General features: G+C 42.6%; 1 long non-coding RNA gene across 2 annotated transcripts; it reads left to right on the forward strand.

Annotated features, from left to right (window-relative positions):
- Nucleotides 1-25615: 25615 nt before the first annotated feature.
- Nucleotides 25616-33091, forward strand: LOC137145244 (uncharacterized). 2 transcript variants are annotated; one of them, XR_010917613.1, is made up of 2 exons: nucleotides 25616-25670; nucleotides 32341-33091. It is a non-coding gene; the product is annotated as an uncharacterized lncRNA (long non-coding RNA). The 2 variants fall into 2 exon arrangements; XR_010917614.1 differs by lacking the exon at nucleotides 25616-25670 and adding an exon at nucleotides 28071-28178.
- The last annotated feature ends 38998 nt before the right edge of the window (nucleotides 33092-72089 follow it).

Raw genomic sequence — 72089 nt, forward strand, 5'->3', positions numbered from 1 at the left:
GTTGCTGTATAAAAACTTTGTAGAAAACAGGCTGAGAACACAAATTACAGGTCAGAATTAAGGAGAAGAAATACAAACCCAAACAAAATATTCCACTTTACTGAATAACTTCCTTGGATTTATGCTTGTTATTTAACTTCTGAAATATCTGTTAAGTGATGAAAAAATGGACGACCAAGCACACAGCCTTTATTTTCATGTCTAAGCTGTTGCTTCATCCTGTAAATTATGTCCTCTACATCCTCTTATGACAAATACAAAGGTAGCTGCCTAGACATATGCACTGCTTCTCCCTCCAAGTAATTTATCACTTTGAGAGGTCTACTCTGGGGATAAGAATTCCCTTTCGGGAGCCCTTTGGGGTAGCTTTTGTGCTGTTTCTTGCAGTCCTAAACCCCCTTTAAAAATCATATACTAAAATGAAATCTGACTATACAGATATTTGGAAGGTAGATGTGGGGGGAGCAGAGAGAGTTGGATTGGAATGGTTTTGATTTATTTCTTATCTGTGATTATCTCCCCCTTCCCTTGCAGGGCAAGAACTAGAGCAAGATAAACCTGAAGCTGAGAGGAACGGTTATGTAGCTTGTATATGAAGTAGCACAGATGTATGGAGGACAGCTCCTCTCTGTGGGCTGGATTGGCCTCACCCGACACAAAGGGAAAGAATTATCTTTGAGGGCCCCCGCGAGTTCCTCCTGAAAGGGAGCGGGGGTTGGAAATTATTCCTCACCCCATACCATGAAATGAGCCTAGTCTTTAGGGACCTGCAGCAGGCTAAGCTGTCTGTTGGAGGCCTTGTGTCTCCACATTGGCTCTGTATTCCTGGCAGCTTCCATTAGCAGAGACTCCTCTGGTCATGGCTGATTTCCCAGGCTCCTCTAGAGGGTTACCCATCCTGGAGGGGACACACAGATTGTGGCATTGTACACCTAGCCCAGGGCTGCCCTCCACTCACCCCCAACCCACTCAGTTCCTATAGTCTCTCCTCCTCCTCCCCCCCTCCCCTCCTCACCTTTCTTCTTCTCCTTTTCAGAGTCTGACTTCATGGAGCAGCCTCAAAGGGTGACATCACACAAGAGACTGATCCCATCACCCACGCTCCTATTCCACTTGTGGATCTTTGCAGGTGGGGAAATTATGCTGCTTTATATTTCTAGCTGCCTTCCTGTTCTGCCAAGGTAACTGTTCTTTTATAGTTACCCTTTATACGTGTCAAGGACACATCTGTTCTGAAACTTTAAAAGGCAAGTGGCTCTTTGGTTCAGAGGGTTTTTTGGTGATAAATTAATCTCCAATACACAGAATTGGAAAGTCTGCCTGTATGTCCCGATGCCGTTATAAATTATTGCTTTTTAGGCTATGCTTGTTTTTCAAATTTGTGCTGCCACAGATCTATTGGACAGAAGCAGCTTTTATACCAAAAAAAAACAAACAAACTATTTGTTAAAGCCCAGGATTAATTCTAAAAAAACATACAGTTGAGACATATGGTGAGTAGCTTGTAAAGCATGTAGAATAGAAAATGCCAAGACCTTCAGAGCACTTCCCTTTCTATAGGAGATGAGCAAATTAGGGTGCTAGTGAGCAGAGAGTCTTAATTTTTCCTCTGCATGCCATGAGCCCTCCATCTTCCCATATCTGAACCTCACATGCATGCACTGTATAGTCATTCCCAGATACATCCAGCTATTGTGATGATCACTCCCTCGAACACTCTGATACCAAAAGGAAATATCTGGGCAATTCTCTACCACAGTCATTTCTTTCTCCCTTTCCCTCCCTCTTTTCCTGTCTGAAACATTCTTTTCTCCCACTCACCAGCAAAAGCAATAAAGAGTCGTGCCTCATGGACCCCCTCTGAGAGCAACCCTGGGTGGGCGTAAATTAAGTGATTACATTGCTAGAGAAGTCTCCTGAGGAGGGGATTAAGGCGGCTTTGAGATCCAGGCAAGGTCAGGAAAAGGAAAAGGTGTCAACTGTACAATAACTAAAAATGCAAGCTGCCCTTTCAAATGCCTAGAATTATCAGTCAAACAACACCTACACTTCATGGCAGTGTGCGCTTGTTCTCAGCCCCGTTCAGGGAAGGTCTCTGTCCAGACATTTTCCTCCTTATTGTCCAGCATAATAGAGATTCATTTCCCCCCACAGAAGTCTGCAATTCAAGATATATCAATGCTCAAAAGGATAAAATCACCACAATCCCCTATAATATTAGTATGTACCTACATACAGCAGCATTAGAGATGACCAGGGTTGAATGGTCATACTGGATCAAATCCATGGACTAATGGACAGGCCGGATCATGGGGATCTAAACTTTTCAACTGGGAGATTTCTCCATAACTAGCCTGAGCAGGACCTAGAATTCAAACCACTCCTTAGGGGAGCATTCTGATTTGGATCCAGTTTTGGATCAGATTGTTGTCATTCCCCTCCCAAATTTAGTATCTTTGGCCTGGATCCACAAAGGCACTTAGGCACCCTAGTCCCATTTTTAGGCTCCACTGCAATCCACAAAACTCCCTCTTGGCTGCTGCCATGCCCCTAACCTCACTTGAGATCTAGGTTTTTGCAGTAAAAACTCCCCAAGCACCTCTCTTTCTGCCTCTGGGCATGTGCACGGCTACCTCCCACTTGGAGTCCAGATGCCTATCTCCGACCTAACCCCCATTGCAATCTATAAACTGGGAGAAGATGGGCATTCCACCGCCTAACTTGCCTGTGGGGCCTGATCTGTAGCTGTGATCAGGGGCCACCTAGATGTGCAGAAAACAGCTGTGGATGGAGGGGGAAAGGGGGGAAGAGAAGGAGGAGAACAATGATTATAGAGTCATTGTCACACTTTCTCTGGCCCAATTAACAGCCAAATATTTAATTAAAGTGGAACAAGTTCAATAGGAGAGATTGAGGGAGTCCCACATTGGAATATCCCATAGTTCAGTGGTTAAGGTACTCACCTGGTATATAGTAGATCTCTACTCAAAACCCTTCTCATGAGGCAGAGGGGGGATTGAACCAGGGGTCTCTCACATCCCAGGCAAGTATCCTATCCACTGGATAAAAAGGAGAGGTGGCGCCCTGGCTGTTTTGTGTAGATCTAAACAGTCTGAGCAAGTCTACCTGGTACGGCCCCACACGTGACTTCAGTGGAAGAGTGCTCATCTTCCCCTGGGTCTGTGGATCGTCATCAGAGATAGGTGCCTCCCTGCAGCCCAGAGTCAGGCAAGAGGAGTGGGGATTTAGGTACATCCCCCTCACTGGCATCTCCCATTGGCTAGTGTACGCCCCTCCTCCCCCCTGGCTGGCTTTGTTGTGGATCCCGTTCTTAGGCGCATGTCTCTCTCCATTCATTATATAGGGAGCCTAGGAACCTAACTCAGACATGAAGGTCAGAAGGGCCATTGTGATCATCTAGTCTGAACTGTGCCTTTTGCAGGCCACAGAATCTCACCCACCCAGTCCTGTAATAGATTCATAACCTCTGGCTGAGTGACTGAAGTCCTCAAATCATGGTTAAAAGACCTCAAGTTACAGAGAATCCACTATTTTCTGTAGTTTAATCCTGCAAGTGACCCGTGCCCCATGCTGCATAGAAAGGTAAAACCCCCACAGGGTCTCTGCCAGTCAGACCCGGGGAAGAATTCCTTCCCAAGCCCAAACATGGTGGTCAGTTAGATCCCGTAGAACAAAATGTTAATAATCCCCTGTAGGGGAAAATTTTAAAAAATGTACTGAGGCCCATAAAATTAACTGTGTAAATATACATTTTGAAGAATTTTTCTTCTATACGCTACTCAAATGTAAAGATATTACATATGCTGTTAGACATGGGCTTCAGCTGCCTAGTTCTGATCCATATTTGAATCTGAACAATCTGAAGTGCAGAGGTGTTTGAAACGGGGGTTTGGTTTGAACCTATCTCCAAATTTATTTCCCAGAATCTTGAATCACTCACAACGGCTCTTATGCCGGAATGGTTAGCACAGGCCTCCTCAAATTATCCACCTAGACAGAGCATTTAATTGTACTTTGTGTTCCATGTTTGCTTTCAGGATGCAGCTGAATTTTAGTGCCTGCACCATCTGAGACTTGGTATCACAGGTCCATCTTGCTAAGTCTTCTAAGTTACTTTTTATCCCTTCCAGAAAGGCTCCCTCTGGCCTCCTTTTCTGTAGCAGCACACTGGCTCTTTGTATGTAAGCAAGCTATATTACCGTCTAGTCAAGTGCCTGGCCACAGAGAGCATCAGGTACCTACTACCTGCGTGTGCTTTACAATTTCTCCTTCAGTTCAACTGGTAGAAATCTGCAGTTTTTTGGAGCTGAAGGCTCAGGGTTTCAGTCCCAATTTCCTCTGTACATGTGTAATTTACATAATAATTTCATATCTCTCCATCACACGGTTACGCCATCCGCTGCAACCATGTAGTCATGTTCCAAATATCTGGCATGATAACCTGGCCAGGCTAGGACAGGTGAAAAAAAATAGTCACTCCTATTCCTCTTTGGGAAACAGTGCCACACCTTCTGAATAACTTGTATGGTGACATTGTTTCTTCACCATCAGCAAATTACCTCCCATTGTGGGACATCAGTTTAATACTATGTAGTTCCAAATCTTCATTTGATGGGTTTGGGAGGTGCTGTAGCTGTGTGATCCCCTCCCTCTTGTTGCTACATTTAACAATAGGATAAGGCTGTATTTGCTCTTAGACTAATTTAGGGGCAAATTATTGCCAGCTGTGATCTAGGGGACATTTAACGAACGCAATTCTCATGCATTATTCTGTGTAACTGGGGCAAAAGGCACCAAAGAATGCTCAGTAGCCCAGAAGCTTTAAAAAAGTGCTGTTGTCTCTGTGTCCCTTTTACAGGGGACACCAGGATAAACATCTTCCTGTAAGGTAGGTATTATTGCTCCCATTTTACAGATAGAGAAAATAAGGCTGAGATAGGTGGGCTTGCCCAAGGTCACAAATTTAGTCTAGGCAGAGCTGACACTAGAATGCAGAGCCCCAATCCTCAGTGCCTTGGTCTAGATACACTGGATCACATTCTGCTCTCAGTTACATCAGTGTAAATCTCGAGTAACTCCACTGCCTTCTGCTTTACATTGCATTCTGCTATGCCAAGACTGGCATGCATTTTTATGAGGTTTTTCATTGGTAGTAAGGTTTTGTAAGCTTTCTGGATGTACATGTACTGTCCTGTATTGACTCAGTTGAATCTGGGCCAAAAAAAATCTGTTGCAAGCCACGCCCTCGCTTACTACAGGTACAGGGTGTCATTGTTATTTTATGTCCTCTCAGTGGAGTATCTTGGTAGTAATTTTCAGATAGAGAATTGGCCCATAATGATGGGGTGATGAAGTATCGAGTCTTTATTGGCAGCATTAGAGGTGTGCTATATAAAACTCACTGATAGCTTTGCCCTTCAGCAGTCATCCTTAACTCATACTAGGAAAGCCATTGTAGAACACCATTACATAATGCATATGTAAAAATTCTAAGAAAGTCTGGATCTGTGCTTCTCCAGTTTCAGGAAAGAGGTTGAATGTGGTACTCAAATTGAGACCCATCTCTCATACATACAAATTCAGGAGGTGCCATTACACCCGCACAACAATTATTTCCTTCCCAACCCCTTTCACCTGTGTGCTTCCATATCCTGTTTCACTCCCACCAGATTTGAGGAAGATTGAAAGTTATTTACAGCAGACCATTGAGCCAGGGTTTCAACTCAAGCAGATCTAGCTCCCAGTTCTGTGATCAGTCCACTAGGATGCACTTTCCACATAACCAGTATGTAACTTTCCCCTCAACTACATATTCATCCCTATGGACAAAAAAACAAAACCTTACTCCATACATCTGTGGTCCAAATGGACCAATGTTTCATTCCTGACCTGGACACTGAATGAAATTAGTCATCCTTGCAAACAGACATTTTCAAACTTCATCCGTTTGCCTAGAAGAAAAAAACCATGAATTATTCTGTGCAATCATTCTCCTGAAAACACAGCTCCCATCAGCTTATATTATATGTGAACAACAAACCAAACTTAGACTCACAGATTTTCAAAGAGAACAAAAACCTATGTAGTCTATAGAACATTAGCAGGAAGAAACCCAAAATACTAAGTAGTCTAGCTAGGGCGAAACAATATTTGTCCTCAAGAGAAAGAGTTGCATTCTATATATGAAAAAGAAAGCAAATATATATCACTTACACTTGTTGCTAAATAAAAGCAACACAATCCGCAGTGCAGAAAGCAAAGAGCATATTAAAGTAAATCTCAAAGGAAAAAGAGCAGACATCAGTCAAAAAGCTATGCTAGTAAGAACTGTGATTAGCATTTTCCCCACTTGTCACCATTCTTTCAATACACTTGGTTTCTTTGATTGCAGCTATACTGGAAATGTTAGGTGTTTCTAGCCCTGGCGCAGCTCCACTACTGCTAAAAATGGGGGGAGTGCTAATGTAGACAAACCATATGGATTTTTATCACTGTGTCATGCTCAAAACCGATCTAGACAATGATGGTATAAAGTTGCCTGCAGCCAGTCTACACTAATGATTTCATTGTTGCTAACACCAGTCTTAGGACAAATGCCTAATTTTCTGGGGACTGGATTTGCCAATCCATTCTGCCACTTTGAGCTGATCAGGTCACCGAGAATGGGTGGATTCTGGCTGTAGCTGGCCAGAGTAGAATTCCTTTTCCAACAGGGGAACTTTCCACGGGCCTAATTAGTGCCAGCTGCCCTGCCTACCCACATCATAGGGGGAAGGAGGGCACGTGGTAGAGCAAATCTGCCCTACATCTATCCTTCACTGGCATAAAGTCCTTTAGAAGCCTTTCATCCGTGGCACAAGTTAGAGTGGCTGGGGGGCTGCTCTAAGTTTTGCCAGGCTTGGCTGGCACAGGATCAAGGGCTGCAATTGCTCCCTGTGGCCATCACTCTCCACTTTTCCTGAGTTCCGCTTGGATGTGGTTGTCCTCACGACTGAGGCCTCACCAGAGACAATGCTATTCTTGCCTAAAACTAAAGTATGTTGGGCAGAAAGTTCTAAGTGTCTTGAATGGTCACTAAGGTATTGGCTATTTTCCTTGCACTCCTTCATTCTGCTGGATGGAATCAGACATAGTCAGATGTTTGTGCTTTTGTTACCATTTAGTGGCTGGCCTAGAAAGCAGCTAAGCATCTTTATAGGACTCCTAACTAACAGGAGCAAGTGTTAATGCAAGGTGCAGAGACCTGTGATTCTGGAGAGGAAAGGTCACAAGTTATCTTTCACGTGCTACAAGCAAGCAATTTAACTGGTGACCATGGTATCTGTGGCCACTGATTTGTTACACAACTAAATAAAATGCTAACTAATACCATACAGCGAACTCCATGCCCACTGATGTCATTTGTGTCTCGAGACCCATCAACACTGTTAGCTAATGGAGTAAAACTGGTTTCTAATCAGATTTAGATAGGTGCGCTTGAATTTTTTACCCTGTAACTGAAAATCAATAGAATGTATCTTGCTCTGTGCCTGTAATTTTTGAAAATGGGACAAGGGTAATTTGGAAATTTTACCAGAATGATTTTCTTAAGCTTTTGTAAAACAGACTCAGCTCTACACGCAAGTTTTTTAAAAAGCAACAGTGGTTGTGTCTCTTCACTTAACAACTTGAGTAGAAGGATTATGTAGTAGGCGCTACCTAGGTTGAAAAGCGAGAGACTTTGTCTTCATACAAGTCATGATCATATTCAATTTCCTTGTTTTCTGAGACTGGCATTTCAAGAGTTAAGTCAGGCCTAATCTCTTGGATGACCCAGTGTAGCCAATCAAGGAGCTGCTTCTCTTTCCCTTCCCCCACCCAATCTCAAAGCAAAGGATGAATTTTTAGTTGTTTAATATTTAATGCAGCCTCTCTCAAGAAGTTCAAGCACGACAGAAATACAAGCCTTAAAAACAGAACAACACTGCAGTCTTTGGACTATTTTCCCTGATTAATTAACCTGATTTTACAAGAGAATGACACCCTCAGCAGGGTGTTGAGTACCATCAAGTCCCATTGAAGCCCATGGGAATAGAGGGTATTCAGCACCTTGCAGGAAACACCCAGCGTCTTGCAAGATTAGACCCTAACTTAGTGCAAAAGAATGGATGGCCGAAGATAACAATTCTTGGTAATTAGTATCCCATGAAAGTACTGAGGACCTCAAATCCAAGATCACATCCAACAAACATTTGCATTCGCAGCAGTTGATCTATTTTACAAAGTTTTCCCTCAGCTTTAATGATGGACTTTTATCTTTTAGGATAGAAGGGACTGTATACGTGTATGGTATTTTCCAGGGCTGGCTGGAGCTGTTGATTCAGTGTGGAAGGGATGGTAGTGCATCAGGAAGCTGTCTGGCAGAAGTGTTTATAGAACTTTATTTTATAATTTAGACAAGCTGCGTGGTGGGTCTGCCATATGTAGCAGTCTCCTAATCAGCCCTGAATGTGATGTGTTAGTATCTGGCACTGACTTGTTCTTTTCTTTCACCAGAAGCAAGGAAGTTGTGGCCAGGCTAGAGCTCTTTAACTAGAATTTTTCACTCCTCCGGTTTTTTTTCCCTCAGATGTGCCTTTGCCTATTATATAGTCACTAGAAGCCTCAGAGGAGAATAGAATTGTTCTTTATCAAACTTAAATCATCCCTGCTCTCCAGATTTATTAGAAATATTTGGAGTATTACAGGTTTTTCCACATTCAAAGCATTGAAGGTTTTCTTTCTGGCACCAATGAAGCCATTGCAATAAACAAACCAGCTGATGACATACATAGGCCCTGCTAAAGAATCAGAACCCACATGCCATTTGTATATGTCAAATTAATGTTTGATTTACTATTATTAATCATTTGAAAAGAAATAGCAAACACTATACATTTTGCTAAGCCAGTACATACATCTCAGACCAGGTGCTGTAATGTTTATGCAGCATACACAGAATACAGATGCAAGCCTACATTTCTTTATCTGTCTCACCAAGTTAACTTTCACGATGATCAAAAGCAGAAGCACATTTTATTTTCCCTAATAAAGCATTACAGATTAAAACTGGGAAAGAAACCCCCATTCTCCAAAACTACAAATCAAATCTTCCTGAGAGATGTTAAATTTGTGCTGTTGTTCTAAATGAATTAAGATCTTATAGGTTTGACTCAGTTTTTCAGAACTCACCATGCAGACCTGCAGTCCCTCAGATCTGTCTTGTTATAAAATGTATCATTATTATTTGTATTGCAGCTTCACCTAGAGAGCCCAGTCAGCATCAGGGCCTTAGTGGGTTAGGTACTGTGCACATATAACTAAAAGATGTTCCCTGCCCCAGAGATCTTAAATCTTTGTATACTGGAGGTTGAAATGGATCACCTCTGATTAATCTTTTAGAGTGGTTCCCAGAAGAAAGACTTCATAGTTGTCTCAAACCCTGAGAGTTGCCAGAATCGTAGGACTGGAAGAGACCTCAAGAGGTCTTCTAGTCCAGTCTCCTGCACTCAAGGCAATCAAGGCAGAAGGGCAGATATAGCCTTTTCTATAGAACAGGAGACAGTACTTTGAGAATGGGGTGGGGGAGGTTTTACACAACTCCACAAGAGCAATTTTATAGCATGCTGAGAGTTGACTTATTCTTTGATCTGGTGTACAGTACAGAATGTTACTATGTTTAAACCAGGATGTGAACAACTGAGTAATAGATGTCACAATGCTTACCCAAGTTAGTGGTTAGTGCAAGTCATGTTCAGCCCAAATCATGTTCAGCATCATGTTAATTAATTGTAATCAAAGCCTGTTGGAACCAAGGTTTACTCCTGATTGGCTGACCTGATGCTAAATATTATGTGGTCTACGCTGACAGCACATGGCCTCCTCTGTTACATGACCCTTCCCCCAGAAGGAACAATTCCCAAGTAAATGTATGGTAGGAGAATGGGCTGAGCATGTTTGCTCTTCTCAATTTCCACTCTCAGAAGTATTTCTGTTGGCGGTGCTTGTCAGTGGAGAGGCTACCAGAGTGATCATTATTATTACTACTTTTTCAAAGACCTCTTTTCAGTGAATCACTGTGAAGTTCCCCTATCAGGAGGTTCACCTCCAATGTCCACTCAAACCACAGAATTCTTTCCCCATGACCCCATGTTCAGCTGCATAGACTTCATGTGACAAACATGTGGCATGTTGCAGAACTACGAGTCAAATGGATACATTGGTAGAGAGGAAAAATACAGTATGTGGGAAGAGATATACTCCTTTCTCCTTTAAGTTCTTTCTTGGGAGGAGCTCCCCATAAACATCTGCAAAGCTACTTCATTATCCTCCTTCAAACTCTCGTTTGCCATGTTGCCTACAAAAAACTTGACAATGGTTAGGCTGCTAGTATGCTGAGACACAGCCTACCAGGATGACCAAAATTATCTCATTATTTCCTTGCACTCCTCTTTCTGTCTGTATCCATCTGTTGGCTCTTGCCTTATACTTTGATTGTAAGCTCTTCGGGGCAGGGACCAACTTTTTGTTCTGTTTTTGTACAGTACCTAGCACAATGTGTCCTGGTCCTTGACTGGGACACACATGCCCTCTCATAATACAAATAATAATAATACAATACAATCCACAGATGATCCTGATGCCCCTAATTCGGTTTTAACTCATAGACTGATAGAAATGTAGGACTGGAAGGGACCTCAATAAGTCATCTAGACCAGTTACCTGCACTAAGCCATGACTAAGTATTATCTAAAGTTTCCTAGACCATCCCTGACAAGTGTTTGTCTAACCTGTTCTTTAAAACCTGCAATGACAAAGATTCCACAACCTCCTTAAGTAGTTTGTTCCCATGCTTAACAACCCTTACAGTTAGGAAGTTTTTCCTTATGTTTCATCTAGATCTCCTTTGTTGCAATTTAAGCCCATTACTTCTTGTCCTGTCGTCAGTGGTTAAGGAGAACTAAAGAATACTGTGTGCAGTTCTGGTTTCCCATGTTTGAGAAAGATGAATTCAAACTGGAACAGGTGCAGAGAAGGTCTACTAGGATGATCTGAACGTGGCTTGTTTAGCCTAATCAAAAGAAGGCTGAGGGGAATATGATTGCTTTATAAATACATCAATACCAGGAAGGGAGAGGAGTTATTTAAGATAAGCACCCATGTGGTCATAAGAACAAATGGCTATAAACTGGCCAACAGCAAGTTTAGGCTCAAAATCAGATGCAGAGGAACCACCAGAGGAATGACGTTCTGGAGCAGCCTACCAAGGGGAGCAGTGGGGGCAAAGAACTTAACTGGCTTCAAGACTGAACTTGATAAGTTTATGGAAGGGATGGTATGATGGGACTGCCTACAATGGCATCGGGCCCATTGGCGACTGCCAGTAGCAAAAATTCCCAACTGCCAGAGGCAGGACACTATTTGGGGAAGGCTCTGAGTTACTGCAGAGAATTTTTTCCCAGGTGTCTGCCTGGTGGCCCACATGCTCAGGGCCTAACTGATGACCATATTTGGGGTTGGGAAGGAATTTCCCCGCAAGTCAGATTGGCAGAGACCTGGAGGGGTTTTTGCCTTCCTCTGCAGCACTGAGCACGGGTCACTTGCAGATTTAAACTAGTGTAAATGGTGAATTCTCTGTAACTTGAAGTCTTTAAATCGTGATTTGAGGACTTCAGTAACTCAGCCAGAGATAGGTCTATTACAAGACTGGGTGGGTAAGGTTGTGGGGCCTGCAATGTGCAGGACAGCAGATTAGATGATCACAATGGTCCCTTCTGACAAAGTCTATGAGTCTATAAGAACAACTTATCACCCTCCTCTTTATAACAATCTTTTACATACTTGAAGACAATTTATCTACATCTTTCCCTAAGTGTGGTGCCAAGAACTGGACACAGTACTCCAGTTGAGGTCTTGTAAGTGCTGAGTGGAGTGGAAGAATTACTTCTCATGTCTTGCTTACAACATTCCTGCTAATACATCCCAGAATGATGTTCTCTTTATTTGCAACTTTTTTTTTTATTACATTGTTGACTCATATTTAGTTTGTGGTCCACTATAACCTCCAGATCCTTTTCTGCCATACTCTTTCCTAGGCAGTCATTTCCCATTTTGTATCTGTGCAATTGATTATTCCTTCCTGTGTGTAGTACTTTGCATTTATCCTTATTGATTTTCATCTTATTTTTTTTAGACCATTTCTCCACTTTGTCAAAAGCATTTTGAATTCCAATCCTCCTTCTGTAATAAAAAGTTGTCTCCAAAGCATTTCAAGAATTTGGATAATCTGTACCCTGCTTTATTATTTTTCCAACAGATGTCTGGGTAGTTGAAATCCTCCATTACCACCAAGTCTTGTGCTTTGGATGATTTTTGTTAGATGTTTCAAAAAAGCCTGATCCAACTCTCCTTCCTGGTTTGGTGGGCTATAGTAACTCCTTCCCCCCCACCCGGCCCCATGACATTACCCTCATTTTTTATCCCTTTTATCCCTAACCCAGAGACTTTCAACAGGTCTGCCTCCCATTTCTACCTTGACTTTAGTGCAAATGGATACATCTTTGATATACCAGGCAACACCTCTTCTCTTTTCCCCTGCCTGTCCTTCCTGAACAAGCTGTACCCTTCTTTTACTAATAATCCAGTCATTGGAATTATCTCACAAAGTCTCTGTGATGCCAATTATGTCATAATGTGATTATTCACTAGTATTTCTAGTTCTTCCTGTTTTTTCTCTATAGTTGTTTCATTAGCATACAGACAGCTAAGATGTTCATTAGATTTCCCCTCTATATTCCCTATTGTCTTTTCTTTGTCCCTGCTAGGATTACCCATGGATTCCCCCCAGATTCCGACCCTTCACCTAGGTCTCCATGTTCTGGACTTACCCGGGGGCTTTTATCTCCTGTCCCTGTTGAACCTAATTTAAAGCCTGCCTCACTAGGTTAGCAATCTGAGTCCAAAGATACTCTTCCCCTTCCCCGCTAGGTGGACCCCATCTCTGCTCAACAGTCCTTCTTCTCTGAACAGCATTCCATAGTTGAGGAAACTGAAGCCCTCCTGGCAACACCATCTGCACAGCCATGGAGTCACCTCCAGGACGTGTCTATTTCTGCCTGGGCCCTTACCCTTGATTGGACATCTAGACATCCCAATTCACCATTGCACTGCACCTTGTGTAGTCATTTACATCAGTGCACAGAGTGTAGAATAGGTGTAAACTGCTACCAAATACTCCCTATGTACGTGTATAAGAACATAAGAACAGCCATATTGGGTCAGACCAGTCGTCCATCTTGCCCAGTATCCTGTCTTCCAACGGTGGCCAATGCCAGATGCTTCAGAGGGAATGAATAGAACAGGTGATCATCAAGTGATCCATATGTTGCCAGTAAAGATGGTTTAGCACCAAAAACCTGATTCCAAACACCTCCAATGTTCAAGAAAGATCAAATCGAAACTTCATGGCTGGTCCATATCTCAATAGTGAGACAAACAAAAGTGCCAGCTCCATACAGCCCTGAAGACTGAGGTATCTTGGATCCAGATCTGTACTCAAATTCTGCTGTTCAGGCCTATCTTGTGTGTGTGTATTCCCAAGCTTTTCCACATCTGTGAGGCCAATCTTTAAGTTATTTCTTTGTTACAAACTATAGATTTATGATCCAAACTATGCATTTTGGTTTCTGCTTACTGTGTATTCACATTTATCTGGAGTAGACATATTTACAGTACATTTTATATGACAATATATAAGGATATATTCAATGTTATAGGAAAAAGTCCTTAAAAATAACTCTAAGCTGGCTGTGTTAGTGTGGAGAATGGTGAACAGAGAAGGAGAGAGAGAAGGGTGCACCATTCCCACTAACCTAACAGGTAAGTTTGGATTCCTCAGGTTGGGTTCCTCAGTAGACTGCAAACGGAGATCAACAGCAAGGGCATGCAAGGCTGGTCAGCTTTGCACACAGCAAGAGATGCTGCTGCAGTCAGTAAGAATTCAGGGCTTCAGCCAAAGGACAGAAAGTTACCATAGACATTAACACAAAATAGAAAGTGCAAACAAAGCCTCAAGGAAAACACTCAGAGAAGTAGATTTCAGTTACTTAGTGCAGAGGTGATGCATTGGGGATGGGGGGGATGTGCCCCCCCCCCCAGATTTCTGCCTTCCATTTAGCACAGAGGTTCTCAAACTGTTTGAAAACCATCACCTTCTGTCAGGAGCTGGCAGATGGGTAGCTGGCGGGAGCTGCCCGGCCCACTGGAGCCCCTGGCTCCGTGCACTATGGGAGCCGGGGTGCTGGCTGGCTGCCTGGCAGCCTTCCCTGACCTCCTCCACAAGTCAGGATGCCTCTGCACAGTTGGACACTCCCCAGGCAGGGCAGGCAGCACAGCGCTGAGCTACACCCCGATGTGCTCTTGCCTCTCCCCCCAAGAAGCCCAGTGCCATCGGCGGCACCCCCTGGATCTGGCCCCTGCCCGCAGAGCCCAGCTGCTATGAGATGCTCTATGAGGCTCTCGCTCACCCTTGCCCTGGCGCTCCTAGCTCTGCTGCTGCTCCTCACAAGGGAAATGCACTTCAAATTAAGGACTTTCAATTCTTCAGCTAACATGAATTCTTTAAGCAAAACGTATTTGCAAGTGACTGGTACTGTGGAAAGTTACAGTATTTAAACTGGAAAATGTATTTCACATTTAAAAATAATAGGCTATTTAAACAGAAATAATTATTTCACTGTTTTTAATGACAGCTATAGACGCGCACAGTCATTAATATGCGTTGATAAAATATAAGCTACTTGTTTTTTCCAGCTCAAATGACCCGTGATGAGCTATTAATGTGAAGTTCTATAATGAGAATTAAACTTGTCCTCAAGCTAATGACTGTTTCTTGTTTCATTTTTGGGTATAAGGTCATACAAGCCGCCTCATACTCAGAGGTGATGTGTGGGGCAGTCATGTGCCCCCTCAGAACCTTTAATTTGTGCCCCCCACTATCAAGAGTTACGCATCACCTCTGACTCAGTGTAAAGGTGGAGGTACACCACTGACTTCAAACGAGTTACTCCAAATTTACACCAGTGTAGCTCAGAATAGAATTTGGCCCTTTGTGTCCACTCTTCCAGTTGATGAAATAGGATTTAGAATCAGGGATTCTCAAACTCTTTTTTCCTGGGACCCCCTTTGAAAATATTTCAGGCTGTGAAGACCCCTCCTGAAAAAGTGATGAGCCCTCCATGCCATGCTACCCTTACAGGCATGTGCAGGGAATGACAGCTCATGACCCCGAGGGGTTACAACCCTCAGTTTGAGAATCCCTGATTTAGATCGACAACTCCTGTTAACAGTAAAGGGAGTCGCCTCAATAGTTTACCCTCATCTGCACATCAGAAGCAGACAGAGAGCCCCTTATCTACTAACAAAGTGTGCCCTATACAAAATAAATGTAGCATGCTAATTATTCTCTACAAATGTCATTGACTTTTGTGTTGGTTTTGTGCATTCTGTGACTAGGAAAGCTAATTTACTAATTTTTATAGTGTCAACAATGTTAAAGCCTAAGGAGACTATTCATGTCTAGTGAATTTTCTCTTATACCCAATGCCCAAATGACATATTTGTGAGCAATTTATATAGCACATTAGTGACACAGTGGAATAATTCTGTGGGCAGATTCTACAGTGTTCAAAGTTGGTTGCAACGTGGATGCAGTTTATTTCAGGCAGTGTACAAATCTGTTTCCATATCAGTCACACCATAAGGAGCTCATTCACCTGCACATCTACTAATGTAATATATGCCATCATGTGCCAGCAATGCCCCTCTGCCATGTACATTGGCCAAACCGGACTGTCACTTACGCAAAAGAATAAATGGACACAAATCAGACATAAAAAATAGTAACATCCATAAACCAGTTGGAGAGCACGTCAATCTCCCAGGGCACTCTGTAACTGACTTGAAAGTTGCCATACATCTATAAAAAAAACTTCAAAAACAGGTTTCAAGGAGAAACTGCAGAGCTAGAACTCATATGCAAACTTGACACAATCAAACTGGGTCTGAATAGGGACTTGAAATGGTTATTACAAGAAGTAATTGTCACTGTTCACACATTCTCAGCTTCTAATCAATGGTTGTGAATACGCCTCATCTACTCTAACTGAATGGACTTTGCTAACACCTACCCTCCCCGTTGTTGTTCCCTACCCTTGGATGTATAGATATGCTCCCTATCTGAGTTCTATTTCTTGCATCTGACAAAATGGGCTACAGCCCATGAAAGCTTATGCCTGCAGAAATTAAATTTGTTAGTCTTAAAAGTGCTACAGGACTCTCGTTGTTTTGGTGTATCCAAATGGGAGCTCTCTGGGTTTACTATATGTGATAGAATTGTAAGCTTAGTGAATGTGCATGGAAATCTGATGGGTTATTTATAAGGTACTCCAATGTAAATATTGATGAGCCATCTGCTCATCAAATTTGCCCAGCATAGACTGTACTTGTGAACCAGAAATGTAAGAAGCTTCGCCAGCTATTAAACTCTTTGTATAATAAAAGACAGTCTTTAGGACCTGCAAAATCTGCAGTCATGGTTCCTTGATATGGGGGATGTAAAAGCACCACGGCAATTGATCTCAGTGTTCTCTCCTTTTGCTGTTTTACAAGTATATTCCCAGCCTGTCTCCTGACAAAGATCATTTACATTGGCAAGGCTGATTACTAGGGTTGATTTTTTTCCCCCCAAATGGTCATAGATCTTTGATGGTTTTCACCCGCTGCTAGGGACGGTCTTTAGAGTCTAAAAACCACAGGTCCCTTGATTCTTTGGGTGGAACAGTCTGTAGTCATATGGGACTGTGCCATCCAGACTGCTGGTGATGACAGAAGGGCCACTGGCAAGCTACCTCACAGCCATCTGCATGCAGGCTGCTCTGCTCACCAGAGCAGCCATTGTAACCTTTGGGCACAAGGAGCAACAATTAATCAGAGAGTGAGGCAGTGTGGACTAGGTGGAGCAATTATGGGACGGAGAGAAAGGGACTCCTGATCTTACATGGGAAGCGCGGGGATGATAAGCAGAGAAAGGAATGAGAAGGGGAGGGAGGATGAGGGGATTTGTGGGAGGAGGTTGAAGGAATGGGACATTTTCCCACAAGGAGTAACTTCAGTGGGAACCTCCAAAACCTAGCATCAGTGCTGCAATGGTTACGTGGCTTGTAGGCGCCACTGCAAGGCCACCGAGCTAAGTGTCTTGCATGGCTTTAATAAAGGACTTTCTGCCAATACCAGCAACCAATTTAGGAACCAGCTGTATTTAGCATCACCTTTTGAAGAGCAAAGGCATCACAGTAGAGGAAGTTGGGGTGTGCAGCTTTTGAAGCTGGAAGGCGGGAAGCTGAGAGGAGTGAAAAGTGTTAATTGTGCAAATCAACAAGTGAGAAATGAGGGCCCAGTTGTGATCTCCCTTATAGCAGTATATTCCTATTGGCTTTGACTGCCTTTCTTTTGATTTACATCAGTGTGAGATAGTTCAGAATCAGGCCTGATAATGGGTTGGAAGGAATACATTAGCCCTCACAAGTAGGTGTTTATAAAAACAGTTCTCGGCTGCAGTTTGCTACCATGAAATTAAGAACTTTGGAACAAAATGTTTCTGCATTCTTTTGGTCTTTATACATATAGATAATTATCTGTATTCAGAATGGATTGTGAATCCTAGATTTAAAGATGCCAGATCAAATCTTGCACTCCATACTCCCATTGACGGAAATCAGTGGGAGATTGTTCTGAGTAGGGATTGCAGGATTTTAAGACGAGAGTAATTTTAAATCCCAAGAGCCTGATTCTATTCTCAGTTATACCAAAAGTAACTACAGTGAAGATGATGGAGTTACACTGATATTAGCAAGAGGTGAACAGCTGAGATGTGGCGGCCCAATTATCTAGGAAGAGATATGGATTTAAAATTTAATACTAGAGCTGGTTGGAAAAATTCCAGTGAAAAAATATTTCACTGGTATTTGCCAGTTCATCAAAACTGAAATATTTTGTGGAGATGGTTCAATTTTAGCCAAATTCTGATGGAACCCTGCATATCAGAATTATTTGGATATCTGCCTGGTTTCCTGCCAGCTGACTGCCTGACTCCAATCTGGTCTATTTGACGGACTGCCTTAGAATCTGGGACGCCAGGGCTTCCAAAGACCAGAGCTCTGGGGCAGCCTGCCACATGGACTGTAGTGGAACTGGGGCTTCCTTCCCTCTTGCAAGGAATTTAAAAATTTTTGGAATCAAAACAAAACCAAATTTTGAAATATCGAAATCCTTCTCAAAGTTGAGTTACCTCTCTCCACATAGCTCTATTTAATACACATTACGGACTCAGTTTTCATCAGTGTTGTACCCTGTGTAGTCTTTTACCTCTGTGTAGTTTGTGTATAAGTTGCTACCAGTGGGGTTTCTCAAATTCCTTAGTTATAATTTCTCTCCCTAAAAGACCTGTATATCCAAATATATGATACTCAGATACTAAGTCAGGCTGGCTTTACAAGCAGAAGGATATAAAATTTCTACTGTCCTGGCTGCAGGACTAGCCATATCCCTCTCCCCTGCCTTTACTTCTCCTGGGCTGGAATCCTCTGATTCTTCCACCCATAGACCTCTCCCTGGACCTCTGTGTACTAGCTATGCTTACCCAGCAGATCCAGCCCCTGCAGCTCTTCCAGGGACTAGTGTGGTACGTGAGCAGTGGTGAACACAGGGACCAGAAAGCCTCCTTACTCCAAAGTATCATTTATTTTAACAGTAGGAGAAAAGCATTTAAAGAAAATAATTTTAAAACAAACCATCCATGCTCATGTCTACTTAGCCTAAAGACTTGCCATCCCCAGATGATAACCTAAGCAGGCCCAGCTTCTTCAGACACTCCAGCAGGTATCTGTGTCAGTCTGAACAGTTCAACTACTAACCCCTTCTGAAAAGAAAGAGTCCTTTTAACTACTATAATCCTTTTGATCTTCTGGTTCCCAGCATCAGCCCTTTGTGGCAAAACAAGTTTTGTAACTCGGCTGGAGACAGGTGTTGGAACCTTCACAACTAATAGCTCAGACATGGTCTCTTAATAACCTTTCAGTGTTTGCGGTGAGGTGGATTATTTTGAACCACTGATTCCCCTTCCTGCTTGTTTTCCCAACAACCCTGTTGATTTAACCTGATAGGCTTACTGTCTGATAATGTCTCAATAACCAGATCATAATACAGCATTTGTAATGATTGTAGAGCAGCTTCACTTCCGTCACAACATTTGTTTTAAAATTCAAAACTATTATTAAAGTCACCCCCCTTCCTTCCTCACGACATCTGTGGCATGAAACTAAATAAACATGTATTGGGGGATATGAAGTCTTATTGCTATGAATTTGGGATTGTCTGCTTTACCACTTGATACTAATGTGGTTATCATGGGTGGCACGTGACTCCTGCCTTTGGGGAGGTTGGGCGGAGGGCACCGGTGCTTGGACAGTGGCCTCGCCACTGCTCTGCCCCCTCCCTGAGACTCCATCCACACTCCACCCCAGGCCTTGCCCCCACTCAGCCCCCTCCCCTGAGGCTCCAACGCTCACACCTCTTCGCCCCCTCCCGCCCACTGCTTGCGCCTTTCACAGGAGAAGGCGAAGAGATGCAAGTGGTGGGCGGAGGAGCCTCGGGAGAGGGGACCAAGTTGGAGTGAGGCCTGAGGCGGAGACACAGAGCGGGAGCATCCGGTAGTAGCTGTTTGGGGAGGCTTAGTCTTTCCACGCCTATTACACCCACTGCCTTTGGTGGTTATCCCAAACACATGCCAATTAAACATCTCTCTCTCCCACCCCCCACACACCACACAGACCACTTTTTATTTCCCCTTTGCCCTCCGCATGTTCCTTCACCACCAGGGTTGCAGGAACAATTTGCATAGGGGAGTGCTGAGAACTTTGCCATTGAACCAAACTGTAACCTAGTATATGATGACAACCACTTCAAATCAGGGGGTGCAGCAGCACCCCTAGTTCCAGTACCTATGCTCACCACTAGTTTCTCCTCACACTTGGGCCCATAGTGGCCTATTGGTAGGCTCTACCTGTGTTTTCTGTATGGGGCAGCTTTTTGTTACTGATTTAACAGAGGAAGTTGCGGATCTACCCTATAGATTGTCTTTTTGGTAGGGCACAGAAGACTTCATACGCCAGCTGTGTGACTGTCCACTGGACCATTATCCGTTGGAATAACATAGCAAGGGTACTGGTGAATTCCAGATCACTGGCAATTTTAAAATCAAGACTGGATGTTTTTCTAAAAGAGACGCTCTCATTCAAACAGGAATTATTTCATGGCAGTTGTAGACCTGTGCTATGCAGGAGGTCAGAGTAGCTGATCATTGTGATCCCTTCTGGCCTTAGAATCTCTGCATCTATTCCTAATTGCATTACTTTAATAAACCTCTTCTGTATAACTTCATTAAAGATGTTGTGTTCAGTTTTACTCAAAGACTCAGCCTACCTCTCTAGTGTAAATCAGATCTGACACAAGGAAGTTTCCATTGATCTAACTAAGGAAGTGTCTACACTTAAATTTTGCTCCCATCACCATAACTGCAGTGCTACACCAACTTAACTCCATATCCATGAGTGGCATAGAGTCAAGGTCAATGTAGTTAGGTAGATGCAGTGTCGATGTAGACTGTTACTAGCTTTAAGGAGCTGTCCCACAATGCCCCATGCTGCTGGTACAACTGATGCTGGCACTCCTGATCAGGATACACACTGCTGACACAAGGAGCAAAGTGTAAACTCACACAAGCGATGTAATTAGTGTGGTGGCTGTACGCTGACCTAATTTAGGTCGACTTAATTTTGTAGGGTAAACATGGCCTCATTTCTTTCAGTGGAGGTCTTGGCTTACACAGTAAAGATGACTCTTCTGGGTCTCATTGCATTAGACTTGCTAGATAGAGCTAAAGCATTAAAATCTCAAACAGTTTAATACATTACACGATATGCAGGCAGGCATTGCCAAGTTCTGAAAGATTAACCATTTTGTAACTATTACTGAGATACAGCTTTTCTCTCTTCCTTAAAATTTAATTCTGAGGACCTTTCCATAAAAATCAGATTAAGTGTAGATAGCGAGTGACCGTGGTTTTAGCCCTAGAGATGAGACTGTCAGAAGACTCAATAATGGCTGTAATCTTTTTTATCTGCCCTAGGATTCAAAGGAAGAAAGTCATTTTCCAAATAAATACACGTGAAAGTCCTACAGACTGTGTATTTCAGATCAGCTTATTCTCACTGATCTTTAACTCTTTTTTTTTCTGATTATAAATTCAATTCCACACTTCCTCTCCTTTGTCTGACATTTTCCATTGAGAAGTACATTTACCTATATGTCAGAGCAATCTCAGCAAGATATCTGTAAGACTCTATCCAAATAAACACAAGACCAATGGGATCAAAACCTCAGACCTTAAGCACAAGCCAATGCCATTATAACTCTATTAGTTGTCAGTCAGTAGCAGACACTTATGCTTGCTAGGATTGTCCACTGGAGAGATCAAGTCTTTGTCATCACTGTAAAAAAAGTGGTTCAGTTTTTTTTGAAACCATGGGATAATTAGCATGCAGTAATTATCTTGCTGAGAAATCCTAATGGTGACAAAGCACCTATAGTTTTTACTTTGAGGTAGCTAATCGAGGTCAACACTCAGTCTACCTCCACACATGGTTGACCTCTCCTACTTTACCTTATAGCAGTGTTTCTCAATTGGGGTTCCGCGGGAACACTGTTCTCCACGCCGCCGAGAGCAGCTGTTCTCCGCGCCGCCGAAAAAGGGAAGATGTCTCAGATTTTCCAGCAGAGGGTATCCAGTGTAAGTGTAATTTAAGTGAGAAATGCTGACCTTTGCTTATTTCGACATTTGAAGACTGCTAAGAGTTTGGGGGGTTCTGCAATTATTTATGGAGTTCAAAAGGGTTCCGTGGCCAAATTTAATTGAGAAACACTGCCTTATAGTAATACTACAGTTCTGCATGCACTAGGATTTATAGTGGAATGGATAACGCACAGTAGTTATCCTGCAGTGAAAACATACCTTTCTGTCAGTGAAGACAAGGCCTAAATAGGAACATTACAAAAATCATAGAGAAATTGAGCTAAATTGTGCCTTATTTACACTGATACCATCTCTTTTATTTCACCTCACAGACACTGATTGGTTTGCGTGGGTTGCAGACTTCAAGCAGAGTTTTGCCTGTTATCTGTAGAGTTTGTTCCAGTTCTGTACTCCCTTCTTTATTTGTCGTGTTTACCAACTGCCAGAGCAGAGTTCTCCTGCTATCATAGATATATGCAGCAAAATTCTAGTCTTCCATGTCTAGGGCACAGGATATTGTCCCAGAATAATGGTTTCCTGATACTGTTACATAAATGGCAAGGCAAAGCTGCCAAACTGTTTATGTTCAAAAGTAGTGTGAAAGGCCTCAGAGAAATCAGTGATCTATTGCATGGACTTTATCCCTATTACGCCAAACCGCTTGTATCTGCAGATTTAAACACTCATCTGTTTTGGGAAAAAAACAATAAAACATGTTTGAAACATTTTCTAGGGTGAATACTGCTGCAGTAGAAGAGGTTGTAATGTCCTTGATGGTAGGGGGCCCTGGTTTCCTCTTTCTACTTTACAATGTTGAACATACAGAGTGGTCAACAAATAATGACGACCATAGAGTTGCTCAGCGTATCCATTACACTGTTGCATTCTGATTTCCTTGGGGGAACAAAACTAATGTGTGCTTTAGCCAACCAGAGGTGAGAACTACCAGTTTATTTTTTTTAAATCGAGAAGGTTGCACTATGACGAATAAACACGTTTCTGAAAGGCTGAGTTAAAAGTTGATTTTAAACACAAATACCACTAAGTTTTACAAGTCAGCTAATAAAAAAAAAAACTGGCTGTCTGAGACAGATTCCTGTTGATATAATGCAGTATTCGTTCAAGTGGTTACTTATGTAAGTGAGATTCACTCAACCCCTAAGGGAGCAGCCTCTGTTTCCTTGCAGCTCTGGCAGTGGAATCTCTTTACAGAGAAAGTTGCTTGCAAAGACCAAAACAACTTCCCTGGACTCCCTCCCCCATCTACTTTTTATTCCTTCTGCTGCCCAGCTCTCCTTCCCCTACACACACACAGCCAACTCCCAGATCAGAAGCAGATCTAGTCTCCACTAAAGACAGGAAACAATTCATTTGTCTTGAACCTCAACACCACACTAATCTCAAACATGCTGGACTCATTCTTGTTTGAAATAGTTTCTTGCTCATTAGCTGTAGTTATGGAGCATGGAGCAGTGCTGCTTATGTTACAACACAGGGATCCAGTGCTGGAAATGAGGATCATTGTCTCAAAACCAACAGCAGAGAGGTAGGACAAAAGATGATCTCAGTTGGCCTGCAGCTTTCTGTCCTAGGGCTAGATTAAAAATACAATGTATATCTCCTTTTTGAAACCTCCATACATTTAAGCAGGTTGGCTAGTGTTGAAATTTACAGAGGGGAAGAGATATTGAATCCTTTCCTATATCCATCATGCCAGAAATTTCCTTGAAAGCTTAACATTTCATGTCAGATGCCAAGTTTCACATCTGAAACTTTTTTTTTTTAAATGGAATGATAAATACAATAGAAACCATGTATAGTGAAAGTAGATTCAGTGAAACTTCTTTAGTGAAGTAAATAAGAGTCCCACATTTTTTCACTGTATTGAGATGCCAATAAGCCTGTTCTTAAATTGAAAGGGGTTGGTTGGTTGTTTTTGGAAGGGAGGGAAATGAGTTAATAATAATGGGCATTACTATAGATTGGTATCAGTCTGTGCCATTCCAATCCATCCTGATACTCTAAATTTTGAGAGAGTAACTATCTTTCATGAGAAGGCATGGGTGAGAGAGAAAGAGAATAGTCATGTCTTGAAAATAAGAAGTAGAGAAAGCCACTGACTTGTGTCTGACAGGAATTCCTTCAGCAACATAGAGAGGAGAGAATTTTCCCATGACACACCACAAAAGATGGCTGGAGAAAACAAAGTGAGATGCTGGAGCTCAGTATATTCCTTTGTCCTTGAGAATCCTGGCCTTGCTGAATCTCACGGGCTGGTGCATGCATAATTTGGGGCAGCTGATTAAGTGTTTTTGCCAAAATAAAGTGGGTTGAAAGGGGCAGGGAAAAGATACAAAGTTGGCTTTAATTAAAACCCTGTGATTGTCTTTAATATTTACATAATGTGGTATCATAATTGCTCCTGATTGGAGACTTAAGACTGGAAGGAGGAAATGGCATACTGGAATTTCCCAGCTGAGAAAACAAAACACAAGCATCCTCAACTGAACCCAACCAAACCAAAAAGCCACAGCAGAGGAAATGCATTTGAACAATTTTAAACCCAAGAGCTATGAGATGTGCTGAGACCAGCATATTTGTTACCATACATTAATAGGCTTTGAACAAATTGCAACAGTAATGGAGACCATAGGCATCTATTGCCCTCATTCATGCACATGGTCAGATGTGCACTGTTATTCTGGTTTATGGCTACACACTTCATTGGTGCAAGACAGGTTGTATGATATCACAGATGGCAGTGGGATGAGGGGAGGCTGCTAAGTAAAATGTGTTTTTGGTGCTGGACTCCTAGTGCTTAGATTTGAGTGTCAGCAATTACAGCAAATGCTGGGGAAGAAAGAAGAGTCTGAGCTATACAAGAGACAGAGCAATACTTTCTAATAAGAGGGTAATCCTTTCCTTTGGGATTCATTGTACTGATGTATTGTTAACCATGATGAGCTTTTTAGATGTAGATAGAATGCATAATTTTGTAGGAATTTAATAGAGCTCTAAGTCGGTATTTAATCAGAAACAGATGGGCCCTGTACCTGAACTTTCTGAAACCTTGGGGAAAAATTTACATCTGGATCCAAATATTGAAGTGCAGAACCGTCTCTATAATAGGCCTGGCTGGTGGTGTGTGTGTATGTGTGTGTGTTATGGTGGAGAGACATTCCCTTTCACTGTGCTCTCCCTTAGGGAAACTATTTTGTGCTCTCGTTTACCTTGATCTTGAAGAGCAATTCTATACATTTCTTTTGTGTATGGAAAGACATGAGAATTGTGGTGATGTGGAACTATTAGAACAAAAATAAAATTTCCATGAGCAAGTGCCCAGTGTGTGTTTGTGCAGCCCCCATTATGTATGGCTGCAGCATCTCTGATGAAAATATGACTGCTATGTCGACATACAAGCACAGTTCTTATTAGTGGCATATGGAGGGTCTCTGGCGCCCAGGGGCCAAGCCTACTTGACAGGGCCAGACCTGATGGCTATAGGAGAGTGTTGGAAGGTATATAGATTAGCCCCAGGATCAACAAATCCTCGTTCCCTGTGTGATTCAGCTGAGGTTACTCCAGGGAATTAGGCCAATTAGGCCAGTTAAGGGGCTTGCCCCCAGCAGTTAAAAGCCTCCCTGTCAGACAGAAAGGGGAGCTGAGAGGAGCAGCAGCGCAGTGCTAGAACTTGAAGTGATTGTTGTTGCTACCACAACACAAGGTACAGGAGTTCAAGAGAAGCCCGTCTGGGCAGGGCCCAGGGTCATAGGCACAGAGGCCTGAAGGAGGACCTGGCCACCCAGACAACTGAGTAATGGAGTTGAGGTGGGGTGACCTTGCCCAAACAGGGGAGGATCACAGGGACAGAGACACCCACGGTGATGGGGGGGACCCTCGCCCCGGTTCCAGGAAGCGGACCACAAGCTGTGGGGCCAAGGACAGGCGACCCAGAGAAGGTAGTAGCTCTCCCAGGACTAAGCAGTTTTGAGGCTACTCCTCACAAGGTCCCTGGGTCAGGGTCCAGGATAGAGGGCGGGACTGGGCCCCCCCTGCTCCCACCCAGCCATACCACCAGCGTAGCCGAAAAGGCCAGCCCTTCATGATGGGCGGGGGGCACAGGAGGCTCTGCACCCCTCTGAGCCTCCTGCACCCCCCATCTCCTGCACATCATGAAGGGCCGGCCTGGTGCCCCCCCTCAGGCTGGTGCCCAGGGGCCTGGCCACTTTCCCTCCCACTCCCCCCCCTTGGTACACCACTGGTTCTTATAAAGGGAAAGGTGCAGTACCCAGAAAACAAAGGCTTACTGTTTGGTAGCTATTTACAACATAGGATCATAGCTAATGAGAACCAAGTACAAAGAGAAACACAATTGTATTGCTCTGTAAAGCATTCTGTACGCTAATATAAAGAGAAATTGTTACTTTTTTTTTTTTTTTAAAGAATCAATTTCTAGTCCTTTTCATTGCAAAGATAGACTTAAAAATGCTAGCATTGAGTTTGGCAGTAATTTTTTCCCCCTAAAAGTCATGGAATAATTGCTACTCCTCAAACATACAACCTCCCACCCCTCCGATTTAAGGACCTTGAAAACCAGGGTCACAGGTCCTTCTGTTTTTGAGAACCTCAGTAATTTCAAAGCTGTTGAGGATAATTCCACCCAACTTGTCAACAGTAGCACTAGGGCAGGGGTTCTCAAAGTGGGGGTCAGGACCCCTCAAGGGATCACAAAGTTATTATGGGGTGGGGGGGTCACAAGCTGTCAGCCACCGTGCATGATGGCAGTGCGGCTGTTAGCCTGGTGCATGGCTGACAGCCATGGCTCTTCAGAGCTGGGTGGCCAGAGAACACTCTGAAGTCTCAATCTCTGCCTTGGTTTCCCACTCTCCCACACCTGTAAGAATGAGGGGGAAATAACGCTTACTCACCTTTAAAGCATTTTGAGAAATACATATGAAAGTCACTATCCAACTGCGAAGCAATTTCCTTTTTAATACTTAGCAAAGGAATGTTAATATTGGAAAGGGACTCCGTCATGGTATATGTACATTATTATTTTTGTGAGGTTGATTTCTGTCAGAAGAAAGGCATCTGTATGTTTTTGTCATGAGAAAGCAAACCTGGGACCAGGTCAATAGCACTGTTGTGGAAAATTCAAACATCCTTCAGACAGGAGAGTGCTCCCCAGAGCAATATTAATCTCATAGTTTAGGGCTGTAAACAACTAGACAAGAAGCTAATTTAGAATATAATAGGCTCTTAACCATATGTTTTGAACGTCATGCATTTCTAAATAGTTTCAACACCTTGCTTTCCTGGTCATTTCAGTCACGGATTAGGTGTTAAACTGGTCATAATGTGATGTAAATGCTCCAGATTAACAAATCATGTTAGCAGATAGTCTAAGTAGCACAGAGCTAGAATATTTTTTGCATTTCCCCTACCCACTTTGTGTTTCTACAATGAGAATACTTCATTCTGGACTGTGGCAGCCCCAATAGCGTCAAACATCAATGTGCACCATTTGTTGACAGGACTCAGATTAGGAGATATGGCAGATACCAACCTCCCTAAACTGGACACTATTTGCTTCCTCCCTTCCCTTATTCTCGGTTGAGAATCTGGTTCCAGGTGGCACCAGATTCAAAACTGCACTGGCAGGACAGAATTACGCCAGTCTCAGCCAGCTGCAGTACTTCCCACCAGAGAACAAGCACCACCTCCTGCTCCAATATCAGTGTTGGGGAGGATCACTACTGAGCCCCCAATCAAAGGGAGAGGAGCACCACTACAGGGAGCCACATATACAGGGTGTGTGTGTGTGTGTGGGTGTTGTGCACCACTCTACCAAGCTGAGAGGATGCTGTTGTGGAAGGAAGGGACTTGGAGAAGAGGCCCTGGTCAGAGAACCTAAGAGAAGGGAAATGGAGCTGTAGCTAAAGATCCTGTACAGAACTGGTGGGAAGGCCAAAGAGGGAAACTAGGTGAAGAGTGGGCAAGGGAGGAAGATGTGCCGGGAAGGGGGCAGGGAAGAAGCCACTATTAATTTTTCCCAGTTTGACTCCCTTGTGGTAGGTCTTAAACAGGGTTTTATTCCAGTCACTTGGAGTTCTATCTGATACCACCACATTCCCAGCTATCCAGGGAAACCACACGAACCTAAGAGCTCCCAAACAGTCAGAGGCCAGAACTGCTTACACTGCGCACCCTGGATTCTGTGGACAGGAAACAGGTAGAATGCATTCCTTCCCACTTTAACAAGCATACCTCCTTTCTTTAAAGGTCTAGGCACTGATCTTCCACTGGTTTAGACAGCGCTCCATTGACTTCAATGGATTTATGACAGTTTACAGCAGATGAGAATTTGGCTTCTACTCTTTAATGAGGCCCAGCTGTCAGCCTCTCCCTCCAGGACTGACAGGATGTACTAGCTTTTCAGGGTGTGGCAGGTACTTTTCTCCCTCTGAGGAATCTGCTTAACCTCAGCCTCCCTTTGCTATGGCCAAGGAGTGTAAATCCTGTAAGAACTGCCATGAAGACCATATTTTATAGAGTAAAATAGATTTTAAAATTGACAGGATGCCTATTCACTGACATTACCTAACACGACTCCCGTGCTCACTTTGGGATGCCTGGAGTATGAATCACACTCTATTCTATACTTGCACACTTTTATACCATTTCTTCTCTACCTGCGTTCTCTAAAATGCCTTCACAAATTCACTGTCTTATCCTTCTTGGCTTTGAACTGGACAAGGGCAAAAAAAATCCTACATCTTACTAAACTGATTTACACAGGCATGTAAGGTCAAGCTTAATCCCTGTGTTTTGTGTTACATAATGAAACCTATCAGAGCAGGCGTTCAGTTAAGCTTTTTTGTGTTACACAATTTTTTTGTTTATTACTGCATTCCTCCCCAAGGATTTGTGGCTTTATTGATTTTGGTTATGTGGCAATATTGAAATTCATTTTAATTCATTTGATTTTGCATACCATGGCCCCTGCACATACAGATGTGAGTAGCTTATGTGAGTAGTCTCACTGACTTCTTAAATGAGTAAAGTTACTCGTGAGTGTAAGCCTCTGCAGTACCAGGGCCCATGCCTTTAACAACCATTATACACTGTCCTTAAATATTTTGGGTCTGATTCTGCATAACTCCACTGAAATCAATGGACTTATGCCAATGTGAAGGTGACGTCAGTAGGCTTAGAATCAGGTCCATTGACTGGAATAAATAAGTAACAATGCTATTTCTCCAGCTAGCCTAAAAAAAAATCTATGAAGTTTAGTAGTAATATCTGTTTATTAGTTTCAGAAAGTAACTTCTAATATAGAAGTTCTCCCTTGCTGGTGGTGATAGCTTCAGGGTTGTTTTTTTCCTCTCCAATCCTTGCTGTCTCTAATTATAATATATTTTGCACTTCTATAGCGTCTTTCATCTGAAGATCCCTAATTATTTTACAAACCTTAATTCATTAAACTTCACATCATCCCTTAGATGTAGATGCTTATTAATGTACCCATGTTATGGGAGGGCAAATTCAGGCACAGCAAAATTAAGTGGTTTGCCCAAAGTCACAAAGCAAGTCAGTGGAAGAGATAAGAACTGACCTCTACAGGACCCCACTGGAAATACACCTGCTCGATGATGATTCCCAATTTTCAATTACATTTTGAGACCTACCAGTTAGCCAGTTTTTAATCCATTTAATATGTGCCATGTTAATTTTATATCATTCTAGTTTTTTAATTAAAATGTCATAGAATCATAGAAGATTAGGGTTGGAAGGGACATAAGGAGATCATCTAGTCCAACCCCCTGCTCAAATCAGAACCAACCCCAACTAAATCATCCCAGCCAGGGCTTTATCAAGCCGGGTCTTAAAAATCTCTAAGGATGGAGATTCCACCACCTCCCTAGGTAACTCGTTCCAGTGCTTCATCACCCTCCTAGTGAAAAACTTTTTCCTAATATCCAACCTAGACCTCCCCCACTGCAATGTGAGACCATTGCTCCTAGTTCTGTTATCTACTAGCGCTGAGAACAGCCTAGTTCCATCCTTCCTGGAACCTCCTTTCAGGTAGTTAAAAGCTGCTGTCAAATCCCCCCTCTCTCTTCTCTTCTGCAGACTAAACAAGCCTAGTTCCCTCAACCTCTCTTCATAAGTCATATTCTCCAACCCCCTAATCATTTTTTTGCCCTCCACTGGACTCGTTCCGATTTGTCCACATCCTTTCTGTAGGGGGGGGGCACAAAACTGGACACAGTACTCCAAATGAGGCCTCACCAGGTGCCAAATAGAGGGGAATAATCACGTCCCTTGATCTGCTGGCAATGCTCCTACTAATGCAGCCCAATATGCCATTAGCCTTCTTGGCAACAAGGACACAGTGCTGGCTCATATCCAGCTTCTTAGCCACTGTTACCCCCAGGTCCTTTTCTGCCTAACTGCTGCCTAGCCCGTCGATCCCCAGTCCGTAGCTGTGCATGGGATTCTTCCGTCCTAAATGCAGGAATCTGCACTTGTCCTTGTTGAACCTCATTAGATTTCTTTTGGCCCAGTCCTCTAATTTGTAGGTCACTCTGTATCCTGTCTATCACTCCCCAGGATCGTGCACAATACCTCTGAAGATCAGATCCAAATTGGCTACTACCCACTTCTGCAGTAGCTTATTCATTCTAACAAGGCTCACAGCACTTTCATGGCTGCATTAAGTCTTCTCCTTTTTACTGAATGCTGTTCTGAATTAAAATAATCTGTCTGCCGACCCACCCACTTCAGCCCCCCTTTTCTTATTTTCATCCTAAATGCTACAGAAATTGCTTTCCTGGGACTCAAACTAATTTATGCAAATTGTTACAGAGCATTACCACTGCTGATGCCACTACATTGGTGAGATGGTTAATTATCAGGATAATGTAATTTGTCTGCCCTCAATACACTTGTGCTGCTCTTAAAAGAAAACAAAAGAAGCGGCATCAGTGAGACCAAAAAAAAAGGAGAGAGAATTCAGTACCCTCTTAACAACAGCCATAAAGGAAATAAAAGATTAAAGGCCATTCCCAATACAACTGGCATGCAGCTTTGTCCGGCACAGAAGTTGAGGGGGGGGTTGGAGCTTGGCTCTGCACCTGGCCATATTATTCATCAGGAGATAAATCCAGAGGTCCTTCCTTAATTTTTATTTAGTTACTTTTACTTCAGTAGGAATTTCAGAGAAGCAAGAACTGAGTAAAACTGAGGACCAGTGGCTAGAGCATTAGAGTTGGATTCAGAAGATTTATATTTTATTCTCAGCTCTGCCACTGACCTGCTGTGTGATCTAAAGCAAGTCATATACATACTCTGTGACTCTGTTTCCTCATCCATAAAATGGGGATAACTATGATTATTCAATATTGAAAGTGTGGTTGTTTTGGGAAAAGTGACAGTAAAAATATCAGCTCATTCAGCTTTTATGCTGTGTGTGTCTCCAAGTGATATTTGCTTACTTTCTTCTGTTAGGGCCTGTGCAGCTATGGGAGAGCGTTCTGGGAACTGTTTTGGTTCCCACATGAACAGATTTTTCAGCTAAGTCCTGACAGCAGTTGTTTACTACAGGGGATGCTGTAAGGTGCAGAAAGAACCAGCTTGACTTTCAGATTCCAGACTGTATCTGCAGAGCTGCAACTCAGAAGAAAACGTTTTTTGCTAACTGAATATATTTGATGAGAAGCCAATGAGAGAATAATAATGAGGGATGATGTCATACAATGCACCCTTTCCCAGGTTCACAAGGACTGATCACAAAACTCATGCAGTGGGAGCAGGAGCAGGCCTGATATCACTTTCCAGTCACTTTTCTGACTGCATCTGCAATTTAACTGGATTAACTGCCACCTAGGCTTGTGCATCATTTACCCAGATAATTGTCCTTGGCTGGTTGAACATTGTAAAGTGTTTATTTTTCCACTAGAAAAAGTCTCTCTCCCTTCAATCAAGCACAGTTGCCTCAACCTCCATTTCCAGTTGTTGAGATTCCAAACAACAACAACAAAAATCCCCTGGGGCTTTTCTGACACTGTCAGTAGGTGCTTTATCAGCAGACTCCATTGAAGCTATTGCAGATGGCAGCCATCTTTCATCTGTGGCTGGCAGGTACTAAACCAACCTGTATGGAGAAGCCCTGAGTGGCTAGTGGCATGAAGAAGAGGAGGGAGAGATAGAGACCCAGAGAAACACATGAATAGCAGTTGTGCCTCTTGAATTAGAGCCAAAACTCCACAGATGCTCAGTTGGGAGAGACCCATATGGAGCCCCTGAGGCCGGGAGCCATGGAGACGTAACATATTTCCTAGATGTCTTCCCATTTTAATTGCTGAAGTAGTCTCTTTTCTTTATCTCAACAGGAGCTGCAGCAGGAGAACAGAGATACGTATCTTGGCTGCTCTTCTATTGTAAAACCATCCTGACACGGGGAGTGGGAAATTAAAATCAGCTGCCAGACACTTTACACAACTCTCGGCTCCAGTCCAACCAAGAAGAAACAAAAGAGGCAACAGGAACACATTCCCTATTCCCAGTGTCTCTGATTCAGACTAGTCCCAGGCATGTGCAGTTACTGCAAACTATATACACAGATAACAGTCCAGTGGGATGAATGGAGCCAATATAAATTTAAAAATGAAATCTATTGTTGGTCAGTCTGTCCCCTCTGTTTAAGGGGAGAAGACATGTTGACTTTGTATAGCACTATAAGTGAGGCCCGGAGGGCGGCAGAGGACTCAAGTGCAGGAGACAGGAGCTTTATATAGGATAAAAGAAAAATTACTTCTGTTCCATTAACCTCGAAAAATGATTTAGAACCTCTCTCCCCTGACTTTTATTGAATCCAAATTATAGCAGGGTTATCATCATCTATGTCATCTCTGCCTTTTCTTTAGCAGGCTTGATTAAATAGGTCATCATTGTACAGTCCCCCCTCGCCCCACCCCTCCAAAAAAAGGCAATTTGAACAGTTTTTTTCCTTTTAGTCTGCATTGGAAGAATCCTTTTGCAAAATGGCTCAAATGAGGCATTTGGGATGTAATAGTAGCATTTATCCCACTCTTCTTCACTGGGTAATGCAGCAGGGATGTGCACAAACATGAACAGAATGCTTTTCAGAACTCTTTTTGGGACCTAAATATCAGAGGGTGCAAATTTGTAACATTTGTCCATCCACTTCTGGTGGCCGTGATGAGGCATAGCTCAGGATGGAGTGGCAAAAATGGGCTCACACCAGTTTTGCATCTCAAGGATCCTGGGGCTGCTGAGGACAATTTCAGGGCTCCTCAAACAATTCTGAGGTGCAATGGCCTGTGAGACACAACCAATCAGGTCAGAGTAGCTGGAGTGCAGAGGAGAGTGGCACCATCCCCCTTCTTCCCCTGATGTGCTCCCTCCTTCCCCCATCCTTACACCAACTGTGGATTCTCTCTCTTGCGAGGAGATCAGCTCCTTTCCAGCCCATTCAAGCTGCAGAAGCAGATTAACAGGGTTAGAATGTCACCCCAAACTGGGGCCTAGAAATCAGCCTCCTGTGATTTCAAATTTGGAACCCTTTCTATGTTCAGGCTTTTTTGGATCTGAGGAGTTGGTTCAGCTCATTATGGAGATAGGGCCAGACAATATTTTGATCTAGACCTACATTCAGATTCTAAGCCCCACCCAAAACTCAGGGATGTTCAGATTTACAGTTTTGGTTTGAGCCCGTTTCTAATTTACATCTTGCAACTCAAGAGCGTTCCCTCACCAGGACAGCTCCAAAAGGTACTGAGAGCTGAAGCAGAGACTCCCAAATTCTGCTGCCTGGAGCACTTACTGGTGATCTGCAGAATTTGCAGGCACAAAGTGATGGGTTTTATTCTGTCCTGCTGCTTCTACAGGTGTCCAGATTCTTCTGCTGCTTCTGCTAGGGCAGCTGTTGCTACAAGAAGAGGAAGAGAAAAAAAACAGGAACTTCCCGTAAAGTCTGGAACCACCAGACTGCAGCTGCCAACCACTAGCAGGAGAGGAATGCCTAGGAGAGAAGGGAACAGTAGAGCTAGGCAGGATGTTCAGAGCGACAAGAGGTGGCTTGGGAGAGGAGAAGAGATTGAGGTGGCTGGGCCAAAGGGAATCAAGTGGCAGGGACTTGCATGCAAGGCAAAAGAAGCATGTGTAGGGAGAGAGGAGGAAATGGGAATCAGGCATGACCAGGGGGAGGAAAGAGGAAGGATGGAAAGGACAGAAAAAATAGGAGATGACAATGGGCTGGATCCTCAAAGGTTGGTAGGCACCTAATTTCCATTGGAATTAGGTGCCTAAATACCTTTGAGGATCTGAGCCAATGTGATTAACTTTCTCACAGCAAAACACTTAGGCACAGATTTCAAGTGACTAATGATTTTGGTTGCCTCAATTTCTGGGCAACCAACGTGAGACACCTTAAAGAAATCAGATTTTCAGAAAGTGGATGAGCACTCATTCTCTGAAAAGCTAGGTCCCTTTAAAGGTGTCTCAGGCTGGGCACAAAAAATGGAGGCATCCAGAATCACTCGTCACTTTTGAAAGTCTTGGCCTTACTATATTAAAGGAGTTAAAATGCATAAATTCTGTCATGACTACTCCCTGGGAGCAGCTGCTATTGTTGCCACTGAAAATGGGAAGGCAGGGTAGTCCCACAAGGCAGTCTCTTGAACTGTGGTCCCTGTTATGAAAGAGCTTCAGCACACCTGACAAAATACTCCATTTAATAATGGGGCAAGAGGTTGATGCTGAGCTGTGAGCATTTCCAGAGATGGGCATATCCCAGTGGGATGGACAAATGTAGGGAGGCTTCATGAGGCTTGTGCAGTAGGAAGGAGGAAGACTGAAACCTCAAATGTTCATAAAATGGGAAGATAGAACAAAACCATAGACCAGGAAAGTTTTAAGAGTCACAGCTAGGGGGATGAGTCAACCAAGCCTGGACAAAAGTCCAGAATCCAAATACTGGGCTCTATAGCATCCCAGTAATATCCATAATGTTTCATGGATGATATTAAGCCACAGGACAATTTAAATATTTTAGCTCTATAGCTTCAGAGTATAACTTTTTTTGCTACCCAAGTCATATTTTATCTCTATCCACCCTCGCCCACCCCCACACTCCAAGAGCTGATTTAAATGCAACTCTTCAGAATCTGTTCATTAATATTAAACTCCATGTGTGCATTTCCCTTGGCAAAATAATCTAACTACTGGAATCCTTTTCCCTGCTACTGCAGAGATGATTCGTGCATCACTGAAAGACAGAGAGAGAAAGCTAAAAGAAAAGCTAACAAGCATTAGGGGGAATGTAGGTGACTTCAAACAAACAGAACTGGAGGATTGTGATGAGATACAAATTGAAAATGAGACAAAGCATTGGCATGCTATCCTTCCACACACAGAGACAACATCATTCACCTTGTCTAATGAACACTGTGGAACAAAATGGGCAAAGAGAGTGGACTTGGCTGCACTGAATAATATTCTAGTGCCAGTTGAACTAATAGGTAAATTTAATCTGGTGATGAGTGGACATCTTTGGCATGCACAGCAGAAAGAGTCCATGATTATTTCATAAGGCAGAAATGATCTGAATTGCATTTATGGAAGGGGACACCTGCAACGTATTTTTCAAAATAAATTAAATCATATTTTCCCCACTCACTGTATTTATAATAAAGCACCCTCTTGGAAGCTTGAGACTGAAATCAGTTTTCCTAATGAACCCTCTTCCCCCACTCGGTTGTCCCCCACTCCTTCAGCCAGAGCCTGAATATCTACACCACAATTAAACAGCTGCTTAGCCTGAGCCCCGTGAGCCTGAGTCAGAGGACACGGGCCAGCCACATGTTTTAAATTGCAGTATAGACAGACCCAAAGGTCTAGGTCTGTGAGGTGCTTAGTACCCCTCAGTTCCCCTTGGAATCAGTGGAAGTTAAGGATGCCCAGCACACACGAGTTAGAATCAACTCACAATAAAGTTACTAGAAAAATTCCTATTGACTTTAATGGGAGAGGGATTGAACACCAGCTGGTTCAGCCTCACAAACCCTTGCGAGAAGTCAATGAAGCACAGGGATTACTTCACTCACTGCTGAAGCACAGTGCAAGGCACAGTTGTAGGGAGGAAAGTGAAGAAGAATAGCATATAATTGGAACTGCAGGGGAAGTTTAGGGAAGCAAAATGCAATGACCTGAGCTGGCATAAGTCCAGGAAAGCAGGAATACCAGCTCTTCTGTTCAAATTTAGATTTGGTTTGGGGCAAAAGGTTTGGGTCAGTTCTTATTTTACCAAGAGTGCTTCACCCATCCCTAATTCATAGAGGTAAATAAATTAATACGTAATAATCACTTAGTAATAATGTTGTACATTTCTGTAACACTTCTCATCCCAACTCCTACTGCATATTCTGGTGCAATGGTTAGTTTATACATGAGCCACTTGCACCACTGAAATGCAGCCTTCTCTCAGGGTGAGGGTGACATTCATCCAGCACAACAGGGATCAGGATGGGGGGGGATAAGAAAGGGAGATTAGTGTCTACATAGAGCCAATAGCATTTTGTGGTCAGATTCTCCAAGGTTTTTAGTTACCTAAAGATGCCCTGGCACTTCTGAAAATCCCAGTAGGCACCTATCTGCATCTTTAGGGGCCTAAATACTTTTAAAATCAGCCTCTTGGTTTTTAAGGTCTCATCCAAAAGGCCCAAACATAATAAACCATATGGGACATAGTTTGTTGTCCTTGGATGGAGGAAAGATCTATTCAGATATTTGCCCTGAAGTTGCTTCAGCTTCAGTCTTACCTACAAGAGGATGTTCATGACAGAACTGAAATGCTCTCCTACCTCTGAGCCTCATGTGCCTGACACTTTTGCAGAGGGTGCAATATGTATGGGTGGGAAGGAGCCCCCTTTCATGGCCTGTATGAGGGCTGGGCAGATTTACAGTTCCTGCACTCAGGGACTGCTCCATAGGGAAACTGCAGCAGACATTCTATCTCCAGAATGGCTGCCCACTGAGTGTAACTGTAGCACACACAAAACACACACACACCTGACTGGCTAAGAACTGTTTCAGGCAGGTAGGGTCCATCATTAACAATGTTGCATCACATCTTAAAGACCCAGACATCAGAGTGATCAACGTGCTAAGGAGTAGACAAAAGGTGAAGGGAAACATTGTCTGAGCTTAAAGTTCGCTTGGGCAGTTTAGAAGGACAACGTGGAAGAGAATAGCTACATGGCAGGAATAGTTTCAAGATCCAGAATGAATTCCTAACTGCATTTAAACTAAACACGTTTCTCCTCATTTATACTGTCAGACCATTAGTGGGATTGAACACATTTATCTCTGAGGTAATGTTAAAAGAGGACCCTGTGAATTCTGGCCCTCAATGAGGTACATTTCCTTCACCCTCCTACTTCCATCTCTGTGGCCCTAAGCAGCACATTCCTTCAGGCTAGAGGAGAAATGTCCCCAAACCACAGCTACACTGTCTATGATATGCTGAAAAGGGCTTCTGGTGGCTTCAGGAAGTCCCTTACTCCAATTCTCCCACCACATTGAAGGCAGGGAGTTGAGAGGGGATGTCCCACAGCAGGATTGGCCTCTTTCAGGAAAATACCCACAGTAAGTTGTCAAATTCCAGGCAGTGCCTTTATGTAAGGGCTCTGGGGCTCTGTTTTTAGGTTTAAATACAGGAATAATATTCCCAACTTCAAATGTCAAAACTAGGGTTAGTCACTGGGTGGGGAGGAGGGAAACGGTGCAAGTGTCCCATGCAGAGGCCTGCATTTTTATGTGGGTAGCCACCTGATGATGTTATCCAATCAGAAAACCACTAATTTAATTTTTCCCACATCTAGTTCACAGCCACCTTGAAAATAAAAGGCTTTCAAATGGCCATTGAACAAAGGAGCTGCCCAAGCCCTTTCTGCTGCCAGAGTCCCTCCACCTCATGTAATATAGAAATATTGTTTACAAAGTTAGAGCGTGACTAAAGCAGCATTCCTGCCTGGTCATGGTCAATGCCACCAACGATGCATGCCAGCTCCTTACAACTTAGAAATGCACGTTAATTTTAGTTTGTAAGCTCCTTGGAGAAGTTAAAAACTTCTACAGAAAATCATTAACTTTGACATGAAACCTGCATGGCAAATCCCACCCAGTTTTTATTCTGTTAGTAGGATATTTTGCTATTGTCTGCTTTCACTTTTAGGGGGGAAAAAAAGCTCAAATTAAACAAAATAAAAAACCTGAAACTGAAGCTGGCCCACCTTTGTTCCATTTCGTCTGATTCTGGAATGTTCTTTGGCAGCTCCTCCACTAAGTGATACTCAAAATCAGGGTAGAACAGTGTGACTAGTTCAGTATTAATCATCTAAAACTCTACAGGCACATATCTGAGCCAGCCAGAGCAATACACAGTCCCACCTTGTGAGCGACAAGAGTTTAGAGGGAGGGAGATGTGGATTCCATGCTCCGATAGTTCAGTGATGAATGTAATATCAATTACCAGATAGCTAATATGCTGTCAGACATTTGCATAGGCTAACCACTTTGTACCTGCCATCAGCAAGTGGGTTCATAAGTGATATAACCAAAATACCAACCAGATTACCAGATTTCAATTGAAATCCCTGTTTACACACAAGTGTGACACTGTGAATCACCTATGATGGAAGTGTAGATTGTCTTAAACGCCACTGCCTACTTGAGCCATCCAAGTGCAGTGACTTACACAGACTAACCAGACTGATACCAGTGCGTCTGACTCTGGCCCTTTGACTTTTGTTTTGCACTGCACTCATTTCACTGGGCTTGATCTAATGCCTACTGAAATCAATGGGTCTTTCCACTTCAGTGGAGGTGCTGGATTGGATCCAAAATGCAGTAAATGTTCAGAGTGCAAAACCATAGGATACTTGAAAAAATATTTGGGAGAGAAATACTACTCTTACTTCCCCATACCCTATAACTATCCTAGAATCACAGAACTGTAGGGTGGAAGGGACCTTGAGAAGTCCTCAAGTCCAGCCTCCTGGGCAGGACCAAGTAAACCTAGACCAATCAGAACAACAGAAATTGCCAGTCACCAGGAAGCTTTGTGGTGCAATACCCCAGTTCCACAATTTACTCACTGGGCACTGGACAGCTCAGTCAGGAACTTATTCAACAGCAAGGGAAAGCAAAGACTCATGTCTGACTGCGTGCGCCCTGCAGTACTAGTTTATATCATTTTTAGGTAGAGAGGCTCCTGCTTGTTTCTCAGTCATTAGCAACTAACACACACCTTGTGACTTTTGGGCAAAGAACATTGTAAGAATAAATAGGATTCCATTTTCCAGGTACATTTTTCTCAGCCCACCAAGAACAATAAAGGCCTGTCTGCATAACATTCCTTGAAAGCTGTTGTCCACTGAATAAGGCCACTGGAGAGGGAGTCAGGAGGCTTGAGTGATCTGCTACTGACCTATCATGTTGACCTCGGGCAAGGCATTTCACCTCTCTGTACCGCTTTTCCCCTCCAACTGTTAAATGGGGATGATATTTATTTCCTTCTTAAAGCACTCTGAAAGCTATGGATGAAAAGTGATATATATAAAAACTAAGTATTAATGCATTTAAAAAAAAATCAACATGAATAGAAGCAAAACAGCCTGTATAGCATGAAGTCATGATGAGTAAAGTTGTTATATAATAAAAAGGAACCGGTATAAAAAAATTTAAAATATCGAATTACAGCCTGCTATTGTTCCCAGAATTTAACTTGCTCTGTAGCAGACTTTGTACAGTGTTACAATTTGTTATTTCCCTATGTCCAGGTTCCAGAAGATAATGTAACAGCCATTTCCTCTGCAGAAATTCTTTAGCTGAAAGAAACTCAGAACAAATACATGTAAACAAACACTTCTCTGCGGGTTTCGTCTGTTACGATCACTATTTATTATTTGCATGGCCGTTTCATTTACAAGGTGCTTTCCAAAACAGAGGGAAAAGTAGTGCCTTTGCCAAAAAGGTCACAGTCTCAGGCCCTTGTCCAATACCCATCAAAGTCAATGGGTAGGGCCTGATCCCTATGTAGACAAGATATACAAACAATAATAGGCGCCCGACGCAAAGCCCCATTGAAGTCAATGGAAAGACTACCACTGACCCCAAGGTCTTTGTATAAGGCCCTGTAGGAACAACGAAGAAGCGAAGTGTGAAAGGGGATGGTGTGTATCATGTTAGTCTTTTTTCCTTTACAGGACCTACAGTCCCAACCGCTACACATCTGGCCATCAAACCATTCCCTCTCCCATATTCCTACCCTGCTTTTCTTTCCCCCATCCTCTTTAAAGCCAGGACACTACCTCCCAGGTTACTCTTCTGTGCCAAAGCACCAGCCTACCCATGACTACCACTGCGATATTCCCCAATTCGTCGAGTCCGCCAGCTTTTCCCAGTCCTCCCTGTCAAGCAGTCCATAGAAATGAGACGCACACTCTGATATCACAGAAGGAGCCTCCAGAGTGGCAAAAAGTGTACTCTCTGCCCCTCTTTCTTCCTCCCACACCACTGCAACTATTACAACAGCTGCCAGAAAAATCTTTGGCCTCCATGGAGACAGGTGATGAGATTTCCTGCCCCATGTAGGTGCCTCCTTTTATTTTTTGTCCAAATGTTGGGTTTGCAGCCAAGATTTATAACAATATTTTGTATTCAGGAACCAGAAGCCATAGACCTGAAAATATTTTACAAAGGTAGCTAAAATATGACTTTCTCCATTTTACAGAAGGACAAGAATTCAGATCTCTTAAATCCCAGTCCAGTTCCTTAACGGCAAGACCAGACAACCCTCCTCCCTTTCACAGGCCTTATTGGATTAGAACCTGACTAACCCAGGAACTGCTCCACTCTCCATAATTATGACCTATCACATAGCTAGTGTTCAAGGATACAGGAGATGATTGTATTTAGGGTGAAACTTTAAGTGCAAGGTGTTGTCAGACCTTCCCAGTCGCATACCTATGGCTATGGAATTCCTGTCCAGCAAATACTGGAATGACCTCAGATCCCACCATTTTTGGAAAATAATGTAGGATCTCTCTCTTTGTACTGACTTTTTCACAGTACGTTTCCTGAAGATACCAAATAGTAATAATAAAAATAAACCACAAATTCATTTTTTGTGCCTCATAAATGCAACAGGCAAAGTACAATCTGTCAGATTAATTGGTTTTTACAATTTTGTTTGTGGTTGTTTGCCATGCAATGGCCATGTGCTAGATTAGATTAAATACAGTACACTTTCAGGGCAAGGAGTGTCTGTAATTTGGAGAAGGAATAGTTGTATGGTTAAGGCAATGGACTGCATCTCAAGATCTCTGCATTTCAAACCCCAGCTCTGCCACAAATTTCCTATATGACCTTGGCAATTCATGTGATCTCTGAATCTCTAGAATGGGTGCCATAAGACGGTGTGGGGAAGAGAGCAGTGTTAGGCTAAATCAACACATATTCAAAAGGAGATTAGATTCCACATTGATAAAAGGCTATATAAAAAGACAAATTTTGTGTCGGATCTTGGTCTCTTTTCTGGCAGTGCAAAGGGACCATAAAGTTGTCTGTTTGGGAAATTGGGGATTTCCTTGGTGTGGGGAAATGGTGTTAGTAAGGAGAAGGTGCTCTATGATACCCCCTGTGATGCTGGCTGGATTAGGGGGACCATTTGTGATATTATTTAACATCCATGTCAAAACTACAATAATTCATTAGACACAGGCTATGTCAGGTACTATTAGAAAGGTTGTAATTTGCTAAGTGTGAGGATATTGTTTATGTGTACGTGTCATTTGTATTGACACTATGGATATGTTTGATTGAAGTTATGGATATGAAGTACACAAGATTGAAGATATGATATGAAGTACACAAGATTGAAGATATGGATATGTTTGATGTATCTGTATTTCAACTTGTGCTGTGTTTGAGCGACATCCCAAACAGTATGGCTGCAGCACTAGTCTGCTTAGTGGCCCATTAAGGAAACTCACAGGTACAATGGGCCCAGGGGGAGAAGCCAGGTATAACAACTGATGAGTCACCAGGACTTACTCATGTGACCCAACTCCATCTTATTTCTGTAAATTTCCTCAAGCAGCATGGAAAAGGCCAAGGGACATAAAAGGCAGCTGCACCACATCCATTTTGTCTTCAGTCTTCACTTTCTTCAGCTTTCACCTACCCCTGGATCAACTCATCTGCAACTGAAGCTGTGATTGAAACAAGAGACTGAGACCCATCCAAGTACTGGACTATACAAGCCTGCAAACGCCACAATTCTAATGAGAACCTGATGTATACGGACTTTCAAATCATTTGTATGTATCTGATTGCTTTAATCATTTAACATTTCTCTTATCGTTTGTTTCTTTCCTTTTATAATAAACCTTTAGTTTTAGTTACTAAAGGATTGGCTGTCAGCATGGTATTTTCGGTAAGATCCAAACTTATATTGATCTGGTAATGTGGCTGACCCTTTGGGGTCAAGAGAACCTTTTTGATAAAGAGCCTAGAGTTTAAATAACTGATCTCTTTACTGGACTAGTGGCTGATTGGGAGCCAGAGACTGAAATGCAGCAAAGGGGGGTGTGTATATTTTGTTTTAGCTTCTTGATCACCAGAGTGGGAAATCAGAAGCATTGTTTGTGGCTGGCTGGAATGTCTGATTTCAGTGTCACCCACCAGTGTTGGGAGAATCTTCTCTCCTTTTGCAGCCTGCCCTGACACTGGCATTTTCAAGTGGTCTGACTTAGGCATGGACGGGTCACACACACTTCTAGCCCCCTTGCATAAGGTACTTGCCAGAGTATGATGGGGCACGGCCACAGTGTACTACACTCCAGCAAACCCTGAACATCAGAATTACCCCTACCCTGATAAAAGCCAGTGGGAAGTGAGGTTGCGCAGAGTTATGACAGGAGCCGAACTGGCAACCTCTGCTCATCCCAACTGCAGTTTTGCTGAGCAGAAATCTGGGATAGCTGAGGCTTTGGCCCCCTGTACCTTAGACAATGCTGAGCACCATGTTGGTGCTTAACAAATATAAAACAGCAACAATAGATCAACTGTCTGTCATAGCAGTTCTCTGCTGCAATATGTCAGAGCACACAGAATAGATCCAATGAAGAGCCACTTGTATAGCCTAGTAACCGTTTTCAATACTCATGCTAGTATAATCAATATATGCTACCTGTATCTCTTTAGAAAAACAACTTAGCTGTGTGTGTGTATACGTGTACACATGTGTCAGGAACTCAAGAGATTATGCACCAGCTGTTTCAGTGTGACATATGAAGCTGAACAAACAATAACAAACCTGTAACATGAAGGGCAGAACCTCTGACTGAAAGCTATCTCAAGGAATGGGAGAACCCAAGAAATTCCAGGTTTTTCAAAAGCACTTTGAACTTTCAGAGCTCTGTAAAGAAAACTTTGGCTTGGAAGAGGCACTCTCTTTGTAACATAAAATTAGATCAGTGCTAATGGAAGGTACTATAATGACAGACTTGAGGACCAAAGTCCTCTCTTTACTCAGCAGCACTACAAACCTCAGCACACTGCCGTACCAAACTACCTGACCCTGCCCTGAAGGAACTATTATAGGTGTGAACAATAGTGCAGTTCCAAGCCTGTTTGCTGTAGTGTGAATAAAGCAGTTTTACCAGTTGTAATGCGGGTTTCTGTTAAACAAAACAGAATTGTCTGTTAGGAAGTTGTCTGAAACCCCAAACTTACGTCATATACAGATCCAACTTTCTTTGATTTTTCTATAATGCCTATCAACCTGGCATCTGGGTAACCACCATATGCTGCTATATCCTCTATCAGCCTGGACCACATTTTAATCAATGACTTGGACTACATTTTGAAACAGGCAAAAGGTGCCCTATCCCGCTAGTAATTTTCTTAGCCATCAGGAACATTAATAATAAATTATTCTAGAGCTAATCACATTTATTTACTAAACTCTTTAAACCAATGAAAGCAGTACAAATTAAATGTCTTGTTTTCAGGCGCATGGGGGATAAAGGATACCAGAGCTGGGTTACAAAGGCCCCACACCGAATACAATCAGTCACTAAAAACTGATATAATCATCTTAACACACAATTGACTCTCCACAGAATAAACCTATGTCATGTTCAATAAAGGAATGAATTTCTTTTTAAAAAATAGTAAGCCTTATTTCCTTGTTAGCATCACTGAATCCTGTTCATGCTCACTTGTTCTTTTAGGTCAGATCTTCACCTGATTTAAATTGGCATAAGTCCACCAAAGTCAATCCATAGACTTATGCCAATGTACACAAGCTGAGGATATTATTCTTATTTGCATCACCTTTGGTTGTTAGCATATCAGAGGATCTGAATCCACATTCAGAAAGATATTGATAAAATACCTTTCCCAGTGCAACACTTAGCTATCAATGCATGCATTTTATAAAGTCACTTTGGCTCAAGGGGTATCCATCTGATTTTGGTCAAACAATCATGGTGATGTGATAACAAAGAGTTCCAAACAGCAAATCTAATTAATCAGGGGTGTAATATGTCTAATTTGTGCAAAGTTATGGCTGAGCAGCTATAAATTATATCACCATATTCAATTACAGGAAACTATATTTCCTGTGACAAACAACTTTTAAATTCTGTAAGGAGATCTCCCTATTTCATATGAACATTTTTAATCACTGCTTCAATTTTTCACTTGAAAGAAAAGAATGGAATCGACGCACAACAGGAAGGTCAAAAAGTCCTTACATTCTAGAATTCTAAAAGCATCTTAGTTTGAGAACTTTGGGTTCATAACAACAGATACACAGTACATAAACAGAGTCTTAAAGAGACAGGTATGTGACAAGAGATTCTTCACACCAGATGTCACAAGGAGGAGTGGATTTTGAGATGCCTCCAGGTTTACTATCATATTATGAATATGGCATACACTGAAAGACTATAGCTACCTCATTGATAAAATGTTGCTGTATCATCAAAAATCTACTGGGCTGACGGTATAATCAATGCTAATTTCCATAACCACAGGCAGGCTTAGGGATAGTTAGCCAACTGATGTCTGTGACTCTCTGTGGCACTGCATCTAAGAGAGCCTCACAGAAATGGGAAAGCTGGCTTCTAAGAGGGTGCCTCCCAAAGTGATCTTTGGCACAAACCCTCACACTGACAGCTAAGCCTCCTTCTAAGTAAAGCTGTAGAAAGCACAAAACATTCTGTGGTGCATCTACAGCAGAAATTAATGGTAGGAACCACAAACACACCACATGAAGGGGGCTGTGAGCAAGGAAGGGTTGTGCGAAATGCTGCCTTCATCTGGGATACCTAAGCACCCAGAGGCCATTCCTGTCCAAGGGTCCATATATTACATCAGGCTACCCACTGCCTGGCACTGAAAGGATACTGTATGCTGACATGAATGTCCCTATTATCTGCCAGTTTTGTTACAAGGGACCCTGTTTGGAATCCATCTCCCTCATCTCAAAAAGCATGAGTTCTCATTTTGTATCCTTGTATTTACCTGGCATCCAAGGAGTGGTAAGGAGCCAATGGTTAAGTGGTTAGAGCAAAGGACTTATCTGCAAATTCTGGTCCTGATTCTCCTCTGACTTATACTGTGTTTACAGCACTGTAACCCCATTGATTTAAATGGAGTTAACTTTGAAACTATGCCAGTGTAACGCAGAGGGGAATGAGGACCTCTGAGTTTAAATCTCAGAAGAGTCACTGACTGATTGGCTTGTTTATCTTCATTGGATTTATTTTCCTAAAACTTCCCACCATTGCAGTAGCTGTAGTGTAGATAAGGCACTGGCTGCTGATGCTGTTTTAACCACTGTTAAAGGAGACTAGAGAAACTCTAAGCAAGGTTACATGACACAATGGTTAAAATGCTGGTGGCTGGTCTTCACCTGTGCTTCCACCACTAACACTAGAGGAGCATTAAATTCACTGCTCTGGGATCACTGGGATTCTGTTTCATACCAGCAAACACAAATGCACCAGGAAATGAAAGGGGCAGCAGACGTGCAAGCGAATTAGCAAGAGAGTGATCTACAGGGGTCAGCTTCATCATATTTTCATCAGAGTAAAAGCTGTAATAATACACAATCTAGAGATATAGTGTGACCTATGTAATCTATGCTCATAATGTACCCAGATGACTGGCTATTTGAAGGAATGAAGTGTTGATTTGATAGCCTGGGCCAAGGCCACAGTTAATTTGCTAATCTGAAGATGGTCTTTGAGTCTGTACGGCTTGCCCTTTTCTACAGAGGAGTGAATTGTGTAAAAACAAACTATGGAGCAGATTCTCTCTTGGCTGCAGCTGATGATCAGCACAGCTGAAGACAGAACCTCTTGATCCTGAGACTATGCTCCTGAAAGCTCTTCTAAATTGTACCAGCTGCCCATGGCCCAAAGGGACTGTTATAGCAGCAGTGGGATCACCAGAGCAGACAATTCTTCGTTTTTCAAGGTTGAGGTCAATTTTCCAGGCAATCTGGGGAAGTTCTCTCCGCCAATGCTTATTTGTTTTACTTCTTCAGTTTCTAGGGCTGTCAGTCTGGCACCCTTCATGAGCACCAACCTTATTTTCCCACTCAGAAATAAAAATAAAATAGTAGCAATCAGGGCCCAAGCATAATTTTTTCAGGCCCAGTACAAACTTGTACCACAGGCCCCCTCTCACACACATACCCATGGGGTTGCAGCCTGGGCCGGGCCTCCCAGGGCCTCTGGGCCCCAGTAAAGTGTACCCTTTCCTCCCTCCCCTCCAAGTGGGGCCCTGGTAGCAATAAACTTGAGTGCCATGTTTAGTGAACAAAGCCAAATTTCAAGTATTGTCAGTGACAGATTATAACCTGAAGTTTAACAGCAGGGAAACTATTCCTTAGCAATTGTTAGTGTATTCCTCCTGCCACATGTTGTCGGGAGCAGCAAGGGCTGGAGTCAAATAGCTAGGGCACCTCCTAAAATTAACCAACACCACTGGCTCAAGCCCTGACATGGAATTTCTGGAATCACTAAATACCTTTTATGGGCATTCTTAATAGGCAAAACTTCCTCACTTACAAGTACTGAGTCTGTGTATGAAACAAGAAAAACTTTATTTGGGAAAAATATAGCAACAGTATGTATATATGAATGATAAGTAAAATATTCTCCCTTAGTAACTTTTGCAGTAGGCTGCTAACCCAGTTCCCCACCCATCAGTATGAACATCCAATAGGCAAACATCCTTTTACCACATCACTTCTCCCTTCCATATCTGCTAAACCCAACTTACGGTTTGGTGTCAGTAGATAGCATAGCCCAAAAGTCTTGAGGCACACTCAGACAGATCTCTCTCCAGTTCCTTGGGAAGTACTGCTAGGTCCTGTCCTCAGGTTCCAACACCTAACTCAATTATAGTAACTGCAGCTTTACTTAGCAGCTAGGTAACAAGAGCCTCACTGGAATTCACTCAGCTCTATCACTGTACTCTATATCATTAGCTAGCAAGCAAGCAAACAAACAACACACAAGCCCAAGTGAAAACAAATCTGTAGCACACACCCTTCATTATAATCCTTAATATAAAAACCTCTTTTCTCTTCTCTCTTACTTCAGTTCCAATAGCCAAACAATTCTGCGTTTGTGTACCATTATGGTGACTGTGACTTCCAAAATATCACTGGAGGAATTCTGGGTAGAAAGCTTATGCAAATGAAACTCTCACTCACTGTCTATGTAGCAATAATTCCTCCTGTTAACCAACAGATGGTGCCAGAAAGCACCTTACCTTCTCTGACCATAGGGTTTACATTAATTTAGCTGCAGCCTTTTATTAGGTGCAGACTCCTTTCAATCAAGTGACTTAGGCCCCGATCCAAAAAGGTGTTTAGATGCCTAAACCCCTGATGTAGGTGCCTAAGTCCCAGTTTTCGGCAGCACTGTGATCCACTTGCTTGTTGCTTAACCCTATAGGTGCCTAAACTCATTCGATGCCTAAATATCCCCTGTAAAAGTTCCCTAACTGCCTAAGGGTCTGCTTCGGGGGATGTACATTGCTGCCTTGCTCTAGGTGTCCAGACACCTGCCTCCTGCCTAAGCCCCAGCACAACCCAAGGGAAATAGGCACTCCAGTGCCTATCTTGCCCATTCCAGAGAGTGGTGGTGCCACTGCCTCCCTTATGACAACAGGTCCCTCGGTCACAAGCCCCACATGAGAACATCTCATAGCTGAGTGGTTAGGGCACTCTCCTGACTGAGGAAGGGACTTAGCTCATTGTCGCAAGAAACAGCTTCGGCTTTAAGCTGCCTGACTCCCAGAGAGGGGTTCCTGACTAGGGATCAGAAGCGGAGATAGGGGCCTTCTTCCAGCCCACAGTTAGGTGCCTAACTTGCGGGGGGGGGGGCCCTTAGGACACACCCCTCTCATTAGCATCTCCCTTTAGCTAATTTAGGTAGTCCCCTACCTAGTGTGTAGGATTTGGTGGATCCCATTTTTATCCACCTCTCTCCCTCCATTCACTGCATAGGGAACTTAGGCACCTAACTCAACTTTGTAGATCCTACTGATGTCCCAGTGACTTCCTAGGTGCCAGAAGTTAGGCGTTGCCCTACTACTCAAGTCCCTTTGTGGATCCAGGCCATTGTGTTTTGGGAGCACTTAGTACAGGTACTGACCTTTTGGAGTCAATGGTGGAAAGCATGGGAGCAGGAACAGGCACGAATGCCAAAATGTTTAAAGTTGAGTTCCAAATCAGACACTTAATAAAACTGTCCTCTGGTGTTATATACAATAGTGCTGAGCACCCACCAGTCCCTGGGAGTCAATAGGAGCTCCAGGTGCTCTACAGCTTTGAAAATCGGACAGCTAATTGCAGGGATAGTGAATACCTGAAGCTCCTACCGACTCTTCCATCTACCAGCATTTGTAAGGTATTTATGACAATGGTCTCTGAGCATTCTGGGTCCCAATCTCACTTGTCTTTCTTCCACACCATTTCAAGACTTAACCTTTACTCTGCCCCTTCAGCTAAAACTCTCCTTCAGGTTCTCAACTTCTCCCATCTTAACTTCTTCCCCACTGGACTCCCTGACATCTACACTGACCCCCTTGTGCACACAAAACCCAGCTGCTCAGCTCATCATCCTTGCCTGTTGTTTTGATCATTTCATCTCTCTCTTTCTGAAACCCTCAGCTGGGTCCCTCTTTTGCCACCAAGCTTCTTGTCCTGGCCTTCAAAGCCCTGCACAAACCCTCTCTATTTTATTTACCTCATTTTCCCCCTCCTCCAGCCCACCAAATGATGCCACCTTTGATATCTAGTTCATCCCATTCTCCCACCATCAGCTCCATGTTGTCTTTCACACTTCTTCCTATGCATAGATACCCTTCCTGAGCTGACCGTCCCTGTGAGACTTCCTTCTGATGGTAAGTCTATAAGAAATTAGCCAACTAATAATGACCAGAGAGAGGAAGACTTAGGAATCCTATATAAAATGTTTGTATGTTTTATCTGTTCCTAGACCTGACCCCATTTTTTTTCTTCATAGAATGTAGGCTTTTGGGGGCAAGGACTGTGCTGTTCCATGTTTGTCCAGCTTTTAGCGCACTGTGGATGCTACCATAATGTAATCAATAACAGACATACGTCACTAGTTTGAACACCTGTAATAAACGTGTAGAAAGTAGCTGCTATGTTTATTTTTCTATAAAAATATGTAATGGACAAGTTTGTCAAAGCAGTAAAGCTTTGGAGAACTGCCTGATAATGGAAAACAGTATTATGGCCAATGCACATACCTAAAGCCAGACATGCACATCCGTAATTGAGCACCTAATGTAAATAAGTAACCTGATTTTAGGAGAACTTCAGTGGACAATTGTGGCTGCTCAGCAACTGTGAAAATAAACCAGGCTGCTTTTGTTTAGGTTCGTAACACCCAAGTTTGAAAATGTCGGCCTATGATTCATGATTAAAAGAAAGCGCGAGAGAGACATTAAACTGTGTGTGGCGGACTTGCAAGGCGTTTTGCACCAAGTGGAATGTTTCCATGCCACACACTTGATCAACGTAAGATTTCATCATATTGCACACTTGCTTTAAAATTACTTTGCCTGTAACCAGAGCATTAGCACTGTGTTTTTCAGTCCATTTGGAGTGTGGCGGAAGTTTCCATAAGGCATCCAGATGGCTAGGGCTGGCTCTGAGAGCACTGAGGGTTTAAAGAGACTTTTGACCAAAAAAATGAAAAACAGAAGCCATGAGGGGTGTCTGGCTTTCAAGTTACTCATCTTCCTGTGAAATCCTTGACTGGCACTCAAGGTGACTGGGGAGTTGGATTTGTAACAAGCTGCTGTCATTAGCGCTACACTGTTGCCCTAAGGCTGTGAGAAGTCAGGTGCATCAGTCAGTATCCCATAGATGTACCGTACAAGGTTATGTAGTAGATGTGCTGAAAATTAGGACGGGCTCATTCTAGTGGACAAGTTAAAGAGCTGAGAGTTAACCAATTAAATGCCCTTGAAGGCCAGCATGTGTCCCTAAGAATTATCTTTGTACTAGTAACTAAGGATTCTCTTGTATTCATAGCCGGTCTAGCTTTTTTTCCCAAAACCCACATGCTAGCTTCTAACTCTCTCTCATGCCTTTGAATTTAGCTTTATATATGGATTATTGTTCTTTATGGAGGGCTCATCTCCCTCCCGGGACTCAATAAAGATTTTTACACCTGCTAGTTTATTTTACAGCAGCTTTTAACCCATTCTCCGAGTACGGCTTCAAGCACTTTGCCCAAAGAATTAACTCTAAGGGCCAGATCCTCAGCTGGCATAAATCAGCCATAGCTCCATAAAGCCTTTCTAAAAATGGTCTGCAAAAAGGCTCTGAAGAAAGAGAGGGGAGAGGAGAGTCATCTAAGGAGTGAAGTTCAGCTCAGCGACCAGGCTCTTTTTCTGATATCTCTGCCATTTATACTGTCAGAAACAATTCCAGGGCTCTGGCTGATGAAGCCAAGTCTGCAATTAAGCCTCTTGCTGAACAAAGGAGTAACTGACAATAACTGATCTCTCAGTCTGCAACCTGCCAGGATGCACAGTGTTATTTGGGGCTCTGCAGCCACAGTTCAGAGACTTCAAACTGTCCTCTCTCCATTTAGATTTCATTTATCTCCCCCTCAATTGGCACTCTCAGAGATAACTCTTTGGAGGCTGCAGGATCCTCCTAAGCATTTGTTTGGTTGGCAGTCTGCAAAATGCAATTGTACAATTTTAATTTCTTAGGGCCAATATACATTAGTGCCTAGCAGGGCCTTCGATTAAACTGCTGACTGGATAATGTGCAGCTAGCTATCCCCATAGCACTGGTGGTCATGTTAAACCAAGCTGTTCCTTCCCACAAATGGAGAACAGGAAGATCATGAACCTGAGGGTTGCCTTCAAATTTTGTCCTCCTGGGGATGGCTTGAAAAGGGCATGGAGGAGGCAGCATGGCACCTTCTCTCAGAACTGGGGGAATCTCATGGAAGGGAGGCAGGGAGGATTGGAATCAAGTGGAACTTCACACCCAAGGCAGCTACACTGCAGCTGCACAAAAAGCCAAACAAAGCCCAAAACAACCCCTTCCCCTCAATCACCACCCTTCTGAGAGCTGCTCAGGCCTGGAGATTGATTAAAACACTCCTTCAAACAGCCCTAGTGTAGATGGGGCTAGCTACTGGGGATAGAGAGGCGAATTCTATGGACAATGTTTCATTCCCCTTTTCTCCCACTCCTGCCTCTCAAGCCCCACAGAGCCCTAAGCCTGCAGAACTCCAGAGGACAGGGTTCCACATGGTAGGATGGCAGATCTATCTTGGATAGCATGGCTATACTGAGTGTGGGGGGGGAAGCAGAACCAAGGGAGAGTGTACAAATGTCCAATTCCTAGCAACTCCTCTGAACTATGATAGGCAATTTTGGTGAGGGAGTCAAACCATAAAGTGAGTTGCTATACTCCCTCCAAGAACAGTCACACTGGATTTGCTGGAATAACTAATACAGTACAGTGAAGCTGGTACAAGGGTCTCCTTCTGGTTATGGATGAAGCTCAAACCATAGACTCTAGTTGGGGCTTCAGCTGCCTATTCGGAATAATTATTAATCACTACAGAGATGTTCTCTGTTACAAGACTGGCTCCTAAATAAGGCGCTCAGATACACTGAAAGTAACATAATCTGACCTGCCCTATCTTGTCAATTATCCCATAGAGATGCCTGATTTTCAGTCTACTGTTCTTTGGGCCACACATTATGCACCTGCAGTTACTTGCATCCAACACTTTGGACATAAAAAGAGAGAGTGCAGGTTTGGAAAATCTGGTCCTAAAACTCTATCCTGTAAGGACTCCAGCAATAGATTTATTTTTAAACCAATCTTCACTACAGTATTAAATTAAAAAAAAACCAAAACCACACAACTAAAAGACTCCCTATGGGCTGGATTCTGATACCCTTATTCACACTGAGTAGCACCTTATTCCTTGAGCAGTCCTATTGAAATCACAGTGTCTTAGGCTATGGCTACACAACAGCTTAAGTCGACATATGTCATGGCGCACAGGGGTGTGACATTATGTCACTCAGGGGAGGTGGCTAATTATGCCGACTTAAGCACCAGGATGGACTACTGCCACTCGCGGGGTCTGGAGTAACTAAGCCGACAGAGAGCTCTCTCCCGTCTGCTTAGAGCAGCTACGTTAGAATGTGTACAGCGGCACAGCTGCATTGGGGCATGGGTGCAGCTGTAAGTTCTCTAGTGTTGTTATAGCCTTATATGTAAGCAAACTCATGTGCGCACCCTATCTGCTGTCACTGCACACATGCAGGAGTTTGGGACACACAGCAAGCTGTGGGAGTGGGCTGATTTTTTAAGTAAACCCTGCCTCAAAAAAAAAAAAAAAAAAAATTTAAAAATATACACTGCTGCAATCCTTCAGGGGAGATCCATGATATGAGATATATAGTGTCCCTCAGAATGACCTCACCTTATTACCCTTATCACAATGCTTGGTTCCAAGAACAGCCCTGTATGAAGGGAGTTCTGTACCCATAAAACTAAGAGCTTTCTGGACTTTTAGCCTTCCTGGTTCTGATATTTGTGGTGAGTGCTGCCTGTGATACACCCAAACTGGGTGTTGAGAGGCATGCCATAGTGTCTCTAAATATGTGAGCATTACCAGTTGAGACAGCACCATCAAATGCTGCGCAATCAGTGCCTGCATCTAGCTGCCCTTCTAAATCTGTTGTTCTTTCTGTTTCCGGCTCTCTCTCTCTCGAGCTTGTAGTCATTAACCTTTCATGCTGCTATTGCATATACCCCCCTCCCAAGGATATTTTGGAATGTATGGCTGATCACAGGTGGCTGTAATTGGTCATGAATGGAAATGTGCTCTGGAGAAGAGGAAATACAGTATCTGTGACTCATCCATACTTCAGGCAAATTCTCTGATTCAAGAGAAAAGATTGCCTTTAAAAAACAGGGGAAAACAACATTAAACAGGAAGACATTTTAAATGAAGTCTACAGGCTTTAGAAAATAGCAAACTTCTCATCTACAAGGAGGTAACAGCAGGTTGAGAAACTAGTTATTCCAGATGCTCTGTATATCCTGCACACAAATGAAATACCACACCTCAGGCTTTACAGAAATGTACAGAGCACTTCAGTCCCTAGCCGCGTGGGCCCGCTTCTGATACACATACAGTGAATAGCATCTTACTTCCCATTGACTTTGGTGGCACCTCTTGTGGAGGAAGGTGCCACTCAAGGTGAGTAAGGGTATCAGAATCTGGCCCTCTGGGAGAAGTCTTTCTGCATTAGACACAACTGTGTGTCTGCTCCACATTTTCCATCTCCTCTTTTTTTGGTGTCCAATCATGTTGATACATTTAAGTCTCACACTGTAGCCTGAAAGGATTGTGAGTTACGTGCACAATCAACGGACCAAGTCTCCATTCACCTTCTATTGTTGCTCATGACCACGACTGTGAGTCTCCTATAGCAATGGCCCCTGTATCACTGCCAGCTTTGCAGCTGTGTTCCATACACATCATCCCTTATTCCTTTCAGTCCTCAGTATGATAGTTCTGGAATTCTGTACTGAAGCATGTTGCTCTCTTGACCTGTTACTATGTTTGTTGGTGCAGCATTCAGTATTGTTATTAATAAATGGTAATTATGGTGAAAATTCTGCTCCCTCACTTAGGCTAATGTGAAACTCAAATAACACAAAGGCATTATTCCAGATTTCCATTGATGTAACAAAGATCAAAATCTGGCCCAAAAGATCTATATTAGGACAAACACTTTCTCACTCAGCAGACTGTGTGTATACCAACTTTCCTGACAATAATATATATTTTTTCTAATCCTGATGGCTTTGCAGATCCCACACAAACAGAGAGAGTGAACTAGATTTTTCTGTCTTATGCACCTTACAATGCTTGTAATAGTAATCAACTTCTTCATAATTAACAGAATTATTAAAGATTCTGCAACGGTAACTTAGCTACTAGTGGTATGACAGCAAGAAAGAATCTGCCTGGACGTTTAGATCCCAGGTGGAGTTTGTGGACTGGCAGTTAGAAAAAGCCATCTTTTTACTTGTAAACTGAGCAAAATTGTTATTGAGCCACTAGCTCTGGAAACCCACAATACCATTTGCAAAGTCAGCTTATGAAGTATAATTGCATTTTTCACATTATTATGTTCTGGGCTTTACAGAACATAGGGGAAGATCTGGTCCCTGCTTCCAGAAGCTTACACTTTCTCAAAGAGACCATTCAGTTCAAACACTTAGCACCTCAGTCCTGATTAAATCCCCTTCCACCACACAAGCAGCATAGAGGGAATTTAAAGCATCCACAGCCATCGATGGCTCAGATATATTCTGGGGTGGGGAAAGAGGTGGAGCCAGAGTGTGATGCACGCTAGCAATCCTGGGCCACCACTAGAGGACCATTGCAGTTGGCGTGATTTAGAGCAGCCCCGCAGATGCACTTACTGTTACCCGGGGTAACTTTACTTCGTGCAGGGTAGTGTCAGGAAAGAAGTCAAATGGAGATACAGCCGTCCAGCCAATAGGTGGACTAGTAGAAACAGTATAACACAACAGTGCTCTTCCTACAAAGCTATACCTTTACTTAGGCTCAAGCACAATACGAGAGGGTTCTTACTTTGAAGGTATACTTTTACTTAGGCTCAAGCGCTTACACACGTCCACAACAAGTTAGTAAAACACCCCAACCCTCAACCCTTAATAATTACCGAAGTCTGGGGTGGCTTTCAAGTGGGAACAGCGACGGCTTTTCCATCTGTCATTGTAGGATCCAAAAAACACACTGAGTCCAAACAGAGACGCGCTCCTCCTTTCCCCCCCATTTATTCTTGTTAGTAGACAATCACACGTCAAGGAAAAAGAAAAAAAGTTTCAAAAGCTAGACCTAAGGTTACCAGAGTACTTAATTAGCGAGATACGTTCTGACAGAATTTGCATATCTTGAGGCCGGGACAAACATCTCCCACAGGGCATGCATAAATAAGCTTATTGGTCTTTTCCTGAAACACAGATCCCAGCACGTCCACCAGAGCATCAGGGAGGGAGAGCAGGGTCAGGCAAAGGTTGATAAAGGGGTTCCCCTCCCCTCCTGGCTTAGTCATACGAAGGCTGCATAAACCTGCTGAAAGGCCTATCAATTTTGGCTGCTGTTAGCAACAAGTATGATACACTATCACATGGTCCTTAGCCCTTTTACTGGTCTGTTCAAAATCTCCCCATACATTACTTGCACCAGGGCTAGTTTGGCTCCCAGGAAGGAGAGAGAAATAAAGATGGCACCTTTGCCTCCCTTCTCAGCTGTGCTGAACATAAATTTACAGATGATGGTGTAAACTTGAAGCAGTGTAGGTACTTTTGCTTTTAGATTCTTAATCCATGTTACTGTGATTCATGTTGCAACAGTGCATGGTCTAATGCAGCTCCAGTTGTGGGTGGGCTGGTCGCGTTTCCATGGAATATTGGCTCTGCCACATAAGCATAACAGGTTGTTGCCCAGGGCGGCAAAACATTAGGAACAGCAAAGTGACAGTTTGTTGAGTGAGTAACTACAGGTCCAGAAAGCCTGGATGTTTTCCAACAGAGTGGCTGATTTCAGTGCTGGTTCTGTATCTCCATGCAACACTGCTCAGACCAAAGGAACAGTACTGATCATTGGTGATCATAGAACATGAACAATAAATATGGGGAAAGGTCTGGTTCACTGTCCTTTATAATATTTAAGGCAATTTAGGGTAACAGAAGCATCAACAACACAGACAGTTAATCTTATGTTTTCAGCAGTTTAAAAATCACCCTCCTCCTCCAACCCCACCATACTCTTTTTCTCTAAATACCTGCACATATAAGCCTAGCGTGCTATTTAAATAGCTACTTTATTTCAGAGAGGTCTCCAGGCCTCAAAGTTCATATCTGGATCTAGATTCAAACTTCTTCTGAGTAGAGGAACACCAGAAGAGTCTGATACAAACTTTCCCAAAGTTCAGGTGTGTTTAGAACTGGATTATTTTATTTGGGCCCATCTCCACTTTATTTGTAATGCTGTTGATAGTTCAGTAGGTGGCACTCTTCCTTCTGAGTCACTGGCCCAGCATAGAGCTAGAGGTTAACAGGCTACGGAAAGTGATATCTTTGAGATGAGAGGCAAAAATCAAGGTCCAGCCAATAAAGGATGTTTTTAAGTCTGGGCCAAACTCCAATTTAGCTAAAATAGAAGAGCCCTCTGCAGTTCCATATGGACAAGGGAACCTTCTTCACTTATCCTAAGCAATTTTGTAGCGGGGGGTGTGTTTAATAAATGCCTTTCAGCATCTTATTCAGAGTCCACTGAAGTCAGTGAAAAGATTCCAATTGACTTCAAAGGGCATTGGATTCGGGCCTGACTCCTCCTTATGTTCACTGGTGAGAGACAAGAATCAGGCCCTGAGAGTTTACCTATCTGGCCGAAAAGCTGTGTAATGCCATAGGGACGTCTGTCCCAGATAAACTTGGGAACAATTAAAGCAACTGCCTCCAGTGAATCCACTGCAGAGCCCCAATGCATGATAAGGAATCTTTTTAAGAGATTTCTTTTTCAAGTGACCATAAAATCTGCATACCTGCATGGCGAGGTCCCCAAGACCTAGCTACAGTCTGCCACAGGAGTTAGTGGATGTTGTGTCCTTTGGTGCTACCATACTATAAAGATTTATTACTTGTAGCGTATTGGGAGTGGCGACTGGTGTCTATATTTATTGAGACTGATTCTCCATCGCCTTGCCACTTGTGTATTCATTTGCACCTGTGCAAAGTGGATGTAAAATGCTGTCAGAGCAGAATGGTAGCATTTTACCCCACTTTGAACACGTGTAAACAACAACACAAGATGCAAGACTAGAGCATCCAGCCTCTTGTGTTTATTCATGGGGATGTATGACTAAGTTGTCTGCCCAGTAAAATCCTTCAGGAAGAGAATATCAAGGTAATTGGTTTGTGTATTTTGACGGTATTTAAAATCAACTGATGGTTCTAAAGGGCTTTACCAGTTATGTAACAATGGAGTAACTGACAACAAAGACTGGGCATATTGATTACAAGGGAGGTGGTGCAGCATTTCCTAGAGGTGGTCAGACTCTGCATTTGTCTGACCTCTGGAAATTCAATGTGCAGCTAGACCCCCTCAGCTGGGAATGCTTGGTCCCCAATTATCACAGGATTCTGACTCCTGGAATCTGGCCATCCAACCTGCTACACTCATTCTTAGAGGTGCCTCTAGATAGGAGCAGTATGGTTAATCAATTGTCATGATCCCTTATGTATCTGTACTATGGATAAAACTGAGAACTTCGATCTCAAAAGGCTGACAAGGACGCTTCTTTCCTAGCACCAGATCAACTAAGTAAAACCAAACTTAATACATTTAGTGAAATCTGCTTTCCAAAGAGGTCACTCATTCATATCCCCTTTGTATACCCGACCAAAGCTTTTCTGTCACTCACCAGTCTAATTTTAGTTGCTTGGATTTTGTGGCTGCACTAGTGATGCTTGGTGGCTCTGAATACTGCTTAGCCTGATGTCAGCCTTAGATTTACACTGGAAAGAGACCAGCAAAAATAATTTGCAATTTGCTTCAGAGCCAATAAACACAGTTGCACAGTTGGCATTGTTTTGCTGTGCCATTCTGGTTATAAAACACAGATGGTCTTCCTTTTATTCCTCGGAATCTTTTTTTTTATTATGATTATTTCAGAAATGTCAAAGAATGTCAGCTAACTCTTCTCAAACTTATACTTCAATGACATCTGGTGGTTAGGTCAATAAATTGTTTTCTGATGCTATGAACAATTGTAGTAGGTGGGGAATTTTCTTTTAAAGGGTAGGGTGTGTTTCCATTACAAAAACTTTATTGGTTGTAGGTGCTTTATGGATGTTTTCATTAAACCCAATATAAAAAAATATGTTAGTTACTTTATGATGCCGTCGCTCAAAATAAAATCTGAGTCAGCACTTGGCTTCCCCCTGCCACCACCTTGGACATCTGTTGTGGAAACAGATGTCACCTCTCAACCTGCCAAAATAATTCATCTCTGTCAGCAAGGAAAGTAAGCGGGGTGCTTGGGATAGTTGCTGAACTGTTACCCATTAGCATGACTGACTGGTTCTGCTGTACCAGAGCAGACAAAGCTTTATAGTGCTATTGTGGACAAAAATCCTGAGTAGTATTACTGGAGGATCCCTAAACAGGCTCTGATGTTGATACATCCTGGACTAGAATCCAGACCAGCATTCTGATTGTTACTGGAGTTCAGAATTTTTCCCAAATCCCCGTAATAAAAAAATACAATAAATGTACAACTTTCCTGTTAATAATCTTAACTATAATAAAAAACAGTCTAACCTGTACATCTGAGCCTCAAACTGAGTTGTAGGTTTGACCAACGAACTATTGCAGATACCAGCTCAAGTAAGTGAATCAAATGCTGATGAATACACATATTACATACATAAAATCAATCAGGTTTAAGGCAAAAGTCAAAACTGGGCTATGCACTAAAGAATAAAAGCATATTTACTATACATGGAGGAATGATGGACACAGCTGGGAGAGAGAAGTGAAAGACAGTGGAAAACATGTAGTAAGTGCCGACTCACTTTCCAAAAGCAAAGTTATGTGTGAGTGAGATGCATTTGTTGACAGTGACTGAACAGGAGGAATGCTACGCTCGGGCTGTGTATTTATTTAACTCTTGACACAACTGGAGATATTGATAAAATATAATTAATGAAGGTTTAGAACAGACACTGGAAAACTAATACAATTTCCAGAGGAAAAATGTAATAAACATGAAATAGAATACACAAGCCATCAAAAGAAAAATAATGATTGTTACTGTGTTAATGGTACTGTCTTTACCAGCTGGCAGTCCCCCTTAGCAGCTTTAAACTGCTGCAAAGTATGCTGTATGAGACCAATGAAAAGGTTCATTTGCAAAGCCAGCCATTTTCAGAAGTCGCAAGGGAGCTGTGTGCTGCCCTCATCCAAAAAGTGGTTTCAGGGCTGTTGTCCTTAAACGTTAGCTTGCGTTCCATTGATTGAGTTCACTCAATGTCCTGCTGCCAGAGTTCTGAGGGTACTTTCTGGAATAAAGAATGTAGGTGAGAGCAGAACCTGGCTGAAGCAGTAGCAAATGAAGCCTGTAGAGTTCTCTATAACTTGTTCTGCTTCATTTCTCCTCTTTCCTGCCCAGTTTTGAGAGGTCAAGAGGTCCTTTGAAATGTTGTGTTTGACTAATTGACCACATAACCTTGTGTTCAGCTTCCTCAATTGTTTAGACATGGTCAGGAGGGTGGATTGACTCTCGTTAACTGGAACATGATGTTCAGAAAAGGGAAGCTTCCCACAATGCTACCTTTAGAGAGACAAGGAGCAACAATTAATTAATGTTAAAATCTCCCTGCTTCTGGCACAGACTTCTTGTGTGACTTTGGGCAAGTCTCTTAGCTTCTCTCTGCCTCAATTCCCCTGATGTAAAATAGAGATAATAGCACTTCTCTACCTCACAGGGATGTTGTGACGATAAATATATTAAAGATTGTGAAGTGCTTTGAGAGCTATGAATGAAAAATGCTATACAAGAGCTAGGTATTACTATTACTGTTAAGCCAATCTCATGATTTTTGAATATTTAGGATTGGTAATACTGCCTGTGTTTTCATGAAGGTGGAGAACAAAGCAGCCTAAATGCTTAGAAGATAGTTTTAGTCAGCCAGGGAATGAAACAGTACAAATCTTTGTTCAGACTGATCAGTTGTTAGAATGGTGGCACCAGCTCAGCCTATATTAACATGCACATCTGTACACTGAACATCCATTAAACCCAAATGGTTTTTTTTATTTGCATGCAAGGCATGATAATTAATTATAAAAATATATTTTTATATGGCCAGCTCAAACCCATTTCTGTGCCAGGAGAAAATAAGCCTGCCAGAAAATTTAAAAAACTCTCAGGTTTGAGACAAACACATCAGTACTTCTAGATAAGATTCTTAAGGGAAAAAACAACAACCCAGCACAACAATTAACTACTTTTTAAATGTAGACTTTAATTTGAAGTAGGCAAACAAAGCTGGAGACAAGAAGTTGTCAGCTTCAGATTTCTGAGTATCTAGCTATATTAAAGTCAAGAACAAAGTTCTGCAGACTAGTTGGTGAAGATTGTGCACGACTAGGCACAGAGTATATAAACAAGAACAGCACTGGGTTATGTATAGTGCCTTTCAACTCAGGGAGTCTTAAAACTAAAAGCATTGTAGTTGTAGGCAGTGTCACTTCCCACATGAACTGCATTTAGTAGATCAGACCTGTGCCTAGAAAGGACATGAGCTGTAGAGATTCCAATTTACACACACACACCACGATACATTAAGTTTGACATGAATAACATGGGAATAATAATATTTCTTTGCTCCTAGCTTTTGTCTGTCTTCTCTATTTAGATTGTAAATTCTTCAGGACAGATAACGTCTTACAATATGTTTGTTCAGCACCCACCTCAGTAGGGCCCTGATCTTGGCTAGGGCATCAAAGCACTATTATAATACCCATAATAAATAGTAATGCAGGCTAGAAAAGAATACATTTGTCAAAGGACTGTGGGTTCCATGGATGGCACCACAAGTTGAAACCCCATTAGGCAGGGCCACTGGGCACACAAAAAGGCTAGGGTTTGGCAGGAGGGGAATTGCACAGTTTCAATCCTTCCTCCAGACTCAACTTGCTCAATCTTTTTTAGTCAACCTCACTCTATGCCATAGTCCATCCCAAAGAAGGGGCAGAGGGGAGACAATGGTCCTTTCTCCCCCCTCACAGACCTGCAGAGCTGGCCAGGAAGCAAGCAGGCTGTGCCATCCCAAGGAATGCTGTTGCTCCTACATTCTCTCTGACACACTACCCCTCCCACAACTTCCCCAGGGGCAGGGGCAGGGGCGGCGCCCCAGTGCATTCCATACAGGCCTGTGGTTAAGTACCACAATCTGCACCTACTCCCTGTCCCCTTCCAACTTTATATTAGAGTTTAATCTCCTGGGTAGCGCCACCGTTTGCAGTTAAGACTCCCTTATTTGTAACACACACACACACACACCCTGCAAGAGCAGGGAGGAGATCATTTATGCTGAGAGTAATTCTGCACTGGCTCTGATTACACTTAATGGAAAGGGGAAAGGCTCTGGGGGAAAAAAAAACCCCACCACCACCCTATTTCCTTACAACTCACACTCCCACTGACTAAATTTGGCTTCTAGGAAGTGTAAATCCGACAGGAAAATTGGAGCACATACATCTATACACATTATGGACTTGATCCTCAACTGGTGTCAATCAGCCTCGTCTCACTGACTTCACTGAAGCTGTACTGATTTACACCAGGGAGGATCTGCCCTGTATGTGAAAATAACCCTGAACTTTCCCACTCGCAAACAAACTTGCTACATCTTTTAAGACTCACTCAGTCCAGCCAGCAGTATAGCTTCTCCTCAATTAGTATTAATGGGAGTTAGGAGCATGCAACAAGTAGAAATTGCTGCCTACTGTGTTCAGTGACCTTCATCTCATTTAGTCAGACTACTAACTCATTGGATCTGGCAGACACTGCATTGCACACTGTCCCAGTTCCTCTTTGTGCTCGTGTGTGTTTTAGGTAATTAATAACAACACATGACAGGGTGCACATTGGAGTCTCAAGCACCAGAGATGTATTACACTGTATAACGCAAGGCATGCCATGAAGTGCTTGAATGTGGTTATTTGTGCAGTGAGGAGATAGATTGTATTCCAGTTCCCTACAGTCTAGCCTGAAATGTCTGCTTGATGGGAGAGTTAGGACCAGGGAAAAAAATATATAGGTGATTTTTCTTGTGTTTCAATTATTTCTAAAGCATTTATTAATTACTTTGTGAGTTACCAAGGATTAGCAGAAGTGATGTAACGCATAATCTCCACTACCACTATGAACAATTAGGCAAGTAGGTGGTGCTGGGAGGAGTCTGTTGCCTTGTTTTTTTGTTTTGTTTTTGTTTTTTTTTTAAATTATTTTCATTGTTCCATGATGACTTTCCCATTAAACAGTAGGGTTCAAATTCTCACCAGATGCACACCCTATATAATCTGTTTTTAGCTGAGGGGGTTGTATGGGGACTATGCTTGTCATAAATAAACTGCTTCCTACCTGCCTCACTGAGAAACTGATGCTACCCCGATAATTTCTGTACATCATTAGAAGAGGTAGAACATCAGTTCTGAATAATGGTTCCATTTCTCTAGCACAGGATCCCCTTTTGTCCCAGATCTGAGCTATGCCCATGAAACTTGAAATAATAATATTACATAGTTATATACAATGTTGCATATAATGTATCAACCTATTGCTCCTCTAAAATGCAGCCACCTCTGGGTGGGAAACCAGCAGACAGTCAACTATGGATTTGTGGGGAGGGAAGGATGATTCTTTGGTCAAAGTCATGGAGCAAATGCCTGATCTTGTCAAAAGTATCTTGGGATCTTTCATGTCCATAAAGAGTTAACAGGACCTTGGGTTTTAAAGGGTCATCTGAAAGGCCTGGGCACAGTAAGCTGCGTGGTACTGACCAGAGCTGACTGAAAAATTCTGAATTTTGGTCTTTTGATGAAAAAAGGGATTTCTTTTCACAATGAAGTTTCCCATTTTTTCCACCTGTTCAAGTATTGTACCATGAGACAGGTATTAACCTTGTATCCCAGGTCAGGTGACTGGAGCCAAGAAATAAACTCATTTTATCTTTCCAGCACTCATATGTGTCAAAGTATGTTATATTATGCTGTCAGGATATAAGCCTGTTGTTCCAGGGAACCTAAATATTTCAAATGTACTGCTCATACTACTAAGCCAGCTCCTTCCACTGGGCTGTCAACTAACTATCCTTGGCTGTGTGTATCTCTCTTCAGCAGGGGAGTTTTAAAACTGTTACGAGTCATTTATCAAAAAAGAAACTGTTCCACAAATGTTTTCACCTTTATCTTCTTGACATACAGTCTTCCCCTCCCCATCTATGTTCCTCTCTTGAAGAGACAGAAAAAGATTTTTTTTAAACTTCCATAAATGTTATTCTCTCTTTTATGCTTTCATCTGACAGCTCATTCCTCACCACTAAAATCTGTCTTTTGAAACTGGACAAAGCGATATTTTGTGTGACTGAGTAAACAAATTCCAACCTCTCAATAGCTTAGCCAGTGGCCAGTTAGATCACTGGATTTACATGGCCCATTTTATAAATGGCGTCGCTGTATTTAATGGATAAGTGCAGGAAGTGCTATTTTAGCTCCAGACACAGAACTCCAAACACAATACCCACCTGTTACCTTGAGCCATCTTTTGAAGTTTCACGGAACCACAGGGATGATCACATTGTTTTTGTAGCTCCTGAAGTAACATCTGGTTTTCATTTTCCTTCGTCCTCTCTTCTGAAGTACTTCTAAGACGAGTCTCGGGAAGGCAGCTTTGTCATTGTATGTGCTTCATGACACGAAATAGATTTTTCATAGAAAGTTCTTAGAGAAAAGGTCATAAGGGCCAGAGATCCCTTTGATAATTTGCCTTGCCTAGTTTTTACTTAAACAGACACAGATGCTGAAGAAGCAGATTTCCAGGGTCAAGTTTATTTCCATACCTTGTTGACCAGTTGACTAAACCTGCTATTTGCTGTATTCAGTTTCTATGTTTATCAGCTCTTGACTCAAATATTATGAAAAAGATGTCCTGATGGGGGGATTAAAAAGAACTACAAATTCAGGGCCAGATTATTCCAGGTGTTACACCAGTATTATGCTGGTGGGACACCTCAGGAATCACCTGTGTAAAGCTAATAAAACTTAGTCGAGAATCTGGCTTTCAGAATAAATAGGGAAGAACCACTTCTCAAAGGTCAATATATGGAGTAAATTACCAGGGAAGTGATTGAAGCAAAAGGCCTAAATGAAGTCAAGAAATACCTAGATCTTTTCTAAAGGAAGGAGTCTGTGAGGACAGAGAGAAAACATAGAACCAAAAAAAAAAAAAAAAAAAAAAAAGGGCGATGGCAGATGGCATTTTGTGTTTCTAAAATGCCTTTGTGTTGGACTTTATTGTGACTGCATCAAAGTGATCCACTAGAAAATTACCCTTGCTCCAACTTTTTGTAATAGAAACTTTTTGGGAAAAAAATACTAGCATGGGCCTGAACAAACCCTAGATTCTAACTCTGCATCTGAATCTGAATCAGAATTTGTCAAAAAATTTGGATATTCAGATCCAGCGTTTAGATTCAGCCCATTATAAAGAAATAAGATCAATCTGTGAACTCAGATCTGAGGTCCAGATCAAGATTTGGGGTCATCACCTGGGTTTTAATAAATGTTCGTCTCTAAAACATATTCGCTTGATTACTTTTTAACATTTTCAAGCTGTATTTCTGAAAAGAAGCATTACTCTCTCTGTGATGACATCATTTATCGCTTTGTAAAATTTCATATTATAACAGAGTAGTCTGTATTGTAACTTTACAAGCCTCTCCCTGTCACACAGCCACTCCATTATTTAAAACCTTGGTAGTTTGTGCAGAGAAAAAAAAGTCACAATAATAGGGTCTCCTGGGTTAGGATTGAGGTTTGTTAGCAGAACTGCATGGAGGAAGCTTCCATAATGTCCACTGTCACTTGGTTCTGATTAGGTGCTATCACTCTCCCAGATACGTGAACCTATTGATCTTGCATTTTTATAATGCACCAATCCCTGTGCAATCTAAATATTGCACAAAATTCAAGAGCACAACCCCCCCCAATCTGATATTTATTCTGGGAAGCACCTTCCTTCATAATCACATTCATTTAAATGCTACACTCCATGAGTAAGAGTAGCAGAATTTGACCACAGTGTTTTCCCCTTTTTGTTCCTCTGGAGAAGAGAAGCATGATTTCGTCCACATATGATTTCTTAAGAGCACTAACAAAACACATTAAAACAAATGGAGGTTAGCAATAATGAATTATTTCTATCCTAACAGGTTGTTTTCCTTGTTCTCAGATGTGCAGTAAATATACAGTATACCACAGACTGATTTTTCTTTATTTCCTCCCCTAAAGATCTACAGATTTTCAGTGGTCTCTAAATTGTTAGAGTCAATTTTATAGCCAGAAAAGAGCTCACATGTTGATTCTCATCTATTGAATACAAACAACTTCATATCTGACTTTCTGCGGGTGGCGTAAGAAGAGCTGGCAATAATTACTCACCCTTTCAAGAAGGAAATGGGAGAAGGCTACAAATTACAGTATCTCTAATCCCTTAGGAATGTAGCCTGACATACCTCTTAGATCAGATTTTCAAAAAGCTCTGCTTCTATTTAAACACCTAACTGAGAGGTCTTTGGCCATATTTAAACTGTAAATTAAATGAACTTTTCCTATTGCAACCCACTGCCCCAATTTGGAATCTATTTCTCCTGGTTTTAGGATATATATGTACTGCCAAAAAATCCTGCCTTAATAAACGTCAGTCTCCACAGGAATGCTGTTCCATAAACTTAAACTTTAAACAAATGGAAAAGAACTGAAAAGAAAAATAATTAAAGCGCAGGATCAAGGCCCCGATTCAGCAAAGTACTGAAGTATGAGTTTAACTTTAAATACATGCATAAGTCCCATTGATTTCAACCCCAAACACAGAGTGCTTGGTATGGGTGCTTCATAACTCTGAGTTCAATCCTGAACCCAACTCCATGTCTTTTGTGCTGCTCCAACAGCAAGTGCATAGGGGCAAGAAAGCAAGTGGTTCTTCCCAGCTGGGGATTCTACTGCCATAGTCTCTTCCATTGTAGCAGGACAGTCTGAGGGGGTGGTCTGAGACTACTGCCTTCCAGGAATCCCCAGTTTTTAAAGCAGTCCCTTTGAACATAGCCAGATAGGAATTTTCTGCAGCCTGAGTTGAGCTTTGAGACTCAGGGTTTGTGGATCTTCCCCCATGCCCACCAGCTGTTCCTGGTGCTTATAGAACATGAGGACTGAGGCATCTGTATGCAGATGAGGAGGCACTCAGCTGGTGAGTTTGTAGGGATAGTGAGCAGTTCTCTTTCACATCCTGTTTTCAATCCATGCTGTGGGTTTTTTCTCCTTCAAGTTACATAGGAGATATTCTCTGTCCCACTTATGTTTAAATTATATATATATTTTAAACAAAGAGAGAAAGAACTAAAATCCAAACCACTTTAGGTTAGCATAACCATACAACGTAGTTATATAACAAATCTGAAATCACCATATATAAGTTACATAAACCAAAGCAAAACTTCTCCAGCAAGATTAAATGTAGTATCTAGCCGCAGTAAGTGGTGCACATTAGACCCCAGCTTCTAGTGCTTCCACAGTAATTCTTTTGCAGCTTGTCCATTTCAACATGTACCCATCAGGTACAGAGTAATAGAATCCCTTTCCCCTTTGTTTAAAATGTGGAGAGCTCAGATAACTTTTGTCCCATATGATTTGAATCTGTACAGATGTAACACACTAGGAAAATGTGGGGCCTTTTCCCTCTCCAGTGACAGGTCCATATAATTGGTTAGTGAGCCTGCTACTAAGTGTTTTAGCTCAAGCAGTATTTTAGCTCAGTAGGCCATGGGTTCAAATCTTCACTGTTCAAACAGTCTGGAAATTAGAAGAACTATTGCTAGAAAAATTCTTAATGAATCTGTTGAAATTACGCCATGATTTTGCTTGCTGGGAAATATGACCACTTGTCATACGCTTGTCTTAACTGCAAATAATGCTAATAACTGGAAGAGTGTGTCTCATGTCCAGATGGATTGGCTCACACTCTCTCATCTAATATGTGGGCAGAATTCCTACTGAAGGCCTTAGTTTATAAGAAATAGCATTGCAAAAGAATGGACAAACAAGAAAAATGTTACAGACTTGTGGTCTCCACTTTGGAGATCGCTCTCACAAAGTTATTTGTGCTGAACTTACGGATGACGTCATATACGGACTTAACCTCCCACATTTTGAACTGCTGTTGTTCTCACATCCCACCCCTTAGTGCTGCATGATGGCACAGATATTTTGACTACTTTAGCACACATGTCAGAAGCAAGGTTTATATGCAAATCTACATCACTTTTGAAAATTCATAATATACCGTGCTTGCCTTTAGATAGTTAGCGCTTTGGGGCAGGGACTCTTGTTTGCTTACTACAGTCTACTGCACCATGAAATCTGCAGTGCTCAATATGTATTAATAATTACACCAACATTTGATAGAATGCAGAGACATAAAAATGGCATGCAGTCATACACTACAAAACTGCTATAATCTATGGACCAAATTCAGCTCCAATTTACACCCTGTGCTATTCGATTAAATACTCCAGGATGTAAATCAGGGTTGAATTTGGTCTATTATGACTGTACTAATATACTATATTATTCTGTAAGGAATTTTATGTATAGGGAGGGTCAGAATCAGATTCACTTGTACTGAAAATTAAAACTAAGAAAGCCTTACATTAATTATTGGTATTTATATTATGAATTTTATAGGGTTATTGTTAGCCCATTTCATGCTTTCCCCTCCCCCCGTTTCTTTTTTTGTTTTGTTTTGTCTCAGATTTCTAGATGTGAATGTATTCTTCTCAGATAATTGAAAGAAGATGTGCAGGATTAGATTGGTAATTGGAGACCGAGGTCAGAGGTTTGACTACCATTCTTCCCTCGCCTCTATAAAGTATCAGATGTTGCTGCTTTCTGTAATGCCATTTCACCCACTGATTGCCTCCTACTCCTCATTTGCACCTTTTACAACAGAGATCCCATAGATAAAAGACATTGGGATTCTCTGTAGTGTACTGGGGATTTAACTTTCATCGTCTTCATTTCTTTTCACCAGGTTGCATACAAAAAATAATGCAGTCATTTAAAATGCTAACCCTTGAAGAAAACGTTTAAGATTAAATTTAATTACTTCAGTCTTTAATGCTGAATTATTAAAACTACATCACCTCCAGAGGGCTTGCATGAAAGAATCCCAGTTTATTATTATTTCTGGTAGTTTAAGCATATTGGAATTTCTTCTTAAAGAGCTGCAAACTGATGTAGCCGTGCTCTGCCTCATTGGCTTTAGAGAAGCCAGCAAACAGCAAAAATCTCTCTGACCAGACAGCAACTGTGAAGGTTAGTGAAAGTGGATTAATTGGGAACCGGCTGCTGTTTTGTGGTTTCTCATGCTGCGCTGACAGTCTCTCTTAGATGGTTCACAGACTCTTCCCTCCAGAAATGCTTGGATGGTCACTATACATGTGCCTCTGACACTGTCTCACCACTAGTCCAGTGGGGCTTTAATGCTGTTCCAAAAATGTTGAAGTACCACAGGCATTTGCCAGTGTAGCAATCTACTCACTGCAAGCCATGGACACAAGCATATCAAGGACATAATCCATTGCTCACTGAAGTCAATGGCACTCTTTCCATTGGGTTCAGTGGGTGTTTTATCAGGCTCCATGAGCGATTCTTAATAGGAAAGCACTAAGGGGGAGCTGGTGTCATAGTTCAGGGCAACTGTACCTGCACCCATTCTAGGTTCCCATCTCCTCAGCCTTCATCTCTTTTTAGTATAGACCCATGTCTCTGTCTCTCTCTCCTGACTTGGGCTTTTTCAGGTTGCACAGTTCCCTGCCTACACTGATATCCACATCAAGCCAGACTGCCTAATCAGGCCAGCATCTGTGCATCGCTTTGTCTCCAAAAAAAAAAAAAAGACTTAAGAACATCATAATTGCCAGCAGTTATAAATTACTACACAGCTCTTTATAAGCAAGCACATTTATTCTTAAGATAAAAGCATTACACAGAAAACACAAAAAGCAATCAGATTTCGGATATGCATGCTAAAAGCTTACCGGAGGTCACCCATCAGTCTTATGGGGCCAAAGTCTTTCTAACCCTTCTTAGGAAGGATTGCCTCCCCTTGCAGAAATGGTTCTGTACACTTACTGGATCAGAATGGAAGCCCTGAATCAGTTTAAGTTCAGGCTATTTATCCAAAAGTCCTTTCTTTGTTAGTCTCTGAAGATCCAGTTTGAACCATTACATGCAAGCCTTCCCATGAGGTGTTACAACGTGAGTGAATTTGCCTAATCAACCCCCACTATTCTTAATTCATGGAGGGCTGTGATTACCCCGTCCCATGGAATTACATACAGTCCCTAGCCCACAATGATACAGAAGCTTAATACAATAAGCTCTCTCAAAGATATTGCACAATATTGCCATATCTGTCACAGCCTGAACTTCCAGAAACGTACTGTGTAAAAACTTGTATACACACAGTGTTCCAGAGCTGTCACTGAATGACTGAGGGACTGAATGGAATGCAAAGTGTTTCACCTTTTAAAAACCTCAATTTACCAGGCTGCGGGTTACTGAAAATTACCACCATTCAGAAATTATTTAGTGACTTATGTGAGGTGAGCTGTGGGCGTCAGACCCTTTCCGTCTGGATAGGTGACTGCACACACACACAAACCACCACCACAACTGACACTGATTACTTACCCTTACTTCCTGATATAGCAGTCTATGTAAAGTGAACTAAAGTCTCACTCGGATTTCCTACTGATGAATTCACCATGACAAGTGGCAGCCTCAACAGACAGCAAGGAAAGAACTGGCACAGAGAATTAATTACCCACTAACCCCAGAGGGGGGCCATCCAGGGTCAGTGCACATGGTCTTCTACTTGGGCGTAACAATTGGGATGTGCTTGTGAGAAGGGACACACCCCCAGCCTGGTAGAAGGAGGCTAACGCGAGTTCCACACTAACGTGACACCTGCATGGCTTGCTCAGCCTGGAGAGGGAGGAGCTTAGGGGGGATAAAGAAGAGGCGGTGAGTGGGAAGAAGGTTGTTTCACTCAGCAACTGTTGGCAACAGAAGGAGTCCAGCCCAGGAGGAGTCAGCTGTGACACACACAGCTCCCGAAGCCATCCTGGCTGATGGTAAAACAATACACCCCAAGAAGAGGATAGAAGGTAAACCCTGTGAAGGGCCAATAGACTCTGTCAGGCTAGAGCCTTAGGGGTGACTTTGAGAGACTGGTCCTTGTTCCAGCCAGATCTTCCCCCTCTTGCAAAGGGGAGGGAGGAACAAGAGCCAAATCCCTGTCTGTGGGTGGTAGTCTGCAGAGAAGTCTCCTCCCCCACCCCAAATACTGCCTACTTGGGGAGAAGTGGAGGTAAACAAAGGACAGTGGGATCCAGGGGGCCTAGGGGGCTTGTCCTCCCCCACAACTTGATAGGACCCAGAGGACATACACTTTAGTTTGGGGGTTTTCAAACTTTTTTCTGGGACCCCCTTTGAAAATATTTCAGGCTGTTATGACCCTCCCCCCCAATGCTATGCCAGCCTTACTTCTGCACTGCTTCTGGGGGCAGTGCTGCCTTTAGAGCACCCGGCCAGCAGCCGCTGCTCTCTGGCCACCCAGCTCTGAAGGACTGGGGCTGTCAGTCATGCACAGGACTGACAGCTGTAACCACAGTGTGCACAGGGGCTGACAGCTCGTGACCCTCCCCCCCCCCATAATAACCTTGTGACTCCTTGGGGTCCCGACCCCCAATATGAGAACCCCTGCTTTAGTATAAGCCGTTAGAATGCTTCCTAATCTCCAAATGTATGCCATCTGGAAACAGTGTTTCAAGAGCTGGAAAGGAGACTGCCATGGGCACTTGCCCAAAGGGTAACAGGAAAGGTCAACAACTGAGAAACCTGTCTCCAGTCTAGTAACGGCCCGAGCCATTCTTGTGCTCCAGGCAGACAGGGAATTTTAACTTTCACTTTGTCAATTTCAATGTCAACTTCGTATTGCCCTCCCACGAAAAAAATCTCGCAGCTCCTTCAGTTTTGGCGGCAGCTGTTTACAGGGGTGGCAATTTCACATGGGGATTTCCTGCCTGAAGAAGTCTCACTGCTCCTTCAATTTCAGCAGCAGCCTTCCCCCCCCCCCTCATTTCAATTTCACGCTGCACCTCTGACCACCAGCATCAGACATTTTGGCTCCCCATACAATCAGGCGCCCCGGGCACACTGTGGCTCAGGCTGGCCCTGCTCCAGTCACCCAGTACTGTTTCCTAGGGATGAGTAAACTGCACTACAGTGTTTTGACCATTCATAAGAAATAGACATGCAAGAAAGAACAGATCAGCAAGAAGGAATCAAATTTAAAATTGATATTAAGATTATGCTTGCTTTGGGAAATGATTGCTATTTTTCATGATTGGCAAAGGATTATTTTGTTTTACTAGCTCCGGGTGTACTCCAGGAGCTGAAATGACTAGCAGTGTTCTTCACTGCAAGTCCCAGGAGCCAGTGGCGGCTCCCATCAACCCTAAGTGCAGTTCCCTGACTAATTGTTTATATTCCAATTTATT

Source organism: Emydura macquarii, unplaced genomic scaffold (assembly GCF_026122565.2).
Source record: "Emydura macquarii macquarii isolate MOO-44397 ecotype Brisbane River unplaced genomic scaffold, CSIRO-AGI_Emac_v2 contig_3517, whole genome shotgun sequence".
Taxonomy (NCBI): Eukaryota; Metazoa; Chordata; order Testudines; family Chelidae; genus Emydura; species Emydura macquarii.